The sequence below is a fragment of the Lonchura striata genome, chromosome 2 (genome assembly GCF_046129695.1).
Source record: "Lonchura striata isolate bLonStr1 chromosome 2, bLonStr1.mat, whole genome shotgun sequence".
Lineage (NCBI taxonomy): Eukaryota > Metazoa > Chordata > Aves > Passeriformes > Estrildidae > Lonchura > Lonchura striata.
The window spans coordinates 52,778,303-52,850,391 of NC_134604.1; the positions used below are offsets into that span (position 1 = coordinate 52,778,303).

The 72,089-nt window shown below is 34.7% G+C and overlaps 2 long non-coding RNA genes across 3 annotated transcripts; both read left to right on the plus strand.

Moving 5' to 3' along the window:
* The first annotated feature begins 19,184 nt into the window (after positions 1–19,184).
* On the plus strand, positions 19,185–20,430 carry LOC144248889 (uncharacterized). The gene is made up of 2 exons (XR_013342063.1): positions 19,185–19,330; positions 19,793–20,430. It is a non-coding gene; the product is annotated as an uncharacterized LOC144248889 (long non-coding RNA).
* A 3,214-nt stretch (positions 20,431–23,644) lies between these two features.
* LOC110475075 (uncharacterized) lies at positions 23,645–53,843 on the plus strand. 2 transcript variants are annotated; one of them, XR_013342064.1, is made up of 7 exons: positions 23,645–23,748; positions 23,883–24,056; positions 32,905–33,052; positions 36,169–36,339; positions 36,827–36,945; positions 47,110–47,213; positions 53,333–53,843. It is a non-coding gene; the product is annotated as an uncharacterized LOC110475075 (long non-coding RNA). The 2 variants fall into 2 exon arrangements; XR_013342065.1 differs by lacking the exon at positions 47,110–47,213.
* Positions 53,844–72,089: the final 18,246 nt, after the last annotated feature.

Sequence of the window (72,089 nt, forward strand, 5' to 3'; positions counted from 1 at the left end):
TTAATGTAAGTACATTATAAATTACGATAAATTATTTTTAATTATAAAAAATGTTCAATGTGCTAGCTCATTGGCTAACTTCAACAGCTGATTCTATTTCTTTTACTTTTTAATTTATTGGAAAAGTGAATTGATGATGAGATTAGGTTATGGACAATTTCCTTTATATTAAAATCTTTATACTGCCAGAAGAAATAATCAAGACCAAACTGTAGCATGCATAGTAAGTAATAATTTTACAGTCCAAACTTCTTTAGCAGGTCTTGCTTGTTTCAATCTCCTGATCATTCTTCAAGAATTTGAAATGTCTGAAAGAAAAAACAATAAGAACCACAATAAAACCAAACAAGAAAACATGTCTAACAGTATCAGAATTAAGAAATCTTTGAAAACTAGCTATGAACAAAAGGAGACAGGAAGGTGATTTAGGGACTGCAAATGATAAAAGATCTGTTTTGGCCAGTTTCTGTGTCAGAAGAAATTGAGGAGATATCTACCAGATATCAGTACAATTAAACACATTGAGAAAAGCAGTAATGAATAGCTGATTTAAAAGACACACAAATGGTGAGGTTGGTGACTAACACAAATCTTATTACTTCTATTTTCTTTGTTCTGTTCTAAACCATTTAACATCTCTTTAGTGTTCATTTCATCCAGTAATGCTAACTCTTCACAGTTTATGAGCCATGGCTATAATCCATATTCTTCCTGCTAAGGAAGTTAAAACCTGTCTGCCAGCCAATTACCTAACCCCGCTTACACACATGCATGCATTTGGGGCTTAGTTATCATCGCTCACTTAGGGTTTGCACGGCATTTAGTAAGCATGTGTTTACCAAGATTAATACTAATTTGAATTATCCCATCTACTTTATAATTCATAAAATAACTGGTTGGAGATTTTAAGTGCCAGTGCCGATTGTTTTGTCTAACATAGATTTGATCTAAAATCCAATTAGAAAAAGCAGCAAGAGCATCTCTACAATAATTATGCCATTGTTTTCCATTCTTTATTAATATTTCAATTTTAATCCATATCTATAATTTTAACTAGAAGTAAACTACATAATCAGCAGAACTGGGAACATGTTCAAGGCCAGACTGAATATACCCATATCTGTATTGCTAAAGAGAGAGCCAGGAAGCAATATCAAAGATTGTACCTCTATATTACTTAATTTGCACAATTTTTAGATCTCTCATCTGTGCGCACTCAACCTGGATGTCTCAAGAAGTATCCTCAGGCAGAACTCAAGGCAGTCATTGCTTAGGAACTGCTGTCAAATGGCATTGTGAGTATGACTGTATAGGGATTACTTCGTCTGTCCAAAACAGTATTCCAGCAACATCCTAAAGGTTTTGCACTCTCATGTTCTCTCCTGCAACATTCTTGTACAGGTAACAGCTACCCTAAAACCCACTGAAGAACACCATTTATCATTATTTTAGAAGTTATGACCTATGACTAAAATTAAAAAATATAGTCACAATTACCTCTCTGGACCAGAGGCTCAGCCTCTAGGTCCAGCAGAGGTCCAGGAGCACATGATCAATAGGAAGTCTGTGAAAATTTTGTAAAAACAGATGGGTATTAAAAGAGTGACAGTACGACAGCTTGTACCCCTAGGCTTTGGGGACAAAGAGCAGTCCCTGAATCACTATTGTTTGGCTTCACAATACTGTGAAACCCCTACATCTGACTTGTGCTTGCAAAGTGCCCAAGTGAGGCAGTCAGTTTATTTCTATAGTGTTATTACTATGAAGGGTTGGGTATACTGTCCCAGTTTTCATTTGTATCTGTCGTCCTTCCACATTGCAACACTGGAGACTCACATTAGTACTGCATATGCAACAGAAGGCAACAGAAATATAGGACCCAAACAAAACCAACAAAAGACATGTCAAATCTACTTGAAAATATGGACATATTTCATAATGTAAACCTGTACTAACTTCATTGGTACATTTTTCCATACTTTATTGGAATTACTGTCCATATTTCTTGCACAGGGCCATTTACACTGCAAGCCACTTAGGATAGGCTTTGGATAAGGTTCTCATTTGGAGCAGAATGAAATGAACTAATAAAAACCAACCCAAACCCATGGCAGACTAAGTTTTCTTCCAGAAACCATGTAGCAGACCCAGTTGCTAGAGCAAGGGTTCACTAACCTCCCTTGTGGTAAAAACTAGCCAGTTCATCAGCTGGGGCTAAGAGAGAATTACTGCACTTGAGAGCAGAGATGCAGTGCTCAGCAAAGCACTGTATAAGTAGGAGTTACATATGCACTGAAATTTTCAAAACTGAATCAACAAAACAACCATGAATTATTCAAATTTAGAATTTTGCCTCATAGGAAAAAATACAACAGTGAATCCAGCCACAGTTAGTCCTCTTTATTTGTGTGGTCTTTCTATAAATCATGAAAAGCTCCCTGATGCCTTGGCCATTGTATTTATCATTTCATTTGACCACATATTTTCATGCGGTACTTATTATTGTGGGTCATATGCATGATCATATTTTCCTGGGAAGGGAAAGTATAATTTAGCATCTTGGAATACTCAGATTGTCATATTAATTAAAAACTGTATGTACAGAGCTGCATCCAGAGGATATTGTTGCTTGCAAACTTTTTCTTAGACACGATGATAAACCTGATTGATTACAGTTTATGATAGCAATAATCTCTGCAATATCATTAATTAGCACAGTTAATAACTAATTTGCTGGAGATTTAACTGCCCTTGGCTTTCCCTCAAGCTGTTACAAACTGGCCATTAACTGCTGGTTACAATTGATTTCTCAGGGCTCTATTTAAAATAAATTTTATTTTAATTCAGTACCCACAGAGTCTAATCCTGATCTGGTAAACAAAAAACATTCTCTACCTTAGCAACAGACCTCTTGTTCCTCATTCTCCTTGTATATCATTTCAGGGATATACAGGGATGTAAGCTTTGTGGTTCATGGATAAAGCAAAAATGAAATTCCGCTATTCTTTATTCCAAATTTTCAAGTGGTAGGGAAGCCCAAAAAGGAAGAGAACTCTATTGACATCTGGTGGGAAAAAAAGAGACAAATTAAATGCTCCAGCAAGCCAACTTTCAGCTTATTTGCTTGCAAATACTGTTTCTTTGTGTTTGGAAACTCTTTCTTCTAATACCCTAATGTAAAGAGTCATTTCTGATGGTAACACTATACAGGAATAATTGCTATTTAAATGTGTGCAAACAGAGTGGACATTTTACATAAGAAAATAGGTTTCTGTAAGAGTCCAAAACCTACTGCCTTTAAAAAAAAAAAAAAAAAAAAGAAAAAATCTAAAAGACAGTGAGTTTAAGAGGTATTTTTAACTTGAGAAAAAGTAGTTTACTGAAGAATAACTTGTATTTTACAAGACCATTTTTTTTTTGTAGTGATTTTTGATTTCTTTGTAATAATTTATATACAATGGGAATAACTAGTAAAGCTGCTAGCAGAGCAAGGCTGGAACAAAAATTATGAGCATGCAACATTACAAGGAGCAGTGAGGGATTGTCAGGATGAACAATGCAGGCCACACCACCATAAGGTCAGCAGTAGGACTTTACTACCCAGCAAGACTGAGCAATCCCAACTGTGAGGTGTATGTTGCTGTGAAACCAGAGAAAGATACAGTCCACTTAGGAATTGCCTTATTATAAGAGAGGCCCATGATAAATATAGCAGTTGGAAGCTGTATGATATCCTGCTTTTGCTCTTTCTTACATTTTCCTTTTATTCATCAAATAACATATTCTTTGTTAAGTCAAACACTTTACATATGTGAATGAGGAAAAAATAAGAGCTGACTATTCACCAGAAAGTATGTTTTCCAGGGTTTATGCCTTATAAGGTTTTAACCTGTATAAGAAAAATGGAGATTAGCCTGCCTATTTGATAATAGGTCTGATTGAAGGGTTATAGGGAATTCAAATCTCTAATGACCATTCTACTTGAAAGAAGTTACCCTGTCATTGTTTTCTTTGCATCTTTCTATTAGACCATCTTTCTCTTCAGCATCTTTGCATAAATATTTCCTTATAATTTACTGGCTCACTTAAAGTTTTAAAATGTTGCTTTCCTCCTCCACTGAAACTAAAATGACTCCCTTTCAACCATGCCTTAATTTTTAAAAACAAATACTTGGATGACTGATTCCATAGACCTCTGGCTATATATGGGCTTCCCTGTGAGCAGCAACAAAGCCACCTCACTGTCATTCTTTCCACCTTTCACAGAGCCTTAATCTGTGGCCTAAATGAAATGGGATAAAAGCTGTGTAGTGAGAGACTCTGACTACATCTTTAAGCATTAACCAGATTTATCTCATGTTTTCTTGGTCCCTTTCCTCTTGGTGATCTCTTTGGATCTTCATGCATCAGCCTCACATTTTTAAAGTGGGAACTGACTGTTCCATATGTGTTTAGCTGATGACAGAATGGGACCCTTAGTCATGAATGGAGTTTCTTGGTAAACCTGCAGAACAGAATTACATTAATAATGAAAAAATCTTCCACCTGCAAGAAATGGTTCAGACAAGAGAATCATAGAAAGGAAGACCACCATTTTAAAGTTAAACATATAACTCAATGAAAATGGTTCCATTATACATTGGTGCTATGCAGGTTTTGGTTTTAGTTTTTCCCACTTAATTCCATTACAGAAAACATTATACAGCTAATAAAAAGCAATAAAAACCCAAACAAACAAACAAACAAACAAACAAAAGAAGATGAAACAGCAAACATTAGAATTCAAGTTTTTTCAATTTCTACAATAAGAATGATATTATAAAAATTAAATGGACATGAAATAAAGTAGTAACTAAACAAAGTAATTGTTTTCTTTGATAGACCAGACTGCCAAAATTTCATTTAGATTTCTTTTCTTTATATATTAAAAATAATCTCATCAAGAAAAATTTTTACTGTGATGTAGGTACTCTGCAGGATGTCTGTATTAACAAGTCTTTGTGTACGTGGACAAAAGATTTTAAATTCAGTCCTTTCAGAATTAAAAATCTGTATTTTTTGACTAGTTGATTGACATAAACATATAGACCCAGAGGGACTGACTGAACTGACTGATGCTACCACCATGCATGGAAGACTTAAGGAAAGCACACTGATATTAGCTCTTGTTTATTTGAGCTCCAATTCAAGACTTACAGTATTCAGCTAGCTCTGTCAATGTCTTGTCACTCACTCTTCAGTGTAAAATACCTCTCCTGTTCTTGTTCTCCCAACCAATACTCTGGTCTATTTATTTGTTATCTATTGCCTTGACAGCTCTAGCCTCCTCCCATACAGCTTCTTCACCATCCTTTGTCTATTTTTTCAAAGTATCAAAGTTAAACTCATCAAACTTTTCTGGAAAATTAACATTAATTTCATGTCCTCTAAGCTTTTCATCACCATCTTAATCACATTTATGTATAGTCAGATTCTCCATAATATTATTTCATGTCTGATTACTATTTATTTTCTTAAATACATTCCAAATGTTCACCTATTCTTCACCTTCTGAATGTTTCTGAATCCTTTATTACTTTCAGACAATTTTGTTCTGTTGATTTTTTACTTTAGTATGAAATAATTTTCTACTTCCCATCCATTAAGCAAAGCCTTTCTTTCTTCTCTTGCACACTTTTTCTAAAAAACCAGAAAGACAGATCATGCCTTCATTTGAAATATGACAGTCTTCCTTGTCTTCTTTTATGTACAAATGAAGATCTTGGGTCAATTTGAGCATGTTTCTTAGGATAAATGCCAAAGATCACAAGCAAATATTCACTTAGGACCTGACAGATGGTACAGTGGAAATCAAAATCTGAGTGCCCTAAAGAGTGCTTCAGTAGCTTTAAACTACATCTATACTACCATATTGAATTTTTCCAGAACCAATAGCTGACATTGAGGCTGTCAGGCATTAAATATCCTTGTGTGTGTATGTCCCTATCAATGAATTCTTTCATGTTCCAAAATAATAAAACAGACCCAAAATGATAATTAAGAATGCCCGTAACATGCCATAACTCCTGAGCCATACTCAGAAATTATTTGGGAGAGTGCTAGTTGACTCAAGACAAATTTCAAGGATCACTATATAATTATAAAATCAAATTAAATAGATGTTGAAATTCCAGAGCATATATACATTCCCTAGAACAGTTTAATTTATTACTATAAACATAGAAAAAGACATCTCAGCATATGATGTTTCCAACATATTCTTTACAGTGGCCTATTTGAAATGTTAAACACAGGGTGAATCTTGAAACCTGTTTAATGGTTTTATCTTCAAATATACCTTGGTATAATTTGTACTCCTTTTTTTTTTATTTTTATTTTTTTTTGTTTTGTTTTGTTTTTGGTTTTGGTTTTATTTTTTTTTTTTTTTTAATTTATGCTTTCAAAGACCAGTTCCTGGGAGGGACACAAATCTCTATTTTAAACTGCGCCATATTATCCAGCTATCTGATGAAGATGTCCTCTTTTTTGCAAATAATCCATTAAAGCAGAAGGGAAGAGCATTACTATGAATAAAGCATATGAAGGGGATCTGAACTATATCACCCACTTTAAATACTATTATATTAGATACTATTATATTACACTAAAGACACATTTCTAGTAATACTCAGATCATGATAATCTACCAGATTAATAAAGTACACTGTTTTGTGCACATTTTCTCACCAAAAAGAATCTTCTGAGTTGAAATATGATTTCAGTAACAGAGCTAGACAGAAATATTTTGCAGAAGCAATGTATATCCTCAAGGTTAATGTCTATTGAATGGAAGTGGGAAATTAAGATTTTAACTTCCTACTTTCAGGAAGGATCATGAAACTAAACCTCCATCATCCATGTCTCAATCAGCATTTTAGCATCTGGACATCTGCATAAATTTGGAGATTGCTATACATTTTCGGAGTGTGTCTGTCAGGCATCTTTGAGAGTGCCAAATCTAACATCTGCCTCAGGGAACAAAGCCAAACAAAGAATAATTTCTCAGTCTCAACTGGATTTAGGTTTATGTATCACAACACTCGATAAGGCAGAAGAATGCCTTGGCAAGGTTAGGAGCATAATTCTGTGTTTATGTAATTTTACAGTTAAAAAAATAAGCTTCACCAGGGAAAATCAGCAGTAAATGAGGTCTTTTTTTCCTCCAAGTATTATTTGTCATTCTGATTTTTTTTTAATATGTCAAATCATTGCAAAAATAGCTAGAATCTACCTCATATGATTAGGAATTTTTTTTCCTATTGCACCATTTTTATCACTAATGTGTTGATTATAAGAATAAAGCCTTAAGTTCTGCTTTTCAATTCATGTCCTGCCCCATTTTAATTTTTATATTACTTGCATTTTTCTTCTATTAGAGACATAGTATGATTGCCTTGGACTTTTAGTCTGTGATGTTGAAATAACGGGTAAGTAATACTTTAGAATCTATTTTTCAAATCACCAGGATAAATTTTAATTCATTTTTTGGGGAGACCATTAACTTTTCATTTCCTTGGTTTTATTTCTAGTCAAAAGAATTCCAATCCTCTTCATTTCCACTCTTTTCTACCTCTAAAAATAATGTTCTTTATCAAGATTTTAACAGTCAAGGTTTTCAGGTGCCAGGAGATCAAACTTCAACTCAAGTGAAATGCAGAAAGAGCTAGAAGTTAAGCATGAGGCATCAAGAAAGCAATCAGCAGGTGTCAGACAGAATCAGTCAGCATGCAGTTTGATATAAAGATTTAAAAAGATGGAGTTATTCCTTAAGAAAGGCATCTCAATTTTGGTATATTTTTAAATTTAATTTTAGCCTTATTTCCTGGTGAAACTAGGATTGCATTAAGTTTGTTTGTGAGTGCATTATGTCAGAAGGTTTATTATCCTCAAATGCTTCTGAAGAAAATTAATTTCAACTCTATTTGACAAAAGGTCAGTAATCTCAGATATGCTGAGTTCCTCAAGCTTCTTGGTAAAGGGTAACCAAGTAGAAGAGAAAAGCCTATAAGTGTTCCTGTTCTCAAAGAGCTGAAATGTGAGTTCAACAGTGCTTGAAGAAAATCACAGAAAATGCTGTATAGAGAGATATCACAGAAGACAAAACTACTAGAAGACTTTTAAAATTGCTCTCACATTTAACTAGTTGCCAGAACTGCGCTAGTAAATTTATTGGGATCACAGCATGAGCTCTAACACTTGTGCCTTGGTATCTATGATATTTAATTGTTAACATGCTTTATTGCATAGTTTTGACTTCAGACAGTTTGTTAGACTTTTCTTCAGGTATAGTTTCTTGGGTAGCGCAGTCTAACAACCATTCCAAATATGTACTGTGGCATCTGAGGGTGGAAGAATTTTGCAAGTGAGTGAAGCTATGCCAAATCCACCACCCAGGCAGAGCTTGAAAAAAGTTGCTAGTACTGCTTAGCTTTCTAGCATATATATACAACCCCAAAATTGCAGACTTTCATTTCTTGACAGAGTTTAAGAAGTCAGTGTTCATCTGCTAAACACTTTGAGAACTTCCAAATGACTTCTTGAGGGTAGAGAGCTTCTTTATTTGTTGCTTTACACTTGTGCTTTCTTTGAAAATTATGACTAAATTTGAGAGAGTTGACCTTCTTTTCACAGAGTTGCCAACCTATTCAAATATTGGCATATATGGATAGAATTGGTTTTGATTGTATTCCCCCAGAAGAGTTTCCTCACCAGCAGATCACAGTCCCCCCTACATTAGGTGTTTAGTATCTTCTTAATCTTCTGCTGAAGTTGTGCAGAAAAGAATGCAAAAAGAATGCAAGATTAATTGAATAGAGAAAACATAATTTTGCATGCAATGGATTAGGATGTCACCTGAAAATGGGAAGAAAAAAAATACCTGTTTCAGAAATGGTCAAACATTCTGTTAGTGTCTATATAAGTAAATTTTAGAATAACTGTTTAGAACATGCATAACAGTTTGAGACTTTTCTTTTCCCAGCAAGATTTTCCAACCACTCCCTAGTCAGATAAAACAGATATAGCCAGATGGTTAACCTATTCCCATATGGAATGTGATTTTAAATAATTTTAAGTGAGGAAAAGAAATTAATTTGCCCCTTCTACCAGCTGGGCAGCTCTTTTAACTGTCTCATTCTTATAGAAATGAGAGCACTTTCTTCCAGCTTAGTTTAATGAAAATAACCTCAGAAGTATCTTTGTTTGCAGTCCACTTCTGTCACTATACTAAGCTAACAGTGAAAAATATTTTTATATATAACTTAGCAATATTTTGGAAGATAAATTTCTTGCTTTGTGTTTTGATTGAACTGAGTTACAAAGTAATCTCTGAACTGCTGAGCTGCATTAAAAATGGAACAGTTCTAGGAATGCACAAAAGAATAAGATTTTAAGAATTTTATACTGAGTTTGTAATTTTCACTCTGTTCTCATTGTAAGTTACAGAATTTGGGGGAAGGGGTTTTGGGGTTTTTTGAAATTAATCTGACAAATGAGGTTGTATTTCTGGTTGATACAGTTGAGTGCTGCCATTATGATTGATGAATTTCAAGTCAAAGTCTGTTACATTTTTCCCCCACCCCAGTTCAAACAGATATTTAAAGCCACCTGTAGATTTTAAGATTTAGTTGAAAGAGGTGTTGCAGACACCTGTACCTAGTTAATGCTGAATAAAATCTGAAATATTTTTCAGTTCATTATATTTGAAATTTAAAGAAAATGAACCATTGCATTGCAAACTACTTGGGTGTCAGCTTCAGAAACTCCATCACATCATTCTTTGTGGTGGCAAGATATGCAGTTCTTAACAAGACAGAATTAAAATACTCTGCTGAAGATAATCCTGTTCCTCTGGTGAAATATATAAAAATTTCCTAAAGATATGAGCTTTTCTCTCATATTACTGGCTTTTTACAGTTTCATACAAGATTTACCAGTGAACCTAGGAATAATGTATTTGCTAGCATTTTGAGTCTATATAAAAATAGACTGGGTACATTAAGAAAATAAGATGTAATTGCACCCTGAATTGAGAAGCAATGGAAAGAATGACAGTATAACTACAGTGTTGAGAGAGAAAGTCTGGCAGAATGGAATGCCATCTGAAAGACACCAAGAAGAGATTTGATCAAGTCCTATCTTTTGTGTAGTCCTAGCAATTACCACAAAATGCTGAGGTGAGCTGAATGAGAAGGTTCTACGTCATTCAAGGAGAATATAGCATGATTGCTCAGCCATCCCTTACAAGAGGTAGAGGTGAAATGGTGTGTATCAGAAAGTCATAAAGATTGATGGCATCTGCTGCTTCCAAATGTATCTATCTGCATGCAAACCACTTGCAGTGTGAACTGATGGAAGACAAAGTCTCTTTGCCCAGGGAAGGTGCTTTAGTAGGCTTAATTTCCATAGCCCATTTACTCAACTGAGGCAAGAATGTCCCAGAGAAATCAGCTTGGTCATGACAAGAATTCAAAGCCACAAAACTAAATAAAAAGAGATTATTAGCAACATTTCAGTAAGCAAACAGAAGAGTCTTAAATGATCAATACTTGACAAGAGGCATGTCACAAACTTCATGTATAGGTCAGGCACACACAAAGTTTTTCAAGTAAATCGACTGACTTCTGGACAAGACACAAATAATGTCACTTTTTATCTCTCAGTTGATATTTTTCTCAGAGAGTAAAAAAAAAGAAAAAAAAATCACCATCCTCAGAGATTTGATCGAAAAGATAGTCACTCCTGACACAAGTTTAAGGAGAAAAAACTGCAATCAAGTGGAAATTTTTGTCACTACCTTAATCTCTGATTTGTAGAAGGTTGTGCTTTGGGATATCTGGTATGTCTGAGAATTGCCACCAAAGAGCCCTTCTGTTCTTTAATCGCTGCACTAAATCTTAACAAACGTGAGCATGAAAACTATTGTGCTGTACTTGTGAGGCATATATCAAAGTTATATTTTTAAAGCTTGGAAAGGCAGTTGAATCATGCATGCTCTTTACGGAGTTCTGATCAGGCTGATAAAGGCAGTTCAGCTTCAATAAACGCTTTTTAAGTGAATGTTTTGGAAAGCGAATAGGAAATTCAAAGCTCAAACTGTTGCCTAACTGCTCCCATAGCACTTTGATCACTTCGCTGCTGACATTTTGTTAAAAATGTCTTGTTTTTATTAAAATGTGGGGATCTAGGGATTTAGAAATTTAAGTGTAGTCACTGAAAAAATAATATACACTAAAACTGAGTGACATAACTTATTAAGTACTTTGTACACATTTCTTAAAAAAGAAAACTTTTTCCCTGTGGGGTCAAACACAGCTTTGCACTTCTCTGAAAAAAAGTTCATATTGTTAAAGCAAGATGAGTGCAGAAGATAAATCAAACAGCAGTGCTTTGCCTGAGGCAACGCCTCCCTCAAGTTATAAGACTTTGTTATGAAAAAATGTAGACATCCAATAATTTAAAAATTAATAACATATAAAAAAACATCATAAATGGAGAGTGTGAATTCTCTGCGTCATGCTTCTATTAAATATTTATGACAGATTACTTTCTGTTGAAGGACATCAAGGACAAGCTGTCATAATTACCTTTCTTTTGTCATTACACAGAAAACATCTATCTATCTATCTATCTATCTATCTATCTATCTATCTATCTATTTATCTATCTATCTATCTGTCTTTCTTCAGTATAAAGTTCCTTTTTTCTCAGATTTTAGGGCTTTTATAACAATAGCTGATTTTTACAAGATAAATTGTATGACCATGGATGCAAAGTAGGAATTAAATCTTCATTCCATACCAGACATGTTGGAACTTCAATATGATCTGGAGTCAGAGGCAACCAAATGGTATGCCACAATTGATATCATTAATTCATTTTTCTTAATCCCTTTGGAATCAATGCACAGCACGCAGTTTGCTTTCACTTGGAAGGGGTGTCCAGTATACCTGGAATCAGCTGCCAGAGATGAGCTCCACTATCTGCCACGGACTGATCCAGACTGCACGGAGTGAAGTTCCAAAACACTGATGCAATATACTGATGATATATTGTCCAGGAAAATACAACAGAAGTTTTTGAGAAAGGGAAGAAAATAGCCCAAATTCTTCTGAAAGCTGGTTTTGCCATAATACAAAGTAAGGTAAAGGAACCTGCATAGGAAGGAGATCCAGTTTTTGGGAATAAAATGGCAGGATTTACACTATCATGGGCCTATTTAGGTGGTTAACAACCCACTTGGACAGGGTCATCTGTGCAAAATATGCTCTACTCTGGAGCTGGGGAGCATGTTCTCACACAGAAAATCTGGCGAAGAACCTCAGAAGAAAACCAGGATCAACTATTAGGGTTTTGGAGCCAGGGCAGTCAAGGATCAGAAGCCCACTACATTCCAACTAAAGAAAGAGATTTTAACAGAATATGAGGGGGTTTTATCTGCCTCAGAAGTTGTTGGAACAGAAAAATGTCTCCTCTTGGCACTGTGATTTTCCATGTCACACTGGGTGTTCAGAGGAAACATCCCCTCAACACATCACATGACCAGTGCTACACGGAATCAGGGGGTAGCACTGATTATACAATGAGTCCAAATGGGAAAATCCAATTTACCAAGAATTCTGGAAGAGATTATGGACTGGCCAAAAAGCTGAGATTGTGGAGCATTGCCAGAGAAGGTGACTCAGATGAGATAAAGATACCAAGATTGGAGTAGCTCAGGTAGACCTAGACTGGGAGTGAAAGGCTGAGCTATTCACAGCCCAATGGGCCCATGGAAGATCAGGACATCTAGGAAGGGATGTAATATAGGCGTTTGTGATTTTGGGACAGAGGCTATCATATAGGTTATCCACCAATGTGAAACATGCTGCCATCAAGCTAGCCACATGAGTGAAATCTCCTTGGAATAGAGGGTGGCTGGGTTTACTATATGGTAAGGCCTGGAAAATTGACTACTTTGGACGACTGCCATGAACATACCAAGGTGAGAGAGCTACATACTCACCATGATAAAGGCAACAAGTGGCTGTCTGGAAACTTACCCTGTAAACCATGCCACTGCTCAAAATATCATCTTAGGCCTTGAGAAACACATTTTGGGGCAAGAGGGTTCCCCGAGGAGAATTGAATCTGACAATGGGACTAATTTTTTAAATTACCTTCTAAATTCTTGGGCAAATAAATATGACATTGAGTGGCTATATATCACCTGTGTGGTATTACATTCCTAATCACCCACAAGCTTCTAGAAAGACTGGGAGGTATAATAGACTACTGAAGGCTATGTTAAGAATTTTAAGTAATGGGACATGGAAGCATTGGGGTGTAATTTTAGGAGAAGCCAGTTGGCTGTTGAATCCTAGGGGATCTGCTAAGCACCCTGATCCAGCCCCAAACTAAACGCCTAAACACTGTGAGAGGAGATAAGGTACTGCACATAGAGAAGCGGCTGGGGAAGTCCGTGTGGATTTCTCCTCCCATAAGAAAAGGAAAACTCATTTGTGGGATTGTCTTTGCCCAAGGACCTGGGTGCACTTTGTGGGTAATGCAGAAGGACAAGGAGACCTGGTGTGTGACTCTAGGTTTAACCTTGGTGGGGAAATAATCTGTAATGTACATTACAAGAAGTAAAGTCGCAGGATTGATGTGAACTGATGAAAAATGAATTTTAGACCCAAGTCAAGGATCTGGAGGGGTGGAGGAAGCCCATAAAATGAGAATATATATTTGTGAAAGGACAGGGGATAGTAGTTAAGGAAAATGTACAAAATCTGTACAAATCTGTATGTTAGATATAGAGATGGTCTAAGGATGTAGTTTAAGTTGTATTCTTAAATTAATAAGAAGAGATTTCACTAATGGTAAATAAATACAATGGAACAGCTAGAAGATATATAAATTATGTGGCATCTGAGTATGATGGAAATATCGTGAAATAAGGGTTGGAGATTGTACTCTGGAGACAGAGTTTGTTTTCCCACAGCAGCCCTCACAGTGCTGTGCTTTGCGTTGGTAGCAGGAAAGGTGTTGATAACACACCAGTTTTGGCTCCGGCTGAGCAGCGCTGGCACAGCATCAGTGCTGTCCCTCAGCATTCACCCCACATCAAGAGGAGGGCATGGTTAAAATCCTGGGAGGTGACCCACCAAGGCCAGCTGACCCAAACTGAACAAAGGGGTATTACATGCCACATGATGTGCCAAGGGAAGGAGGAGGAATGGGGTACATTCATTTTTTACAGTGTTTACCTTCCAAAGCAATTGCTTTGCATGCTGAATCCCTGGTTCTTGGAAATGCTTTGCTGATGGTAAGAGGAGAATAAACTTTTTTTTTGTCTTTGCTTATGAACATACAAATTTTTTCTTTTGTTTTAGTAAACCACCTTACCTTAACCTATGAGTTGTTTTCCATCTTATTTTACCTCCCCTGTCCAGCTGGAAAGGGAAATGGTAGGGTAACTCAGTGGTCACCTGGATCCAGCCAAGGTCAACCCACCACACCTGTATGTTACAGTTACTCAGAATCAAATATATTTAAACGGCATCAAACATATAACAATGGGTTATGGAATAAAAGTGCTCTAGTGCTTAATATGTGTGACTTATTAAATATATTACTATCCATCAGGCAGTAAAAATTGCTATTTTTTTCTCCTACAGTACTATTTGTTAGGATGCTAAAGCACAAAAGAAATCCTACTATGGGAAAGGAGAGCAGATTTTATGAGAAGAAAGACCAAAATAATACTAAAGAATTGACAATTCATAGTGGATTGACATGGAAGATTTTCTTTCCTAGAATGAAATGTAATACAGGGGAGATACTGACATTCTATAGAAGTCTTTTAATGTAGCTTCATTATCTTGCATTCATTAATCTTATTAGAGATGGGAAAGATTTAAGGAAGAGATGTTTATCTTCAAAATGTATCAAATTTCCAAGAATTTTTATGGGAGTAAAATGAATTTTCATTTTGAGACTGTATGTTCAGGAAGAGGTCAGTATTCCCTTAAATAAATAAATTAAAAAATAGGTGGATAAATACATCCTGCCATGGATGTCAACCTACTATCACATTGGTGTTTTGCTTTGTGAAATTATTTGTTGTGACTTCTGTTTATTGATTCCTTAGCATATACTTTTAATTGCATTCAACTAATTAAGTTAATTTTATTTTTCTTTTCAATATTAGTGATTATCTTGATTGATCAAATGTTATGAGCTAGCAGTTTATTTCTTACATATACATCATGATTCATTGAACTATACAAAATAAATTTAAAAACACAATTAAATTAAAATCTCCTATTAAGAATATAACATTTTATATCACCAGTGCTTTGAGTTTTCTACTTTGTTTTCTGTCTTTCCATGCAATTCTCTTCATCCTTTTTACATTGATGAATAATTCTTAATCCTTGTTTTACAGCAACACCCTAAAGGAGCAGAGGAAATTAATGTTTTGTTCATTATGATAAATAGATAATTTTGTTCCTTTGGTTTAGACAATAGATTAAATTTAAATGTCCTACGCAGATGTATATTATTTATTTTCATAGACAAATTTTGAAAAATAGTCTTAGAGTGTAAATTCAACACTTAAACATTACTTTGCTTCAGCATATCTTCAGTATTCCTCTTCCAGTATAAAACCATATTTAGCCTAGTGGCCTTCTTCCACACAAATACTCTCCACATCCCACATTTTGCATACTCTGCCGTGGGTGGCTTATCTGCAAACATAACAGCTAATGTTACCAGATAGGTGGTGCTATGATTCTGTGTATCAAAGGGCAGACTTCAGCCATAAAAGCTGACAGTAAGAACCTCTTCACATTTTATTCTGAAAAGCAACTGGCATTTTTTCCCCTCTATGCTCTGAGGGAGCTCACAGAATAATAGGTGAAACGTCAAGAATAATTAAGAAAAATGATGGTGTTATATAGCAGCACAAGAAATTCATCTTTTCTGCTGTGATCTTCCTGCCCACCTTCCTTTCTGCTTTTAAATGTCATCTCTGTTCTCAAATTATTTAGGATAGGCCTTGAGAGAGGATAGAATATTTTTAGGTAATTTAACACACTCTTTGGTTGAATTCCTGATGTCTATTTTTCTTCATATCCCTCCAGATAAAAAAGGTTTCTTTTAATTCCTTTTCTGTGTTAAAGTGTGAGAAAATTAACTAGAGTCATTTATTTATTATTAATAATTAAGTAGGAGTGAGATCAAGACCTTTTTCTTCCTCATTTCCTGAAAATGGTTTAAGATATTTTATTTTACCATCACTCCACTGTCTCTCTGTTCACAAGTATATATCCTGAGAAAACTCTTTCCTACTCCTTGGAAATAAGGTGTCCAGAGCACACTAGAGTAATGTTATTTTGAAGGATTTCAGAACTCAGACTTGCTTCAGTTTTACACCAGAAATTTGTTGTAATGTATTTAACAATAACTACCACACATATCCTCCTTTCTACTGATAGGGAGCAGGATTTCAGTCTTTATTTTGCAGAATTATAAAACAGATTAAATTGTTTTTGTGCATTTTTTAAAAACTATTTTATTCAGTATAAAACCTTGATCAAAAAAAGTATTGCCCTTTCACTGTGGAACTTAAATATTTGGAGAAGAAAATGAAGAAACCAGATAGCAGGAGAAAATGAATGTGAGTGTCTAACTGTAGATATTCTACACATGGATAGAGATAAAACACACACAAATTATGTAAAATTAAAAAAGTAAAATATTTCTTGCTTAATATTATACAATTGATTACTGGGACTAAAAACTTTTCCTTTTTTTTACTTTTCCCTAAAGATTTTTCTCACCTATTATTCCTGCAGAATCCTTGAACTACTCTCTCTTTCTTTTTCTGCAGTCTCACCTTTGTTACCTTTCATGGTGCTATCCTATGCAGTTTTGTCAGTGCTCTTTCCCAGAGTTTTGGCAATTTTCCTGGATGCATGAGCCAAGATTATGCCATTGTGTTGCATTAAAATTAGGCTTTGGATCACAGAAACTTAATGCTCTAGGAGGTTTAAAAGCACTTTATACTATTTTGACAAGAGACTCAATTCTATTGCCTGACCATCACTGCTTAACATCACTTGAGATGTCCTGAGGTATCAAATAAAACTTTATGGGACAGAGGTGATGAGAGGCTACAAACACAAGCCATCAGTGTGCCCAAGTAGCCAAGAAGGCAAATGGCATTCTGACCTGTATAATAAAACTACTGTGGCCAGCAGGACCAGGGCAGTGATTGTTCCTCTGTACTGGGCACTGTTGAGGCCACAGCTCGAGTGCTGTGTCCAGTTTTGGGCCCCTCACTGCAAGGAAGGCACTGAGGTGCTGGAGTGAGTCCAGAGAAGGGCAACAGAGCTGGTGAAAGTCTAGAGTCAGTCCTGTGGGGAGTGGCTGAGGGAGCTGGGGCTCTTTAGCCTGGAGAAAAGGAGGGTGGGAGGAGACCTTCTCACTCTCTACAGCTGCCTGAAAGGAGGCTGCAGACAGGTTGTGGTTAGACTCTTCTAGGGAACAAGTGATAAGACAAGAGGACACAGCCAAAAGCTGCATCAGAGGAAGTTCAGTTTGGACATCAGGAAGAACTTTTTCACAAAAAGGGTTGTCAGATACTGGAATGGATTACACAGGGAGGTGGTGGATTCACCATCCATGGAGGTGTTCAAAGAAAGACTGACCTTGGCACATAAGGCTATGGTTTAATGGATAAGGTCAGTCAAAGATTGGACTCAATGATCTTGGAGGTATTTTCCAACATCAATTATTTTATGGTTGTATGAAAATCAATCAGATAATTTGATATGTGTATTTTTTCTCTACTGAGGCACAACATGGAATCAGTAAAACACATTAAGTTTTTGATAAATTTGAATTCACAACTGGAGTTTTGCCCATTTCAATGATTAAAAGGATGAGATAGTGCATTTTTTAATCTTCAAACCTTGTGAAATTCTGAATTCAACAAATAAAGCAAGTATAAATGCAGAAAGAGAGATAATTATCTTTCAGTTACTGGAAGATTTTATTTGTAGGCAGTAAACGTGGGTCTTATTTGGATAAGAAAATATGAGGGAAGTTGGAGTTTTACTCCTGACTCCTGCTTAATGTTGTTACTGCTGAAACCAGATAGGAGAACAAATTTCCTCTACCAAAAGCTTTGAAGAATCTTCTTATTAATAACATAAACTGACCAGAAATGTTTCATACTGTTTAGTTGGACTAGAGGAGGTAGAATTGTATTTTTTGGATTTATTTTTATTTATACAAAGAAGTAATCATTTTCACAACAGCTGTGTCAGGTAGATCAATCAACGTAATAATATTTTCTGACTCTCAACCATGAAATTGTAGCAGGACATTGTATAAATGACCTCTAGTCACATATTGTTCAGCCTTTTTTACCAACTGAGACAACCAACCTGAGATTTGTCTCACCTAAATTGACTTATCTGAAGTTGGACATTCAGTCTAACACTGATGTCTAAAATGCCTCCGTAGAAAATAGGAAAAAAAAAATCCAAGAAAAGGAAAGACACTTCCAGTCAGAAAGTAATACCAACATGAAAAGGCAATACTTTATTACAGTGGGAGGGAAGCTGAATTAATTATTTAGACTAGCCCCTTGCTTATTTTGATTGACTTAGGGTTTTTTTAACTTTTTCCCACTTGACCTGCTCTAACATTGAGTTCTGAACAGCAGGTTTAAATACTCTGTGAACTTAGTATCTTTATTTTATAATCTACTTGAGTCAAATTTCCCAAATTATATTAACAGCAGGGGAGACAAATAGATCAAGAAACATATCTCATACATTTAATTGTGAGTAAAATTGTCCTCAAACAGCTGGTGGGTTATGTTCTCACATTTTATGGTCTATAGCCATACTATCATCTATTTTGTTTTAATTTTTTTGATAAATCAGAATAGTGACAAGTTAGGCCTAATTAACAAAGCAAGTCATCTCTAGTAAAAGTCCCTAATCTTTCCACTTGCCATGATAAATGTACCAAGAGGTAATTTACTAATGATAACACTTGCCCAGATATTAATGTCTTGTCGTGGTTTGACACGGAAAGAGAATTTTTTCCGGAAGGAAGAGGTCAATTTAGATATTGACCAATTGAAAGTAGACACGCCTCTGAGAACACAGAGGGGTTGAAAGCAGAATTCCCAGGGGAACTCGCTCTCTTTGGTTCCGGTCAGCGTGCAGTGCAAACCTCCCCTGCCCAGCCACGAGCTGGGTGGGGGAGGGGAAGCCCCATGGCCTGAAAGGTAGGCCCCAAGGGTGGTGGAAGGACTGGAACCGGGCTGGCCCCTGCAGATGGAAGGGTGGAAGAAATCTGGGATGTCTCCATTTCCCCTCCCCCCCCCGCCCCGGTTTCTCTCCCGAGGGGGAGAGAGAAAGAGACGGCGGCGATCCTGTCCTGTCAGCAATTCCACCGCGAGGAAGGAGGAGTGGGGGGAGCTGCAAGGTGCCCAGTTGTGTGGGAGTTGCTGGATGTCCGGGCATCGAGCCATCCCTGGGAGTTTGGACTTTTAACCCTTCCTTGAGAAATGAAAGCTTTGTGAATTTTCCTTTCCCCTCCTCGGTTTGAAAGAGAGGAAGAGGGACACCTTGGACCCTGGGATGGGATGTTGGAAGGAGGAATTCTGGATGGGAGGGGGACAAGGAGTGGCTTTTTGGCTGGACTTTTCCGTGTTAGCCACAACCTGAACCAAATCTTCTCCTTCAAGAGGGACTGTGTTTTAGGAGGATGCCAGTGAGTCAAGAGACCTGCTTCAGCTGGGAAAAAGACAAAAGTGGAGTGAACAGAGAAAAGGTTAGGGGGTTTGTGGTGGCACCCCCTTGCCCTGGAAAGGAAAGAGAAGAGAAGAAGATCTCTGTTCTTGAGCCCTCGGCCCCAGGGGAAAATGGGGGGGACTGTGGTCCCAAACAATGAAAAACTTAACTGTTGTTTTCTCCCCTCTTGGCAGGGCATCCTTGAAAGGAAAAATCCTAAAGCCAGTCTGACCATCCATGCATTGTGGTGAGAACACTGTGCATGGAAAGGAGAAGGGTCACCATGGCAAACTTTTTCTCCGGGCGGTGCCATGTGTGACATGGAAACACAGGATGTGGAGCTGTGTTTCTTGGGGGGTCTGTGGCACAGGAGAGACTCTGTTCCCTCAATGGACTGAGTATCAGTTGTTTGGAGGGTGGAAACCTGATTGGGGTCCAGATTGTGTCTCACTGTGGTTTGTTGGAGTTGGGTGGTGGGGGGAGGAATATTTTGCAAGGTTTTAATTTGGATCTTTGTGTGTTTTTTTTTTCCCCTTCTTTAGTTTTCTCTTTTCTTTTGTAGTAGTAGTTTAATAAAGTTTTTTTCCTGTTATTAAGCTTGGGCCTGCTTTGCTCTATTCTAGATTCCACTTCACAGCATTCAAGGTAGGGATCACATTTTCATGGGGGCACTGGCATTGTGCCAGTGTCAAACCGTGACATGTCTTCAGGTACAAGCCAATAAAAAAAATTCAGCCTATGGAGTTTGGAAAGATAGAGTCAAAGACTACTACATTAATTATATCAAATTTATATCTACAGCTATTCAGAAAAAGGGATAAAATTTCTATCAGCAGTAAAGGGAAAAGCAACATATATTTCCAATGTTTATAAAGAAAATCAGTATTTCAGAAAAAAATTATAAAGAATGGCAGATGATAGAAGTAATTATAGTACTATAGAATAAACCAGGATAAAGCACATATGTTTAAAAGAATATAGATATCTTTAAAAAATGTAGATCAAGTTCATACCTCTTGCAGATTAATTGCCATTGAAAATACCCATGCTGGACAAACAGCTAAGTTTTCTAGCCTGTGTTTGACCTATAATTTTCTTAATTGCCCGAAATTCCATTTTTGCTTATGCTTAGAATTGTTCTTGTCTCCTCTTGATGATGCACAGCCCCAAACTATCTCCAGATGGAATTCATAAATTTCCTAAAAAGACCAGTGTGGTAGGACTGAAGTTCTGAAACTTGTAACATGACAGTGCCTGACAGTTTTTGAGCCACCTATAAAACTGTTTCAATTGCTTTGCCCTTAAATCAGAGCAGTGAGAGAAAGTGGATGAGGGGATGCATTGCTTGTGTTTCGTATGACAGACTCTTGGTTAAAGAAATCACTTGGAGGATTAGAGTTCTAATCTAAAGGGTTTCATTTTTTTTTTTTTTTTCTCTTGAGGAATATGCCCTGATCACCACATAAGCATAATGGAGGAAAGCGGGAAATGAGAGAGAGAAAAGAAAATGGGAATACCCTTTCCACCTCATGTTGAAGCTCTGTCACTGATTAGTCAAGAAACTAAGACTCGTGAGCCCTGCAAGAGAACAGCCACAACTCTTTAGCTTTAGAGATAAGAAATTCATAGCTAAGGAGAGTCACCAGTACTTGCTCAGAATTGTTACTAATTATTTCAGTTTTCACATCCTTGGCCCTAAGTCCATGGTAGAGAGAACTGTCCTGTTGTACTTGTGCCTATCCATGAACCTTCTGTCCCTCATTATCACAGCCTCAATGCAGTAGAGTTTCCTGGAAACAGACAGTGATGCTGCAAGTCATCCCATGATTGTACTGGTAACAGACCTAATACTGGTAGTGCAGAGATAACTAAAATTCACTACTTTTCAGATAAAAACATTATCCCTCATTCAGCAACCAGAAAACAACTTGGTGAATCATAAGAGAATTTGTTACTGTTCCACAGATACCCTCAATATCCTTTTTTTTAAGAGAAGTAAGGTGAAACAATGGGAATGTAATATTGGCTCCAGCAATGTGCGTTTAACATCTTTCCACCTTCCCGTTGCTTTTGTGAACAAACATAGATATTCCACCAAATTATCTAAAAAAGTCCAGGTTTACCTCACAAGAAAATTTCTCTCATTCTTATTTATTTACTTATATTTTAATTTATTTATTTATTATAAGACCTGTATCCTTACCCCACTGACTTGTCATGTTTTTCTTTAGTGCAAAAATTAACATATGATCCAGTTCATTACAAAGGTAGCATAGGCAGAGTATGTAGGAAGGTAGGAGCCCACACTCTCAGGCAATAAAAAGTTTAGGGTATGTCTTTGTAAATGCCACACAAGACAGAGTCTTTCACCAGATAATGACCCAAAACACATTAACAATACTGCCAGAGGGAAGCAATAGATCATTAAAATGGCAGTCACATTCTTGAACAAATCAGTATTTGGATATTAAATGGGCAAATGTTGAAATACTGACTGGATAGGGTTTTCAGGTTAACTCTGAATCAGATTTTCTCTTACCAGTCATCTTGCTCAATGTGAATGAATTTAAAGTGATAGAAAAAACAAAATCTTCTTTGATAACTTGTTTTGCTCACTTTTTTTTTCTAGTGTAAACAATTCTGGAAGAAGAAATTCAGAGGAGAATTCATTAAGTGAATAATTCTGAGTACTGCATGTGTGGGAATTCCCTGATGCTGCAGCCCATCATTCAAATTTAGTTTGTTTAACATAGCATATAATGAATTAGCTATGACAGTGGTTGCATTTATTAAAAAAATGTTGATCTTTTAATGATAAAAAAAACCCACCAAAAAAACAACCAGCAGCCCATTTCCTACAATTAATACTGTCTAAGTTTAAAATACCTTAGAGTTTAAAATATGTGTCAATTTATCCTTTCAGAAGCAGACTCCAGTACAATATTTCTTTTCAACCATTGATTCATGTTAGTCTTGCAGATATATGCAATACCTTACAGGTAATGTGTCAGTCTAAATCAAAAGAGGGTGTTTTGTGTGATTCTGGGGGTCATCTGTCATCTGAGCTTTCACAGTTTTTATAGGAAGCAATAGGAAAGAAACACTAATCTTAGAAAAGAAAGAGCAATTGACCAGCACTTATTAGACTCTCCTGGTCCACAATTATATCAACAATATAAATTATATATATATATATATATATATATATACGTAAATTATATATTTATATATATATAAATATATATATAATAAAATTTATAGTGATATCATATATCATATATTTGCAGCATGTGGTCCACCACTTTCCCTATAAAAGGATCTTTGCAGAGACTAATTTTGAGAGAATTTAATAATATCCAATTTCTTCAGCTCAAGAGTTACTCCTGCCTGCAGTGAATCTGAACAATCTAGCATACAAGTTCCTTGAAATTAAAATTAAGCACCATCCTTCCTTCCTCTCTGTTTACCTCTCTGCCTTGGGCACAGTCCTGTACCCAAACACAATCCTGCATACTGAACAGTTAAATACAAATGAAATTTCTGGAGCTCATTAATGACTTAGGGACTGAACTTCATCTTTGATTTGTGAAGATGTCTTTGCCTTAGAGAGTGAAACTGTGAAGGATGAAATATTTAGGAAGTCAGAATTTGCAAAATCAGTTAATGCTTAACAAAAGCCAAAGAAAAGCCAATTCTCAATGTTTACATTTCTAGTTTTAAATCAAACTGTGTCAGAGAACATAAATTTTGATAAGGATGGAAACATGCTTATCTGTACTAATATATTTAGAGCAATCCCTGTCACAGTTTTGATCAGGCCAAGCAACAGCTGAGGACAATTCAGATGTTAACACAAGACATGGACTATTCCCAAAAGTCCATATCTGCTCCCAGATATGGGGCAGGGTAGGTAAGTAAGAGACAGATAGGAACAAGGTGTGCTGGTTTGTCTCTCAAGTTCAGGTAACAGACTCTATCTTGTTTATTATTTTAATCATAGATAAATACTCTAGAACATCCTCTAAATAATTTTTTTCTCCACAGATTGCTCTGGTATCAGAATTCTAAGCCACTTTGTTAGAAAAAGGATACTTTTACTTTAATCTAATCTACTGAAAAATTGTTCATGAAGGATGCCTGCTGTTTTCCTCTGCACGTATTTATACTCTCAATTTATTGTTGAATAGATAATCAAAATGCAAGAATGTCAATTTGAAGGTAAGTTCAAACTCCTATTTGATTTGATTCTTATTTGAAGCTGAAATAAATATTCTCATTACAGAACAGACATAGTTTGATCTAGAAAATGAGACACCATGTTTCAATATGATCTGACTGGAAGCTGCCTTTGATCACTTGAACACAAAATTACATATGTATAGATTAGTTCAGTTCCCATGACCCACCAAAAGGTGAAGCTACTGCCCTAAAATCACTAGAAATTGTAATTAACTATTAAAGAAATAATTTCAATATCTAATTATAATCAAATTTTTAGTTGCATTTCAAAATATTCTGGAGCCTAACTTTTTATTTCTGTTCCTAAAACACTCGTATAGGAGTGAAAAAGTTTCTATTATTGCAAGTAATAAAATATTTCTCTAAGAGAAAAATTGGACAAGATTTTCTATTAGATCTTCTTTATAGTTGTATTAAAAGACAGCTCTAGGGAGCTGATGTTTATTCACAGAGTGTATGTACCACAAAAAGTAACTGTGCATGTAACTTCTTGACAAGGATCTTAAGCTGTCCTAAGTATTTTGTCTCACTTGTTAAAAGGTTAATTTTAGCTCAACTATTCTATTTATTTATTTATTATTGTCACAATTTAGGTATTATATATCTATATTAGAAATTGGCCTAAGTACTTCAAGGTCATTTCATATCTGGTAGTACAGTGCTAATAATAATAATATTCACTGATAACATCAGAACTGTAAGCTTACATAAAAGTTTTGATCTGTTGGCAATAAAACGTACAAATAATGTCAAAGCTCTTTAAAATCTGCTAAATTTCTGTGGGGTTTGTGCTGGTTTTTGGTTTGAGTTGGTTTGGGGTTTTTTCTGTCCAAACTTTGAAGAGATCAGATTTAAAAGTTTATATTCTTCATTTGTGTTTCAATAAACTACTTTTTTTCTCCCATGCTTAGCCCAAAAACTGATTTTATGCTTATTAACAAGCATGTAAATGCTTTGCATTCAAAGTTTTTAGAAGATTTAGTTAAATAATTGACTTTTAGTCCTGGAAGCCCTGCCAGGAATATTTTCCAGTAGGCCAATACCCAATATAAGAATCATCTACTATTTACCCAACACTAAATTATCTACATGATCTTTTTTTTTTTTTTTTTTTTCATTTGGAACTCCTTCTTACTGTCAACCACTGAGATGAAAACTGACCAAAATCTGAAAGTCACATGAATAGTTGATTTCGCATTCAACAAATGAATATTAAGTACATTGTGAGGCACAGAATTAGTTAGTGCAGGAAATTTTAAGTGGAATTACAAAAGCCAATGCATGTGGAACATTAAGAACGGAACAAGTTTAAGAATGCAAGGAGAGCTGTATGTGCACTGCTTTGAACACATACTAATTAACTTGTAAAAAATATGATAATGAAGTACTAGTATTCATAACAATGAAGGAAATTATAACAAAATGAAATATGTCTTCAGGTCAATTTTTTTTACAGTTAATGAATTAATATACAAAAATAAGAATAGGTACTCATTCCATGCTTGCAAGTAAATCCTCTGTCTAAATATTCACATTCACATGTGAACTAAGGGTTTGATTCAGTGAGTCCATTACCATGTCAAGACACATCCCACTGGGTTTTCATCTTCCTATGCAGCATTACACAAATCTCCCACAGGTCTTATGCAGCTTCTGTCAATCAAAAATAAAGTCAAATATACACTAGGCTATCCTAAATGGCATTGGATACATTTTATTAGGATGAATCAAACTAAATATCCAAGGAATGTAACAGGAACCTTATAAGCCATGATCACTGCCACATGGAAGTTGTAGTGAAATTGTGTTGCTTACAATACAAAACTAACCCACACCACAGAAATTAATTTCATTAGAATTAAATTCAAAAGGTTTACACTGTATGTACAGAGAAAGGTTATTCCTGTTATGCATTCTTAATTTCACAGTTAAAGATTTAATGAACTTAAAGATGTTTTCTGTTGTGTTGAACAGAAAATAGAGTACTAAAATATAACAGAAATATATGGAAGAAATTTTATGAAAGCCACAATCTAAAGAAGTACAATGATATATTGTAAAAAGTGGTACAAAAAATAGAATCTGGAAGACTGGTTATTGCTTTTCAATGACAATAGAACATGACAGAAAATCCCAATAATTAAAACTGTGTAAATGGACTTTTTTGATGTGGCTGTAAAAAATAGAGTATTTAGCAACCCTCATAACTCTCATGAAGTTGTAGATATTTTGTCACTCTGGATCTGTAAAAAGTCCAGCGCTATACTGGGAATCAAGAGAAAGACTTCAAGGGAGAAAACAGACTCTGGAGATGTATGAAAAGTTCAAGGTCAAGAGTCAGTATCAGGAAAAGAGAATTAAAAATTCATCAGGAGTTAAAGGGAAGAGGTAAAAAAGAACTAGAACCTAGAGTCATTCAAGTGTCTCAAGTGACATCAGGAATGAAGCAGAGGAATATAAACAAATAGGTGTTCTAGCCTACAGCTAGCTACCTCTTAAACACTCTAACGGCTGTTAAACATGCAGTCCTATGGGTATAAATAGTTTAAAACTAATTAATTTGTCTTATTAGAAAAAATATATATGAAAATTTTGAGAACCAGAATCAGAATCAGCTAGGCTGGAAAAGACCTTTGAGATCATTGAATCCAGCCTAGGACCCAACATTACCACATCAACTACCCGATGGCACTAAGTGCCTCATCCAGTCTTTCCTTAAACAGTTAAGGGAAGCTGATTCTACTCCCCTCCCTGGGAAGTTCATTTCAATATCTAATCACTCTTTCTGTGAAAAATTTCTTCCTAATGTCCAACCTAAACCTCCCCTGACAGAGTTTAAGAGTTTATGTCCACTTGTTCTATCATTAGTTGCATGAGAGAAGAGACCAACCCGCACCTGGCCACAGCCTCCTTTCAGGCAGTTGTAGAGAGTAATAAGGTCTCCCCTGCACCTCCTTTTCTCCAAAGCTAAATAATTCCAGCTCCCTTAGCCAGTCCTCACAAGACTTGTACTCCAGATGCTTCACCACCTCCGTTGGCCTTCTCTGGACACACTGCTCAGTGACCCTCCTGAATTGGGTGGTCCAAAACAGGACACAAAATACTAGAGGTGTGCCCTCATCAGTGCCAAGTATAGGGGGACAGTGACTTCTCTGTTCCTGATACAGGCCAGGATGCCATTGGCCTTCTTGGCTACACTGGGTCATGTTAACTGTTAACCAGCACTCCCAGGTGCTTTTCTGCTGGGCAGCTTTCCATCCTGTCTGCCCCCAGCCTGTGGCACTGCATGGGGTTGTATCCTGGTCAAAGTGCAGAACCTGGAACTTGATCCTGTTGAACCTCATACCATTAGCCTCAGCCCACTGAATCAGGCTGTACAGATCCCTCTGCAGAGCCTTCCTATCCTCCAGCAGATTGAGAGTCCCACGCAACTTGGTGTTTTCTGAAAATTTACTAAGGGTAGACTTGATCCCCTCATCCAGATCATCAATAAAAATATTAAACAGAACTGGGTCCAACAATGATCTCCTGACCTCCATAAAATTATGAATATTTTCTCAGCCACAGATTCTGGCCTTTCTCCACATCTGGCACATACACTGTATAAAGAAAATAGTTCAAAAATATTTATTACTGTGGATATTACTATGTTATTTAACATTTCTATTTTATGTAATAGCTGAATCCTAAAGCCAGACCATTTCAAACTGGAAATTCAAGCATGTGCAGGAGGACAGTAAATAAAGTAGAAGTTAATTTCTCATAATTATAAGTTTTTCACCAACCTGATCTGAGAGACATATACCAAAAATGGCAACTAGGTCAGATGACAGAGGACAAATTAAAAACAGTAGGACAAAAAGTACATTGAATATTAAAAGGCTAGTGCATGTAAGGATATACAATTAGAAGCACTGTTGCTAAGAAAACCTAATTTGATGATATAGGAAAGATGAAAATAATCGTTGCATCACTCTGAAGAAGAGTTCCTTATCAAAAAAATATCAAGACTGAACTTTTTTATTAAAACTGCCAAATAACCAACAAAAAAATAACTGAGAAGTGATATGAAGAAAAAGATTCAGGAAGATAGTATCCCTTCCCAGAAACTTTCCAGACATGTTTAGACTATGCTTATTCTGGTTTTTGAAGCTATTAGTAGATTTTTTTGTTTAATGATTTGGGTATTATCTCATTTCTTGGGAAAGAAAAGAAGCTTTATTCTTATTATTCATGTTTATACCTTTAGAGGGTACTTCAGATCTTGAATCCAGATTCAGCTGGTTCTTAAATAATGAGTTGGGGAATCTTGCAATTGCAAAGATCAGCTCCTTTCCTTGTATGGTATATATATACACAGCACTGAGGGTGTTAACTGCTATGAATACCATTTCTTCTCTTCTACAAATACCACCCTTTAGATGGTTACCTTATTACTCTGAATTTCATTCTTGAAAGAATAATCCTACCCCATTATAGCTATGAAAGAGAGGGAGGTGCCATGAATATTTTCTGCTGGTAGCTTCACTACAGCTAAATTAAGAAGCGACTTTACCAGCTATTGAGTTGTTCAGAGGAAGTATGAAAGTATTAGCATCTTCCCATTTTTAGACACTTCATTGGAGATGTCCTTAAAGCGCCTATCTCCTTCCATCAATTGTCTGAGGTGCTTAGTTTAGAGTCGAATCCTAATTTCAGATTTGCTGCAACATTAATTAAGACTGATTCACTCAGGCTTTCTAAGCTAATTAGATAAATTATAATTACTCCAAAATGCATAGCAGTCTTCTATTTGTGATACAACTTTTGTTCAAAACCTTTACATTTCCCAGCAAATCATTTTAGACTGCTAACTCAAGAATGAAAGACTGGGCTGACTCTAGCCTAAATGTTATTCTTTTATCTTGTTTGCTACATCTTCTTCCTCTCCACATATGCACAGATGAATTTATGAAAAATACATTGCAAACATGAATTACAAACTCCCAGAACATCTGGCAGCCCATAAATAAGAATACCTCCATAAAGGCTTTGCTGAAAATTAAAAGCTTTTATTTTCCTGAACAATACCATCATAACCAGCAAGCCTACAATTACTACTAGTGATTCACATACTCTGCTACAGGTACAAGAGCACTCCTTGTTTGATACAATGCCACATGGGCTACTGTGATAGTTATGAAAACAAAACAGTATGCATCGCATTCCAAAACTGGTCCTGATAGAGACACTCTTAAGGCAGACATAGATCCTTTGACATGGAAAGGAAACTAAAGCGCCTCATGGCTCTCTGCTTATTGATCACCTTTCAGACCTCAACTACTTGAGGAAAGCAGGTACTATCTGAAGTCAATTTAAATTTACAGGGGAGGGAATTTCAGGGAGCTTCCATGAAAGAAATGAATTATGTAATGCCTGGAAGGATACTAGACAGTCAAGGAGGTGATTTTTGCCAGTATGTGAGATGGATATATAAAACAACAAGAAGGATCACTATGCATCTAAATCTGCACAATTAGCATACACAGAAATTGAGTCTGGAAAAGGGGCTGAGGTTTTACCAGCTGAAGTCCTCTTTTAGTGTTTTAATGATACAAACCCATTACTAGACAAAAAACTTCAGGTGCAAGTTAAATGCCTTGCAGAGGTTAAATGACTCCTGTTTTGAATGACTATCACATTACCCAAAAATGGCAATGTGTAAAGGATTTCAGAAATATGGGGAAAATCCTTAAAATGTAAACAATTTGGTCCTTTTTTAATATCTACACTCAAATTCTCTGTAGTTGAGTCTCCAATATTACATCGTTTCTGTGAAATTGTACACTCTGAATTAGAAATAATTTTAAAAAATCTGTTGGAGTCTGAAACATTCTTGCACTTCGTAGACTGTTTCATGCTGATCTCACTGATTTTTAAAGCTTAAATTATTCCTTAACTCATTCACAGGCATCTCTTGCATCTCAGTCAATAAACAATAAATTTTCATTTTGTCCCCTTTTCTCAGTAGGTATTCAAGAGCATTAATGTATCCCAGATAAGAAGTTTTAGGGAGGTATTTTTCCTTACTCAATTTTATTAAAATTACAAAATTTACTTCAGGGTTAAATGTTACTAAGACTGTATTTCCTTTTCTGCTGCATGAGCCTCCTATTTATACAAAGAAAACCTTTTTGCAATATCATGCTGCGAGATCCATAGTACTATAAATTTTCTAGTCCAATCTTACTAGTTTTGTACATCCTAGTGATATGACATTTTCCTAAGTGTATTACTACCTTGTATTTATCTAAATTAATTCCTTTACTCCGAGGGAACCTCTTATGACAGGGTACAATCAACCAAGCAATCAATCATCTCTGTTTGTAGTAATTCAGCATGACATCATACTTCCACATTTAAGTGACCAGATTCATTCTGAATGTTTACACATGTGGTATTGCTGCATTTTTGCAGCTTCTTAGTGCCAAGTTCACCACTCTTATTCTTAGCTCACAGTGACAATAAAAATCAAATTTAGCTATCTATTCAAAGAAAGTGATGGACTCAAGGAAAAAAAAAAAAATATGTCTGGTACTAAATACAACTTGTCTCTAAATACACCATTGATGAGAGAAGTCTTACCATTCAAACTGTGAGAAATATCCATCTTGCTTCAGCAATAAGGAATATTAATAGTAATAAGGAATGCCCTGCCTTGAATAAGACAGGGCATTTTATCTGACTGTGTTTCAAGTAAAGAGTGAGTCTAAGCTTAGACTCACTAGAACATGTTTTGAAGTGGATCCCATCCCTGAGGAATAAATTTTTAAGTGTCGAAAAATTATTTGACCACCAAAAACTCAGGGTTTCCAATGGTGAATTAAAGCATGAGGAGCCAACTTCAAAACACTGATGGAGACAATTAAGTGATAGATAAGTTTTGGTGATTGTTTCTTCTGTATTTTTTGTATTTTGAAATCTCATAGCTGTATATTTGAACTAATTATAGGGTCCCTGAAAGATATTGTTCCCAGATGTAGCTTAGAAATAATTGTTCCAATTATAATAGGTTATAAGAAATTTATACAGCAATCTATTTAGGAGATTGGTACAACAGAACATTTTCATATGCAGGAAAATCCTTTCAAAATCTTTTCTAAGTTCTTGTATCACTAGATTTCTTAAACATTAAATTTCCTACAATAAAGATTTATCTCTTCAAAGATTTTCTAAATCGCGTCATTTTCCTGGTTTTATTGTCAGACCAATACACAGGTGAAACTATTGTATGATCACACTATGAACTATTATCAACATCATATCTCAAAAGAGAATGTGTGTTAATGTCATGCTGATAATTATAGACTGAAAATGTAATTTTAAAAAAGGGATTTTCTGACCTTATGAGATTTTATTGTAGAAACTTCATCTAATGCTAGAAAATACATGACTGAAATCCAGCATACACAATTTATTCAGAATAGATGGTATCTAACCAAATTATTTGATTATCTGAATGGTAAAAATATAAAAGTACTGATACATGAAATGCAGGTCTAAACAGATTTGCCAGGGCTAAAAATTAGGCTCCTTTAAATGTATAAATTAATAATTTGGAGTCTCTTAAAAAAGTTTTTAGAATTACACAGATAGCTATTCCATCTATGCCTTGTGATAAGTGAGTGTGAAAGTTCTAATGGAAGTAAACCTTATTACTGATTAACAAAAAGTCTCTGTGCTCCTAACATAAATACAACAATCAAGCAGTAAAACAATAACCATGGAGAAATGATTCTGATCTTTCTTAAAGCTCTTTAGTGAAGAATAGCAATTTAATAGGATTTGAGAATTACTTCTTGGGAAAATGACAGAGATAAACCAATAATTTTTTTTCAACATAATTAACTTTGAAGAGAGCTTCTTGGAATTTCTGGGACTCTGCAGGTGGTTTTAGCTAGCATCATATCTTCCATCTATAAAACTGAATATAGGGCTTCTACTTTTCTCCTCTACATGCATATAATATCATCAAGTTAAGAATTAGCCAATAAGATTGTTTAAGGCATACACAAGATAGCTTAGCTTAAGTTCAGTAATATTACTTCATATTAGTGAATGTTGGCAAATTTCACTGAGGCAAATATAATAACAGATGTTATTCTATCTTTGAAAGAGTTGAAGAGACCTTGATCAACTTTTTTTTTTTTTTTTTTTTTTTTCCTCAAATATTCTACAGGAACACAGGAAAACTGTTACAATATGCAGTGGTCACAGTCATCCAGTTATGTTCCAGCCTTAGACTATATATCAAGCTTAAACAAGATTAATTCAAAGTATAAAATATATGCTTTTTAAGTGCTAGCTTAATTAGCTATTTAAATAAATAAATAACCAGGAGTTGTCTTGGAGGTTCTATGTTAGAATTGGTTATATTTTGAAAGAATTTGGGGTTTTTTTAAGAGATCAAGGCTGAAATTATCTAGAGTGAAATATATACAAATAAAAATTAGAACTTGTTTATAGTCAAACAATGATATTTTGTTCTAATATTTCCTGATTTTTAATCTTTTTTTAAAATATAAGTTATATAGTGTTTTTCTTTCTGTTGCAATTTCTTGTTCAAGTGCTTCAGCTCAATAGTATAGTGCTCTGGCCTGAAAATAAACTATTAAGCTGGAAATTCTGAAGTAGCATTTGATAAACTAACTAATCATGAAAATATTTTAAAAATAATCAGAATCTGTTTTATTGTACTATTACTTTTAAACTTTACTGGAATATGAGCTCCTTCATGTGTTTTATGTTTTTCATGCTGGCTTTTATATTTACTGCGGTCTATTCTTAGCATGAATCTGCACTTGGAAGACCTTGTTTCAAGTTTTTAGGAAGAATACATCATTTTCACTTTCTGGCATATGTGAACAAAATATTTCATGCGTCCTTCCAGCTGATAGAATGAGGTCTTCATTACCTCTTCTGTACAAGACGATGCAGTAAGTAAGCAAGTATGGAGGGTAAAGGTTGACTGAAATACAGACTGAGGAAATATAATCAAAACAGAAGAATGAAATTCTCATTATCCTTTTTTTATTATTCAGATGAAAAAAAATTGCCTCATAGCTCCTTTTTTTCATGTTTTCTCCATGGTTTGAAAGAAGAAAATTTTATTTTTGGTCAAAGCAATCAGAGGCATAACAGAATGAAGCAATGGTATTGGGAAACAGGTGTCTGAACTGAGAATATCTTGGATGTAAAATGGATAATTACAGAGAGTTTTTTGTTAAGTTTGAATATAAGTGCACAGATTAAAGTGTGTGACATGTCAGATGCCATGAATTCTGAAGACCATGGAGTTCATAATAGGTTTCAGTGTTCCTTAGCCAACTGACCAAGACTGGTGTTAAGGTGTTCCAATAAGGTTGTTTTCTTTGCTGGATAACTAAAGAAGGACGAAAGATTTTTTTTTGGACAAACTGTTAGTCTTCTGTGAAGGGATAGTCAGTCTTCAGAATGAAATTAGCAGTTTACCTTATGTTCCTAAAGTGTTAATTTTACACCACCTACTTTTTTTCTCACAGATACATTGCATGTAGAAAATTCATCTGTTTTAGTATTCTCAGCCCAAACACAAAAAATTTACTTATCTCAACAAATGTGATTGATGAATGAAAACAAGCTAGAAAGCACATATTTTACTTGCTTGCAAGAGTTCTCCCTAAAATGAAGTGCATCATTGAACTAGAAAGAATGTACTTTTTCTTGTGGCCAAAGAGAGAGCCTGTTGTTTGTTCAGACAAAGGACTTCATAAAATTAGGTGTTACAGCACCATCTGGTGACTCCTATTTAATATCTTATGAGTAACTGCAATATCCACTTAGTGGTAGTAATTTTCTTTAATTGGAATAAATAGAATATTTTCTTGGTAGTTTTAAGCAATAAGGAACAATATTGTTAGAAACTCATTATTCTATTCTGATATGGAAACACCTATTATTACAAGACCTGATTACTCTTTTGGGGCAGACACTAACCATCGATCTATAAAATGGACAGGAAGACCTAAAAGAAGGTTCTAAGGAAAAATAATGTAAACGTGAGTATAACTTTTTTTTTTAGTGTTACAGAATTTTTCAATTGGTGATAAAATATTTAAAGACAAGTTCAGTATGTATCCTTTTAGTAACTAGAATAAAATGCACCTAAATTATGATATAAAATCCTTAACTATATTTTTCATCTATTTTTAGCAGATAGGTCACTAGTTTTATTAAGGAGTAATGAAGGCAATGTGAACTTAGTTCAACTGTTCAACTAGCAACTGTATTTTACCAGATCTAAGGAAAGAATTAATTGGAAGAAATATTTTGGTCATGCCACATTTTCCCTTTACAGAAAGCTCCTAGTTTGGCTCCCTTTGGAAAAAAAAATAGTGTTATTATCCAGAGGTCGACATACAAATAAGCAAACAATCATATGTGAAAACATAGTATCTCCAACAAGTAACATTACAGTGAAACCCCTGTTGGGTTTATATAGTTTTGCTTTCTTTGGTCAGTATGGACCAAAAGGTCATGGCATAATCAGTACTTACTAATTACATTTCTAATGGTAAGTTATCCTATGAAAGCTAGTATATGGAAGAAGAAAACATATTTAAACCTTTCATGATTTTTATCAATCAGAAGTTGCAATACTTAGGTATTAGTCTCAGCAGTAGAAGAAATCATTTTGGGTAAGTTACTGCAAATTTTGCAGGTGCAGAACAATATTTTCAGGGTGGGAGAAACTGAAGGAGTATTCTTGGAACATAAACAATGCTTCTCCAATTTAAGTAACTGTGATATTTTGGTCTTGAAAAGAACTAATTTTAGAGGCGTGTCAATTTGTTAAGCCTGATACATTTTGTTGCTGTTAACAAGGCAGAGAAATTTAGTTTTTCAGGAAATGTATGAACTGAAAGGACTTAAGGAGAGTAAAAGGGAGAGGCATAGAGAGCTGGGACTTTCCAGGTATTAGAAAGGAGTGCTCAAGGGAATTTTATCCATGTGCATAAATTTCTGATAGGTGAAAGTTAAGAAGATAGAGACAGAGTCTTCACAGTGGTACCCAGACACAGAACAAGAGTCAAGAGACACAAATTGAAATACAAGAAAATTCATTTCATCATAAGAGAAATATTTTTTCTGTGATTTGGTTTAACTCTGGAATAAGTTTCCCAGGAAGACCGTGGAGTATATATCCCTGGAGATACTCAAAACTCAACTGGGAAAGGCCCTTGTATTGAGAAACACAGTTTGATTAGGCAGTTTCCAGAGGTCCCTGATAGCCTCATCCAGACTATGGTTCTGTCACAATTTATACCACGTGTACAAAAAGAAAGGTGGCAAAGACCCTTGAATTTCATGTTACTTCCTGAAACTCAAAAAAAAAAAAAAAATCAACATTCTTTAGGATAACTCCAAGCATGTCCTAATTTTTTTAATGGATAACACTTATTTTAACCCTTCTGTCTCAGATGCCAGGTTTGCCCTAAACAGATTATCCCTTTGATGCATCAGTCAGTATGTATTGTTGGAGTTGCCTACTCTAAGAAAGTTGTTCACCCACTTGAGTTCAAAGATACTTACTTTTTAGTTTTCTTGTTTCTTCTACTTTGAAAGAAACTCCAGTTACTTTTTGTATGTTCAATTGAAAGAAATACTTACACCATCTTTATATCCAAATTCATGCACTCTTCAGTACTGTCAAATTCAAATCTTCAGCTGAATCCATATCTGGGAGAGATATTTTTGCCGGGATAGCAAAATTACATCCAGATGAAATGTTATCTATTTATGAAAACATTTCAAGGTTGCCTGTTAGAAAAGGACTAGACAGCAAGAAAAGACATCTCTTGTAGTACTACTTTTGTGCTTATTTATTATGGAAAGATTAGTTTGGTAGTGTCAAAAATCCTTTAAATAGTATATTATTACTTCAGTCTTCGGGATTTTTTTGGGGGGATGAGGTGTGTGGGGGTCTTTTATGTGTGTTTTTTTTGGTTTGGTTCAGATATTTTTTACTTTTTTTTTGTTGTTTGTTTCTTTTGGTTTGATTTTATCCAAACAGATAATCAAGGAATCACTCAGTCTGAAAGGAATCTCAGCTGGTCAGCCAGTTTCACCTCCTGCTCAGAAAAAGGTCAATGCTGAATTCAGACCAGGTTTTGCAAAGCTCTTCTGCCATCAAGACCTTGAAGATTTTGAAGAACAAAGACTTCACAGCCTCTCTGAGTAACCTGTTTGTATGCTCAATTATCCTCATAGTGGGTTATTTTCTTTATCTCTATTCAGAACTTGTTTGAATTTAAATATATTTTTCCCTCTTTGTGCTATTGTGCACCTCAGTAAAGACTCTAGCTTCATCTTCCCAGCAACCTACTTCCAAGTATTATAGGGCTACTACTAGGTCCCCTCAACTTTCTTATTTAGGCAGAACAAGCACGATTCTTTTAATTGGTCCTCAAAGAATGTGCCATTTTAGTAATCTGGATATGCTTTAAATCTGTTCAGTGATCTTCACAGCAAGAAAAACTAATTGTAATACATTATTTGATACTAGATTTTCTCGGTGTCTAGAGTAGTACTAAAGTTTTGAGGGGGAAAGAAACTGTGAGATTTTAATATTGTTATAGTAGTAACATAATTTTTTTTTTAATCATCGACTATACTCACTAGTATTTTATGTTTTCTTCAGAACTTTTTTCAGAACTTTTCTGTCTTCACAGGAGAGGTGTTCCAGCCTTCTGGTCATCTTTATCGCCCTCCTCTGGACACTCCCCAACAAGTTTATTTCCTTCTTATGCTATTGAATACAAGAATAAGGCCTTGTTCATTGGTCCTCAAGGTAAGTGATGTGATACAGCCTGTGTTCACATGACTAAAACTTTCTATTCACTTCAGAAAAAGTGTTTCATCCCTAAAGTCCCCTTAAATATTCCCTCAGCTATGCTATCTCTCAGATCATAAATAGGAATAGACAGAGGAAATCTGTTTTGCAATAACTGTAGCCAATCTAGGGAGCATACCAAATGTAGGGGGAAAAAACAAGCTATAATTGCATATTAAAGGCTGTGCCTATCGCCTGCTGCATTTTGTCTGTTACTATAGATATTGCCCCCAGTTTCAATTGTGACTTTGGTTTTCACTTTGAGAGTATGTAGCAATTTCTCTAGAGTCATATGAAGAAACATTTTCTCTTCACACATGTTCACAACTATTTGTTTTTTTAAATTAGGTTTTTTTCCAGCTCACAGTTTACTGACAGAGGGAGGGGTCTACACTGAGATAACCAGTTAAAGGCATACTTTGGACACATAAGTAGATTGAATTAATCTTGAATAGCCTTCTTCAGAAAATCATTAAAAGAATATACCACTATTAATTACATGTGTGTGTTTAATGACCTTTGCAATATGAGTACCAAATAATCAGAAGAATATACCTGATATTCAAATATAAGATGTAATTAAGATATGAGTAAGACACATAAGCCCTGCTTTTGAGAGGACTATCCACTTTTAAAATGAAATATTTTTATCACCAGAATTAAATTCCTTGAAGATTAAGAAACAGAAAATATTAATATTGCATGTTACCTCTATTCACATATTTTAAGTGGTGAAATTATTTCCATTTCCTAATGGTCACTAGACTAAGATATTGCTAAGGCTTATACTGAGTTAGTTACATTATTTTAATATGAGTAAAATGTCTGTCTTGGGTATTTTCCAACAGGGTGGGTGCTCTTGCCTACTTCAGTAGACCACCTGTTCAAAAACCTAGAGTATTTGCCTTACTAATAGGCCCCAGGCAATAAAAGGCTTTACTATGAAATATAAGCTCATTGAGTGGATTCAGCGACAGAATGCTAGTACAGAAATATTTTTGAAATTAAGTAGACTGTCTAAACATATGTCATATTCAAAATTACTTCAGTTCCAAAAACTATACACATAACTATTTATATCTCCCTTGTATTTATTTATTTTTTTGTTTTTACTGTTAGATTTAGAGTAATTTCCAGACTCAGTTTCTGAATTTTCCAAAAGATTCAACCTTTAAAATGAAAGATAAATCATGTCTTTCTCAAACTACCTCAACATTTAATTCAAGTCCACTTCAGAAGATGTGCATTCTTTTAAAATTATGGATTACAATTACCGATTAAAAGTAGTGGTTTATCAACATCAGTACAAGACTAAGTGCAGTATAACATGCAAGATTAGCAAATTGAGAACTTTCATTCTGGTAGCAGTTTGTGGCTGATTTCAATAGATATGCTTTTGCCATGAAAATTGACTTTTTTTTTTTTTTTGCTTACATGTATGTATTTAAATGTATATATCTTAAAAAGAGAAGATAATTACATTGATGTCTTCCAGTTTAAGGATTTATGTGCCTTATAGCTAAAAGATTTGTAAAGTCAATGTGCCTTTCAAAAGAGTCAAATCTCTCTTTTTTTTTTTTTTTTTTAGGATCCTTAATGAGCCTGGAAAGTCAAAAGTCTTATACTTGATTTAAGTTTGTTTATTCAATAAGTAGCAGCTACTACAGTTTAGCTACTGAAAGTGATATAATTAACAGTTTCTGTTAACTCTAAGGGATTCTAGACATGTCAGCATCACAACTGATACTAAATGTGTTGCTGAACCACATTTAAAACTTCACCTCAGGTATTGGTTACTGGCAATAACTGTTTCAAATATAAGGGGGAAAAATAATTTGTTACCTTATTTAGAAAAGACAGGAATGTTAAATAATTCACACATTCTTTCTGCAAAACCTTGGTCAGAGAGAACATAGTTTGTGTAGGATGTAAAGGCCTTATCTGTGAAACCTAAGCTCCCTAAAGTCACCAGTGAAACTCAAAACACCTGATGTAATGAGAGCCAGAAGTTCATACTCAGGTTTATAAAGTTTAGACAGATTAGTATGAACCGAAATATTTGATTTCTAATAGCAATATTATATCCTTTTTTTTTTAAACTGCAATGGATAGGTATATACACTAAACTAAATATTATAAATTATGCTTGCGTCCCTGACTAGAGGAGAAAGGACATAAGGTAAATTGCCACCTTTTTGTTACCAGTAATTTACAAGGTTAAAAAGTAGGTGTGGTCATTTGTATAAGTAATAAGATTGTCTCAGTTCTTTCCAGTGGAGAAATCTCATTTCCACTATAAATTGTATCCCAGAGATAAATTTTCATGCCAATTATGCCAGTAGAGAGAGACATAATTCTCTCCTAAGGTAGTAGACAGTTGACATCTGACATAGTTGAAACGAAAATTTTTCTGGAGGGAAATATTTTTCCTCCTCAGCAACAAAGTTATTACCATATACATTAGACACCTGGCTAAACTGGCCCCTAACATTTAGGTGGCTAAAATGAAGTGAGATGATGCTTATAACTATGATTATGATGCTGTGCATGTTGCCTACAGGGAAAAAAGTCTGATTATTGGATTCTTAATGTGGGTCTCTCTATAAGAAAGATATCAAGCAGATGCAATAATGAGGAAAAAGAAACAAATTAAGGCACAGTGTCTGTGTATCTAGTTCCTAGGAGTTCCTTCAAGCTGATGTTAGGCATGTAACTTATTTTTAAAATCAAATATATGCAGGGCAAGCTGTGGAATAGAAAAGAGAATCTGTAGGACAAAACCCAATATTCTTTTTCCTTTTCTCTCAACATTGCACATAGCACAATTTTTGGTTGCCCATTTTATAATTCAGTAATTGTGATAGCATGGTTGTTCATACTGAGTAAAATAATACGATGTAGTGCAGATGGGTCCCTCTCTTGACCAAATATGTTTTGCCTCTTACATTAATCTAATATATATCCCCTGTGTCATCAGAGAATCACTATGAAACCTTATTTCCAGGTTGGTTTTGATGTGTGCATTTCTCTTTTGTGATCAGTGGGATAGCCTTAGCTCAGTATTAATTAAAACAGTGGTTAAAACTGCTAGAGAACTTTCAGGCTTTTCTTGGGGCTTATCCTTTTATTCCAAAATCTACATTGCAACTAATAACAAGTGAAATTAATAGCATTCCCATCTTTTTATTAATTGCTTCAAAAGCTGTACCCTTTATAAATTAGGAACAAAACTATCTGTGTATTCTTGGAAAGGAGCATAAGTACTTGAACTCTGTAATTCCTGTGTCACTCGGGCCAGCATCTTCTCTTGGGGAAAGACCCAATCAGCACAGAAAAGGAAGCTTTCTCACTGACTCAGGGGCAGATCATTATAATTATGCATACAGACCTCAAGACAAAAAGTGAAAGATGGGAACAACATTGTCTGAAGCAGGGAGAGAAAGAGACCAGTTCCTGGGAAAGAAAGATGAAGTAACTGAAAAGAAAGAATTAGAAACAGTCTGATAAATAAATGTAAAGAAAAAGAGAAAAGGGGTAGAGGAAAAAGGTAAATGGAAGGGACCACACAATGATTCTTAGTAGGGTCTGTTATTAAAAGGCTTAAACAAGAACCTGGGGTGGGGGCGAGGAAGGAAGGAAGGAAGGAAGGAAGGAAGGAAGGAAGGAAGGAAGGAAGGAAGGAAGGAAGGAAGGAAGGAAGGAAGGAAGGATGCAGTTGGAATGAAAATTTACATTATAAAACTAGAGTTTTGAGAAACAGGAATAACAGTTTAGATAGGTATATCTGAAGAAAATAGGAAAACAGAACCTGTCTTGCTAAAATATTATTCCCTCCAATATTTAAAGGGAATGCAAATGACAGCAAATACCTGTGAAATCTGCTGCTGGTGACCTCTCTTGTGAGTGTTGGTTTAGAGAGCACATTCTTGGTATTCAATCAGCTCAAGTGGCAGAGTGCGAGACATTTTTGGTTGTGATACCACAGTACACAACTTACAGTAATTATTTTAATTAGCCTCTTAATAAAAAAGGGTGTTACACATCAAAAATTCATATTCAGAGATTACTAATGGTCAAAAATCAAGTAGTAAAATGGCAAATATAAATTAAGAAAATAATAGAAGGTTGTTCATTTAAACCATGATTTTAGGGCCAGTGTAATGAAGTGATGAAAGAATCCTCAAACCTTCTACCAAATTATCTGAAAATATATTAATCTCTATAAGCAAAAATTTTTCAAGAGGAGAACAAAGGGTTCTGTGGTTAAGATATTTGATTTGTGTGGCAAAACCTGCATACTTTACATATTTTGTTATTTTGTTTCAGCTTGCTATGATTTAAAAACAAGTGTTATTTTGGAGCTGGATTTTTGTTTTAGTTTTTCAGGTTTTTTTTGGTGTGTTTTTTTTTTTTTTTTTTTTTGTTTTTTTTTTTTTTAATCAGTGTGCACTTTGATACCCTAGAGTCTCATTTGCACCAATAGTAAGTATTTCCAGCTACAATTAAAGTCATTGGATCTGTGCTATGAACACAAAATCCTTTAGGAAGCTGATTTCCCTTTAAAATCAAGACTTATATGAAATGAGTTGGACATCAAATATCAGTACATCTTTTCAGTCTCCATTTAAGTTCCTCAGTTAAGACAATCTCTCCCTCACTTTTGAGTGTATGGAGATAAATTAATTCTTGAATCATTCCAATTTCAGAGCCATAAGCATTATAGTAAAGTCCATGACAATGATACCTAAATATAACAAATCTCTCTTTGAAAGGAAGTTTTAATATTTTGCTGTAAATAAATGACTACAACACTTAATATTGAAGAGAAAAAAATACTCTGTCCGGATTTCTGTCCATTTGAAAACTACTATCCATTCACTGTATGTGTCTAAGACAAAAATAATTTAATAGAATGATTATAACAGCTGTATTATCTTGTTCAAAAAGGATAAAATTATGATTTAGCATGTAGGTTTGCCTTCTGACGGTTCAGGTATTCCATCTCAATATTGCTTTTATATTATGATTTGTTTTGTTAAATTGTTCTAACTCTGCTTCCCCTTTGGTAAGCTTTCCAGAAAATGCAGATGAAAAGCACCTTTATTCCCTATTACTTTTAAATTACAAGAGTTGTTGTCCATATTCCATATTACAAGAGTTGTACTTATTCCTTCCGTACTTCCTAAAATCCCTGTATTCAATTTGCCCCAAAATATTACCATTCCTCATTTTCTGACTGAAAAACATTTGAAGTTAATATTGCTATTACCATAAATTTTACAAGTTTTAAGCTTGAGATATTGGCAAAATCTAATCTAATATTGTAATTTTTTTTTAAGTCCTAGAAATAATCCACTAAGTTATTATCCTTGCTTGGCCCTTGTTGTTTTGTTTATTTCTAGTTTTTGTTTGCCTTAAAGAGGTAAATTTCAATTTTTTAATTTTTTTAAGGAAGAAGAATTCAAGTAAATACAGGAAATATGTAGAAGACTTTTCTGTAAAAAGGGTATCTTTGAAACAACTAGTAAGCATTTTGTTACTAGAAAGAAGTTGCATTTTCCCTAGGTATAACTTGCAAGCCATATTTTAAATGACAGCAGCAATATCCCTTCATGGGTGTACAGCAAAGGAAAATATTGTATCATTTTTTTTCTCTATTTAGCAAAAGCTTCTCACTAACACAGATAATAACAATAATGCAGTTAAAGAAAAAAAAATCTCTTGTTTAATTTCGTTTCACATTTGGTTGTTTTTATGTAAGTTGCATTCTCCTAAGAAAGCAATATTTTTTTTTGTGGTAAGGTAGCAGCTTATGCAAACACAGCATTTTACATTCAGATCTATCATTCAAACAGCTGTGAATATTTATACTGGTGGTAATTAAGTCTGTGATGGTATTAATTTAGATAAGGAAAGCTGACCAAATCCCAAAGTGCTACAGGATTTTTAACATATGTCTGAAAAAAATAATCAGAGATTTGTAAATGAAAATGTGGTGCAAGATTTCACTCTAAAGATAGCACCTTCATGATGTCTAACCACTGCACCTAATTACCAGTCGTCTGCAATATCATCATGGCCATCAACTAATACAGTATGGAACAAAACCCTCTTGTTCAGAGAGATTAAGATTAACTACTAAGTCAAACTGACACTCCAAACAAGGAGATAGCTGGCACAGCCTCACCACCAAGTGCATTAGAGAGGTAAATAACCTCATTATTCAGCAGATTAAATCTGATGGAGAGTGTTGTTCAGAGAATAAGTCTCCTCAATTAGAAATTTACAGCTGAAACTTCCAATAGGAAATTGCAATACCAAAAATTTTAATGGACTTCTCAACAATGAAATTAGACATATTATATTATATATCAGATCCAGAAAATTGGGAAGGTTTTGGAGATAATCAGTGCAGGTACTTATTCATCCATTTAAAAAAGCCAATACTAGGTCTTCAGAAACATTTAGCTTTTCTATTGCAACTGTGGTGTCCAGCTTCCATTCCTGTAAATTTCCCTCATCCTTTCTAAAGTGTAGAAATCTTCCAGTATAAATGAGTTTCTTTGGATTTTACATATATTTTCACATATTTTGATGCCTGATCATATGCAGACTATAAAACACTGAGCAAGGAAGATCCTATATTCCAGTCAGTGAGTTGTACTGTAGCAAGATTTATACACTGATTACCTTTGTAAAGCTTCTATGTGACCAGCGCAGATAAAATGTACCCCTTTCTGGAGAGCACATAATTCCTGAGTGGTCTGGATTGCATCTTGTTTCAATTAGTTCTGGGTTTTTTTTTTCAAATCCTTGGCACAGATATCCAGCCAGGATATGGAACTTTGGTCTTTCCTTACAGTTTTGGCTCTGGCTTCAGACATGCTATCTACTCTGCAGTGGTAGACAGGCAGGAGGTGAGCTCAGACGCTGGACGCTTTCCCACTTTGAGCACTCTGCTCAATTATTAATCTGCTTTCATGAGAGGCAGGGGGTAGCCCTTTGGCACTGTAAATATGAGCCAGTTTGTGCCACTTGGTTTTGAGGTGTTGTTGGTTCTAAAGACCCCTTTATTATGACAGCAATGTAGCTGTCAGCATAGCAACTAGCTTTTCAGGTTATCAAGTTCTGTTTGCATTGACTTTAAGATTACCTATTCCAGTTTTTCTGTTCATACCAATCTCTGGCAGGGGGCATGGCCTCCTCTGCTCTGAGATTTTTTGGAAATGATGCACTGCGGAAGGAGTAACGACAGCTGAGTCATGGTGTTTCAACTCTGAAGGGATTTCTGGATATCTTTTTCCTTTTATTGGAAAAGGAAAAGTTAGACAAAAAACAACTCAGAGAGACTACCCAGATTCCTGTGATTCACAGAATTCTCAGAATTCACAGAATTACTAGGTTGGAAGAGACCTTAAAGATCATTAAGTCCAACCCATGCCCTAACACCTAAACTAAATCATGGCACTGAGTGCCACATCCAGTTTTTTTTAAACACATCTGAGGATGGTGACTCCATCACCTCCTTGGGCAGACAATTCCAGAATTTTATCACTCCTTCCATGAAAAAACTTTTTCCTAAAATCTAATATCCATAATATCCTAATAATCATTTAAGTAATTGTAACAGAATACACCAGTTTTCATACTGTGTATCTAGAACTAGAGTGTAGGGATAAAAATGACTAAAAAAAAAGATTAGGGAGAAGATATTAGATCAACTCTCTTTTTTTTTCCTTTTGATCAGGTATAAATTAATAATTGTAATCTTAAATCAGTAGAGTATAATCCATATTAGCCTTATAGTATCATCAATATAAGCCTGGAAATTTCTTCAGTAGTTCTAAATACTAGAAGGAGGTCAACCTTCTTTCAGCCTTTACCAATCTAAATTCATTGTCAATGCTTTAATGTATGGATCCCGGTAATACAGGTGGTATTCCAGAGAAAGAAATTAATTTTTGCAAAGTTTAATAACTTAATATTTTCTTGTGATATATATGGGTTTAGGGTTTGGGGTTTTGTTTTGTTTTGTTTTTGTTGTGTGTTGGTGGTTTTGTTTTTTTTGGGTTTTTTTTTTGTTTTTTTTGTTTTGGCAAATAAGTAATACAAGAAGCTATGTGGTACACCAGAGGGATCTTCACAGGGTTGAGCAGGGAGTCTATGTGAACCTCATGAAGTCAGTAAGGCCAAGTTCAAGATCATCTCTTTTCTCTGGTGACTAAAATTTCAGGACCTGAGGGAACAGTATGAAGCTGTTTAGGGTAGGCTAGGGAGGTTCAGACTGGATATTAGTGGTTGGGCACTGGAACAGGCTCCCCAGGAAAGGGGTTATGGCACCAAACCTGACAGAGTTCAGGAAGGATTTGGATAATGCTCGCAGGCACAAGGTGTGATTTTTGGGACTGTTCCATGCAGGGTCAGGTGCTTGACTTTGATGATCCCTGTGGGTTCCTTTTAACTCACGGTATTCTAGGGTTCTAGGATACAATGATGCTGAACCTGGATCAGCACAATCCCAAGCACAAGTACAGGGTGGGGAAGCTCTACAGAACTTGGGGATGTTGGTTAATGAGAAGCTCAGCATGAGCTGGAAATGTGCACTTACAGACCAAAAGACAATTTTGTCCTGGGCTGCACCAAGAGCAGTGTGGCCAGCAGGGTGAGGGAGGGCATTCTGCTCCTCTAGTCTTCTCTTGTGAAAACCCATCTGGAATACCACATCCAGCTCTAGGGCCCCCAGTATAAGAAGAACATGGACTTGTCAGAATGAATCCAGAGGTGGCCATGAAGATGACCAGAAGGCTGGAGCACCTCTCCTATGAAGACAGGCTGAGAGAAGTAAATTAGTCACTCTGCAGAAGATTCCAGTGAGACCTTTTACCAACCTTCCCATAACTAAAGAAGCCAACAAGAGAACCGGAGAGGGATTTTTGACAAGACCATACAGTGATAGTGCAAATGCGAATGGCTGTAAGTTGAAGGAGTGTAGGTGTTACAGTGAGCTCATGGGCACTCTGTTCCCCCTTCCCCAGGACCCTGTGACTCTGATCAAGATAACCCTGGACCCCTCCTTCTTGCCCCAACGGGGTTGGTGGAGAGCCAGAGAAGCCCACCCTGTCCAAAGTCTATATAGACCCCTGACATTTCCTGTTCGTTCTCTTTTGCCCCGCTCTCCCCTTGGACACCACAGAATAAAGAGAGCTGAACCAATATATCTCGGGTAAGAGCCTCTTATGGAAAACTTTGCCATCTCCTGATATTCCTCCCCTCACAGCCTTGGATCTCTGGGCTAGCCTGATATTCAGGGGGCTGTGTGAGGGGGGGTACGTCATGTAGGTTTAGATTAGATATGAGGAAGAAATTCTTTACTCAGAGTCACAAGAACAGGTTTCTCAGAGAAACATTGCATGCCCTGTCCCTGGAGGTGTTTAAGTCCAGTTTGGATGGGGCTTAGAGTAACCTGGTCTAGAGGAAGATGTCCCTGCCCAAGGCAGGGAGATTGGAACTGACTTTTAAAGTCCCTTCCAATAAAAACATTCTGTGATTCTGTGAATAAGGTTCTCTGGTAAATTTTAATATTTTCTCTTTTAGCCTGGCATTCTCATATGATATTCAAGTATTTTCAAAATAATTCAATATATATTCAGCTGACTGCAGGTGTTATATATGTTCAATTAAATGGGTAAAAACACACTTTTTAATCTCCATCTTTTTTTATGGGTAAATTGATGATGAATATGTGGAGTTAACATGGAAACAGATTTAAAAATATATAGAAATGTTATCGAACACCTTTTGTTACCAAACAGCTTATTGTATTGAGAGTTATAGTACATCAAATGTAAACCAATACTTACCCACCAAATAATAGGACAAGTATTAGAATTTTGTATTTAGCAAACAGCAAGGAAAAGATCCTTGTGCTACTTGTATGCAGATAAATTAGGAGTAATTACATGAAAAGTGTGGTTTCAGAGCAGCATAAAAACCCAGCATAGGTAGTTCCTACTTTATGGCTGACTACATGCAGCAAATTATACTTGAATAAAATCTACATTCTCCTAGGAAAGCAGTTTCCAGATGAATCTTTGGTTGCCACAGTGATCCTTTTTTTTTCAGAGGAACAAGATTCCTGATTTCAACTTCACTAAAGAGGTCAAGAGCCAAGTGGAAGAATAAGCCATACAACCACAATGCTCATCAGTGTGGAAACCAACCTTCAGGTAGGAACTCAAGGAATTGCAAGACACCATTCTTTCCTTTTTTCGTTTAGCACAGAAGAAGTCAAACCCTTTCATATACCCAGCTATCCCTCATCTTTGGGCAATCTGGGGAAAGAAAGATCTCACTGTTAGCTGTGTCAGTGAGGCTTTTAGCTTAAATAAAAACATGTTACTTTTAATCATCTCTTTACATAAGCCTTCTAAACATTCTGGATGAATCCAGGACTTTTTCAGATAATATAGTATGGTGGATGTCTGAGTCTCCATTGCTAATAGCTCTGACATTATAATTTATCCACTTGGAATAAACCAAATTTGTTTTAGAATTAAAATAATTTGTACTATGTCTTTATTGTTCCCCAATATTTTCATCAGTCCTTTACTGTGTATCCATTCAAGATTCAAATAATTACATAGGAAACTAAAGGGGCTATTAATATTTATAGCACACCTAGGCACATTATTCTGGAGGTCAAAAGAACACAGCATTTGGCATAACACTGCAATTGAGATGTGCTACTGAGCACCTAGGAGTGCTTCACTGCTATAACAAATTATACAGCCTCTCATTCTACACACTTTTTGTTGCTATTATCAGTTAAACTCTCAAAGCAATAATGCTAAAGCACACACCTGGAAACAGTTAATTGAAAAGTTTTTCTCCACAAAGGAATAGGAAATACTGTAACTAATTTGTTCAATTAGTATTTGTTTCTTTCTTGTCAGTAATATTTTTTTCGTATTGAAAATGGACAATAAAAATAAAAATTGCACTCTTTATAGAGGATTGCAAGCCCTGGTAGTACATGCAGGTATATTCAATCTTTAAGGTCTCTTACACAAATTCCTGATCTTACTAGATTTTTTCTCTGTGTTAAGTCAATAGGGCATACATAGGATTTTTCTCAAGCCCACTCTTTTTCTTTGTCATGTTGTATCACAAAATTACAGCTTTCTTCATTATGATGCTTTGATTACTTACAAACATTAACAAAAAATCTTTCAATTATGCTATACATATGCATATATATATATATATATGTGTAGTATATTAAGATTTACATAAAGCTGAGATACTCCCATCTACCCACTTAGTTCCTCTTACAGGCATTTGCAGTTAATGGATCATTCCTATCAAGTGTCTGGCTTAAGTGGTCAGGGGTAAGCTTAAGAAACCTGAACTCTCTGGAGGAGAGATTGTTTTCTAATTTAGGCATGCAAATGAGGTACTTGAAGTTAGATAGTGTGAAAAACTACACTATGTTTTAAAAAACCAAACTTTATGGCAGACAGACTTTATACCATAAGGCACAGTTCCTTTTGAGAAAGAATTTTTGTAATGGTTAACAGCCAGAGAAAACTCTTAGTATTACTTTACATATAGAACAGCTGGTACACCCACACACACAAAAAAAATGTATCAAAGGGCTTTGTCAGTTAGAAAATGTAAATACTTCAGTTAAAAAAAGTTCAACACATTTACTTTTCTTTCTTTTATAAATATTTCAGCTAATTACTTACCGCTTTAAAAGCCTCATTTTATCCCTGAAGCATTCTAGAGTTAGAAGCCTTTATCTAGGTTTAGTAGTTGTGGCAGAATGCAGTTTGCATTAAGTGATCAGTAAAAAGATGTCAGCTGCATCTGATGTCATGAAACAAGAAACGTCTAGAAACTGCCGATCTATTTGGGCTTAGTGCAGAATCTCCCACTGAATGAGCAAATAAATAGTTCTATTTGTTTCAAGTAAAAGCATATAACATATACTTAATTTGTGTCAAAAATTTCTCCTCAAAAGGTTGCTAACGAATCCACAAAGGAATGACCTGTCAAGACACAAAACTGAGTCTATGGGAAAAAATAGCAGATTGTGTATGTCAAAACTGCTGGCTTGTATTTTGATATGGTTTAGCAGTCATCTAAAATCCCTTTGGATTAGACTCTCAGTGACAAATTTCCAGATAATGGGGCATCATAGCATTCACAAAATTCATTAAGACACATGATTTCTATTCATGAACCCAGTTAGGACTATGTCTTCAAAAATCTCTATAGTAGGATTAATTTACAATATTTTGGAGACAATGAAGACATTTGTCCAGTCCATAATGATCCATGCATATAACTAACTAATAAATGAAGAACTTTCTTCCATTTCCAAGTAAGAAGCTTAATTCTGGGCAAAAAGAAATCTGGTAGGGAAAGGAAGCCTCTGAATAAGCTTCACACTTTATGATCTGGACTGGTATGTGAGGCCAAACATCTGAAACTGTAAAAGACTGGTTTTAAACTAATGGAAATACCCAATTCCTGAATTTCTTATTTATTGAATCAGTAAAGGTACTATAGGCATATCAAGTTTGATAATTTGAAGATCGAAACCCCCTGTTTTATCATGTTCAAATGATAGATTCATTATTCCATTCATATGCATTTACATAGCTTACATCATTGGCAGATCGCATGAAGAAAAAACAATGTATTTCCTGAACACTGTATAAAAACCTCCCTACTCAGTGTTTGAGAAAATCCTGATTTGCTGTTCACTAGCCATGAGTTTTTGAACTATGGGGATTTTTTTCAATAAAAATAGTCAGAAGAACATGGACATTCATATTGCAAGGCTGCTGTAAAATGAACAAAGTTGACATCAAGCAGGCCTTGGTAAAACAATTTCTGAACATACTGGGAGTAGGAGGGATTTAAAGAAAAGAAGTGGAATGAAAAGGAAATACTGAATCCAACTGAAATGTTCCATTTCTTTAGAACTTTATCAGTAAAAGAGCCTATATTTTTAATAAAACTGTAGCAAATTTTAAATTGAAAAATGTATTATGAGGTTTTCTAGAGTTCATTATTTAATTTTCACTTATACAATTATCCCCAGTCTTAATGATATAAAATCACAAGTGTATCACTCAATCCAGTGAAATAGGTAATATTCCAAGACATAATCAAAAAGAAAGGTGTTTGTTGATATACAGGAATATTTAGCAGGTAGTGTCAAGTAGACACCAATGGCTTTGTAGAGTTTCTAACATCGTTCAAGCATATATAGTGAAGGCTGGATTTTGACTGGTCTATGTATTTTTTTTAGCAGAAAGATACGGAAGTTATTTAGTATCAGCAAATCTTGCACAACGTGATGACGTGCAAATGAACATCAAAGTTAATTGTAGATGTTGCACACAATTTATAAGAATGCTCCCCCCCACTCTAATGTGTATGTAAGAATAGTGGCAATTAAGTCAACTTGCAAGACACAATATCTGAGTCTGATTTCTAGTGAAAGAAGGCAATATTGTGGGTAATGCATTGATCTTGGACCCAAGAGATTCCTATCTTTTTGACAGCTTTACCACACATTTCCTGTCTGACCTTAGAAAAGTTTATTGTGTTCAAATCCACAAAGAAATATAGTCATTATGTTGTGGAAATAAGAAAAATAAATTGAAAAAAATAAATTCAAGATATAAATCCCTAGAAACTTTAGTAAGTTAACCACAAATATTTCCCAAATATCTTAGTTCTGCTTCTGAATATATTCAGAACTTTTTTCCCTATTGCAGGTCTCAACAGCTTCGTTTTATCTTATCTACCTGATCAAGATTCATGAAGTGGATATGGGTTAAGCAGACTGTTCTAAAAATCAGTAGACAGTACAGCATCTAAAATCTTTGGTAGAATCAGCCTTTAATTTCACAGTGTTACACTACCTCACCTGCAAAGCAGAATAATGTGTTGTATTTTTCTGTGTTTGAATATAGACCACATTGTAAGTTTTTTGAGATTGCTCATTAGACACATTCAGGTGGGGTTTCTACTACTATCTCAGTAATGCCTCACTTTATCTTATTGGATTTTTTCCTCTGTATAAACATTTAAATATCAGTTTGGGACAGAAGGCAGATTCAAAGTCTCATTTCTCTGGATCTACACATGGTAAATGTGGATATGCTAACTTATGTGATCTTTCTGGACAAGGTATTGGAGGCAATTTATATTTTAAAAAGACTACTAAGGCTTCCATGAGAAAAAGAATTCTAAATGGGTATGGCAGCAGGGCAGAGACAGTTGTGAATCTAACCATAAAATAAAGCAAAACGTTCTTTGGTTTGACATTTTTTATTTGGTTTTGCTCTTGTTTTGTTTTGTTTTGTTTTGTTTTGATTTTATCAATAGACAAAAAGGTACTGATTTTAAAGGCTTAACTAATATCTGTATAGATTGATAAATGTCTGATTTATCTTGGATCTAACATGATCCAGGGCATTTTTAGAAATTACCTCATAAAATATCTTGTGCAATGAATTTTCTTGTCTAATTAATTAAAATGTTTTATAAGATTCTCAGAATTCTCAGTAACTCTTTCAGAGAATCAAAATCTGGACACAGTATCAACAAATCAAGTATCTATCACATCTGATCAAAAGGGTATGAAAACTGTGGAATTACTTTCCTGAGACATGACTCTCCTCTGAGAAAAAAATTTTAAACAAACAAACAGCTAAAACTTTTGCAGGTAGAAAGTTGATGGAGTTTTTCTTTCCATTTGCTCTGTGCATTCCCATTAATGATTAGAATATTAGCTAGCATGAACTAGCTAAATATTCCAATGTGGAGAGCATGTTTGAATAATATCATGGACTTTAATAAACTTGATTCAGTGAAGTTTCCTGTAGTTACAGTTAATAGTACTTTAAAACAGGTTTCAAGCAAAACCAGCCATGCTGCAGATCTGTATCATCCTGATCATTGCTTTTGCATTTACATACACAGATTACATTTGCATATCTTGATGACTTATACATTTTAACTAAATTTGATTCCACAGGAGTATTTATATCAAGGGAACATGAACATTTTAAATTCCAACTTAGCTCTAAATTATTGATTTTAGGAGTACTGTGAAGGTTTTGTGCATTACTCAACTTTATGTAAAACGGCCAACTAATGACAATGTTTAATTCCGAACTCTGTGTTCCATTAGATTTATAGAGCTCTCTCAGTTCTGAGCTAGAAGCACAGATATGGCTTTGTAAAAAATTTATACAACATAACATTTTATCATTTTGTTAATTTCTTCAGGATAATATAGACATGTCTACATGGGCTGCAGTACTTCAAAATCCGAGACTATTTTTGGTTTAGTAATTTTAGATGGCATTATGCTTTTATGAAATATATTTGTAACCTGAAATCCAAAAATGACAGACATGGTTTCATCAGTCAATTTAAACATAATATCAAAATGATGTTTCTGAAATTACTTCTCTGAAATATTAAATCACTAAAATGTTAACAGTAACATTCATTCTTCCCTTTGTGATTCCTTTGGACTGCCTAATTTACAAGGAATCACACAATCTGGATTTGCCTTTGAAAAAGAATGCAAGACCAAGATTGCTGCTTTTTGTAGCAAGGAAGAAGATACATATTATCCTTCATACTGGAAGAATAAATGGTACTATCAAGTTCTCATTGATGTGAACTGAGACTGATTATGCATAGAATATAAAAAGAAGTCTTGATGGGAAATGGAATTTCAGGAAATTACACTATTTCTTAAAGAAAGGGGAGAAATGCAGTAAAGTCTATGAGGACTGACATGTACCACAGGGACTGGTACTAACAGGAACATTTCAGGAATTGTAATGCTCAGACATGGAGAGATTACTCTTCTCAAATAATAGATTTTGCTTACATAGCCTAGCAACATTTTTGGATTCATGCTAGCTTTAACAAACATGGAATTTTAACCTAGGAAGTAGTCAGTGAAGTCCTACAAATTCTGATATACATAGAAACACAAAAAGATGCATATGAATGGATGAAAATAAAAAGGATTTTAAAAGGATTTTAAAAGCAAAAACAAAACTAGGATGTGACAAATAGGCATGAAACTTCAGAAGATGAATTGCAGTTCTAATTGAGGACTATGTAAAAACCAAACCCAAACAACTAAAATGCCTAACTAATATTTCAAGCAGGTTGGACAATAAATTAAAATAATAAATATTTCAATTTAAGGGCAGAAAGAAAGGGAGAAAAAATTTAGAAACCAAAAAAAAACCAAAAACGTAACACAGTTATTGACTAATATTTTTTTTTCCCTTCACAGTTATGAAACAGAATCCCACAATGCAGAAATAACTCTGGAAATGTATGTTTAGGAATCATAATAATGGGACCTTCCTCTAGCCCCCAACATCCAGGATCTCTGTAAGAATGAGAGAGAAAGAAAGAAAGAAAGAAAGAAAGAAAGAAAGAAAGAAAGAAAGAAAGAAAGAAAGAAAGAAAGAAAGAAAGAAGAAAAAGAAAGAAAGAAAAAAGAAAGAAAGAAAGAAAGAAAGAAAGAAAGAAAGAAAGAAAGAAAGAAAGAAAGAAAGAAAAAGAAAGAAAGAAAGAAAGAAGAAAAAGAAAGAAAGAAAGAAAGAAAGAAAGAAGAAAAAGAAAGAAAGAAAAAAGAAAGAAAGAAAGAAAGAAAGAAAGAAAGAAAGAAGAAAAAAGAAAGAAAGAAAGAAAGAAGAAAAAGAAAGAAAGAAAAAAGAAAGAAAGAAGAAAAAGAAAGAAAGAAAAAAGAAAGAAGAAAAAGAAAGAAAGAAAGAAAGAAAGAAGAAAAAGAAAGAAAGTAGGAAGGAGGAAAGGAGAGAGGAGAGGAGAGGAGAGGAGAGGAGAGGAGAGGAGAGGAGAGGAGAGGAGAGGAGAGGAGAGGAGAGGAGAGGAGAGGAGAGGAGAGGAGAGGAGAGGAGAGGAGAGGAGAGGAGAGGAGAGGAGAGGAGAGGAGAGGAGAGGAGAGGAGAGGAGAGGAGAGGAGAGGAGAGGAGAGGAGAGGAGAGGAGAGGAGAGGAGAGGAGAGGAGAGGAGAGGAGAGGAGAGGAGAGGAGAGGAGAGGAGAGGAGAGGAGAGGAGAGGAGAGGAGAGGAGAGGAGAGGAGAGGAGAGGAGAGGAGAGGAGAGGAGAGGAGAGGAGAGGAGAGGAGAGGAAGCACATAGATGTGGAAGACTTTAATTTTCTGAAATCCATATGAGATAAAAATACCACCCTAGGTATGAGGAGGTCTTAAACATTTTTGAATACATTGGTTGATAAATTTATGTAAAACATCACTTATGAATTGATAAAGGTGCTGGTGCTACTTTAGAGTTACTTTAAGTAAGCAGAAGGGACGAGAAGTACAGGGGCTGGTTGTAAAAAATTAGCTCATACTGACTAATAATGAGCTGATTCAGTTCAATTTAAATTGCAACACAAACAAAAATGAATATATGGCTGAAATCTGGGGTTGTAGAAGAGCAAACTTCAGGAAACTAAGAAATTATTTATTAGGGTTTACTGAACCAGATAATTCAAGGATTTGAACCTAGTGGCAACAGGGAATTAAGTCAAAGGTGCAAAAACTATCTGAAGTTTGTATTGCAAGCGACAGCAAAAGAAAAGTCTTAGCAGGAAAGAGGTAGGTACAGACTTCTCTGGAGGAAGAAGCACCTCATATAGGATATGAAGAGTGAATAAAGAACTTAAAAGGAATAAAAAGAAGTATTGATCAGCAAGGAGAGCTCTGTTTCAGAGTTCAAAAAGGGCAAAAATAAAACAAGAATGGACAAAAGCCTAGTTGAGTTGAAACTTGGAAAGAAAATTAAGACAAGTAGTGAAAGTTCTTCAATCATACAAATAAATAGGGACAGGAAAAGAGCTAAGGTCTCTACAGCTCTCCTAAGCTATACATTAAAAACATTGATAGAGGAGCTAACATAAATAAAGCAGCGGAACCAAATATTCTAAAACACTGGTAAAACATGACAGAAAACTGATCAATCAGTAAGAATGAAAGTAATGTAAATTAGTATACTCAAGGCAGAAACAAAATCCAAAAGGCTTATACAAACTCGATGAGGTATTCCATAAACTCTGAACTACAAATAAGAAACAAATATGTAGATAAAAGTGAAAAATGAGATGGAAGTGATTTCACCTTGTCAAAAACTTTTTACTCCTGAAAGTACTTTTAATACCTATAGTGCAGAAAATTAGCAAGAAATTAATGGTAAGAAACAATGAAACTGATTTGAATCATAAGAATTGTGCAGGAAGTGACTGGAAAAACAAAATATGATATAAAACCAGCATCTTTCCAGAGTCCTAGATTCTCATATTCTGGAAGAATTACTGCTTTTAGTCCATAGTTTCCTAATTTGAATAGTTTTTTTAGATTTTTATTAAGACCTATTGATCTACACAATTTGCTTTTCTTGAAAAAAAGTTTACTTTGACAAGTAGATTTTCAACATTTTATGATTTGTGATTTCATTATAAAGCAAAGCTAGTTTTTCAGCTATGTGTTTCCCTTCTATGAAGGAATATTGTACAGAATAAGAAGTACTTCACATAAGCAGGGCAGTATGTTTGGTCTTGGATTATGAAAACTGACCTTACTCTTAATGGCATTTAAGACAAATCATAATGCTACTCTGGGATGGGTTATTGGTGTACAGGATGACTTTTCCTGGGACCAAGCTGTAGGTTTCTAGTTAGATGTTGGAAAATATATCTATCTGAGAGAAAGATGTATTTTTATAAATCCTGAAGGGTTAGAAGGGTTAGAATATCATTATTATTTCTAACAACTCCTGCTGAGTTGTTTCTTTCCTCTTTTAGTGGCTCATGGGATGCATTTGAAAAGTACTTGTGCTTTTTTGCAGAAGTTTTCAGAGGATTTTTATTTTATATTGGAGTTCCAGAATGAAAAACTTTAGGAGTTCCATAAGTTCCTTCTGATGAATCATGTTAGAGAACTCCCTGTTAGACTCATTTATAGAGTCTCTGCTAACTCAAGCTTACTACAGTAATTCTTTTTCTTTTTGGTTTTATAAGTACTTGGTTGCACTCACCTAACATTGTATAGATTTTCTCTCCAAGGAATAGAAAGGTGGACTTCTCTTTCTGACTATAGTACTGTTTCCTTGGTTTTTCAAAATATTTTTAAGCAGTCACTGGTAATGTTTGCAGCAGTATCAATGCTCACAATTCATTCAGTAAGGAATATCCAATCTAATTTTCACTGCTGTTATTTCTTTTTGTATTTCTATGGAAAGCTGCTGTAAATATTTTAGATGGATTATGAAGGGAAACTAACAAAGGATATGAAAGAAAACACACATCTATGACAAATCAACAAGAAAAAAAGATAAAATTATGTACAGACAGAGCCTGAACTATCACAGGTCCCACTTGTAGAGGGCTACCAGTTCACAGAAGCCTAAATCCAACATTTTTGTCAGCATCTTGCACTGACTGCTAAGGCCATTCTGCTGCATCTCTCACCTGGAAGGCTGTGCATCCTACTGATATATAAAGAAATAAGCTGGAGTGTATCAACCCAGAAGTATGTACCTTACCAAGCAGGACCACCAACCAGAACTAGGTACTACCTCTTCAAAGTGTCTTATTTCTTGTATGTTATCTGCAGCAGCTCATTTCCCTCACCATTCCTCTTCCCCCACAAGTGATAAAGAAATAAATCCTCTCAGAAGATTTTCCTCATTAAAGCAGGAATATAATTTTTCCCAGAAGTGTCTGTATCTGGTAAATCCTAATTGATTGGACAGGCTGTACAGATAATAGGGAGATGAATAAAATTTACAGAGGCCCTGAATGTGTTTTTTATTTTCATTTCAGAGACTGATCGTGTGAAAATGGAATATCAAAGCCCCAGATGATAACCCTTTTTCTACATAGAAATTCTTTAAAAGGGGATTTTACCATGCTCCATACACTGCTGGGACTGCTATCTTGAGAAGCAAGTTTAAGGATGATGTTCAGACTCAGTGTATTAGCTGGACAACTGGAAAGATGAGAGCCTGTTTTGAGGCTGCGTGTCTTTGAATAGATCTTGTTTGAATTTATACTGTGTGCTGGACTGGAAAGAAAGAAGATTGGGTTGGGGGGCTGATATTTTTTAGTGACATTTAAAATACAAAGCTTTGATTCATTTCACAAGAGGTTTGAGCCACAGATCAAAGCTATTTATGGAAATAGAAATGACACTCTGTTCTTCTAGTAGGAGAACTAGTGGATGACTGCTTTGACCTATTCTCCAGGTGTCCACAGAATAAACAATGATCTAAGATGATTCTTCCATCTGAACAGAAACACAGAATAAAATGTTCATTCATCACTGTCTCTAAATGCACACAGAGAAGGCAGATACCTCCTTGCTATACACCTTCTCCTTGTCACTAGTAGCAACGTTGAATAACACAGGTATGATAACATTCTCCTCTAACTCACTTTCCAGGCAGCAATCAATTTTAATTTCTTTCACTTCCTAGACCTATGTGAACCTTCCTAATGTTTTCAGTACATATAAAATAGACCATAAATAAACATGGGTCTCATTTGAAGTTTTAGATGGTCTCATGTATGTCTATCTACAATTTTCTGTCAATGTTGCCCTATACTTTAATCCATGCATCTGTCCATTTCTTTTTTGTCAGAAGTTAATCTTAGCTCTCTAGGAAAATGTCAGACCTGAACACCAGCTCCCTTTGAGAGTAGTTCCATTCATTAAGTCTTATCATTCCCTCAGAAGACCATATTTCCAAACTATTTTGAATATATTAAAAGAACATTTGAAGCAAACAGCTGTAAATTAATTAATTACAATTTATTATAGTTCATTCTTTGTTCATTCACTTATAATAGCATTTTCCTTATGATTTTTTATATGTTTCTTTCTATCTTTAAAATTTTGGGTTAATTGTCTTTAGTAGGGTTTCTTATACCAAACAAACTACTGGATCTGGACAGTGTGTAGTTTTTCATTTAATGATATATATTTCTGTTTATGAAAAATATAGAGAGAAATAGAGAGCTGAAACAAGTAATCCAGCACCTTTTTCATTGTCCTTAGGAAGGGATAGGGATGCATGTATTGGAACTGGGGAGAGGGGAAAGTGCTGTAAAAATGAAAGATAATCAATGTCCTAAAATGGCCATTAATACCATCACCATACCAGTTTAAGCTGAAGGAGTCTTGGCATTTCTTGATGAATACACTCAGTATATTTTAAACAGGTGCAGGTAGGTATGTCCCCAGAGAACAAATCCAGCTCAGTGCACTTATTACTTTTTCAACTTGGAAACACAATGGATGGGGAAAATCCTTGTCATCCAATATGCAACCAGCCTGATCCCAAAAAGGAAAAAGCTGAAGACTACTCAGCCTTCCATAAAAGTTAAAATATAGTCTAAGATCATCTAAATAGTCACATAAATAAAATAATTTTCCATATTCCTTGTTAATCTCTTACATTTGACAATACTTCCAGGAAACACGGACTTAGTTGTAAACTGTTTATAAAATATCCTAGATATATCTTCCTCAAACATTAATAAATTGCCAAAAGTTAACCAATGGCATTTTAGCTAACTCTAATTCTTTACTAACTTAATCATAAAATGTTTTAAAGACTTGTTAGAATTATTCAATGAACTCTATTAATAAAGTACTAATAACTTAGCACTTGGTCAGTAGAAAATAGAAGGCATTATTAACAGAGAATAAAAAAAAATAAGAAGCATCAATTAAATTTCCTCATCATGCTTCAGGCTTTAATTTTCTGATTACAGTATTGATGTAATTTTTTATTTCTAAAGTCAATGTCTAAGGAACAGTTTCCTCTAGAAGAGACTAAATTGTATGAATCTTGGAGAGCTACTGTGTATTTGGTTTTATTCTCCTAGGGATATATTACTTACATGAAGATGTAATTTCTTGTTCTTTTATGTAATTGTTTATAACTCTCATGTTTATACATACACATTTGTATATATATAATAAAAAGCAGGCATTGTTCATATCACATAACCACATTGAATATGAACTTCTTTTACAGTGAGTGACCTTCAGTCACTGCTCTAGAAGACCCTAGGCTCAATGAAAAACTCTTGACTTAATTGTATGGTTCTGAAGCTAGTTAAATATTGTGAGAAACCCGGCCTTATTCTGGGTTTCCAATGTGGTGGTGAAATTCCTCCTCCAGCCCGTGCTTCCAAAGAAAAACTGTGCAGGCTCTTGGTGTTCGGTCTCAAGGCAGTTTATTGTTAGTTATCTAAAAGATTGTCTTCTCTGGCTACTTCGGTTTGATCAGCGGCCCAGGCAGAGGCACACACACACCCTGATATCCTCTCTATCTGCTGTCTTCTCCTTCTCTCCCACCGCCCAGGGCTGCTGCTATCTTTTATATGATACATTACGTATTACATGTTTATAGTTTTCCCCCAATACCTACTACCTATATTACAAAGTGCTTTTCTACTCTAAACCAATCTGTGAGTGCCAACATCACCAAGAACATGGAGGCAAGGAAAAGGAAGGAGGAAGAACAGCATCAGCCCACTTTCCTCCATCTTAGAACTTCTGACCCCCATGTACAAAGTAAAAACCTCCCTGTACAAGTGCTAAAACCCCCCTATACAATACTAAAAAAATTTCCTCTCTGTTTTGTAACTACTTTTACTATACAATCTAATTTTTTGTGACTGCTTGTTCCACCTCCAAGGTTGGTAATTCATTCCATGGCTCAAACTCAAAATCACAGCTGTTTCCAGCTGTCTGCCATGGTCTAGAATGCTTCTCACCAAGGCCTGGAACCTCTAAAAATGTCTGAGAAGCATTTTGAATTCCCACAAAATATATTTTACCAGAACCCATAATGAACTACTTTTCAGTTGTTAAAAAACCTACCCATTAAGAGGTTTATGGTATTCTAAAGCAGCCCCTGAGGTCAGACACAACTCTACCTCAGGCAACTGCACCAAGCCTTCATCAAGCACTCACTGTGAAATGAATTCAGGTACCTGTGGCTGTAGCTCATTTGCCCACACATCAGTGTCTAATACCATCTGAGATGTTTGTCCTCACAAATTACACCTGGTTTCCAGTTGTGTATCACACTGTTTCTTCCACTGGGATGTCTCTGCTAATCTCAAGCATCTGAAATGCTGACAAGCATCTAAATGTATTGGTAATTTTTTTAACTTTGGCCTGAATCTCACCCATACTGACTCATTGAGCTGTCTACACTACCAAAATTAATATAATGTACTCCTTGAAATTGCAGAGGAAGCCATTTATTTTTGAAGAAAAGAGTTGTGGGTTTCACAGAAGAGAGGAGACTGTGGGTATCAGAGTTTAAATGAATTAATTTTTTCCTCTCTTATATTGCCTTCCCCATTGCAGAGGGGACATGTGCTTTCTTCTGTCCTTCTTAGACAATAACATTAAGTAAGAAGAAACCACTGCTTTTACTGTGTGTCAAGCAAAATGTACATATTTTCAATATAAAAAATGTCCTCATTTTCCCATTAAAAACATCAACAGTGCAACAGTGGAAAAAAATTTATCTTTTATCTTTCCTTAAATAAAGAATAAAAATAAAACAAGGCAGAAAGTATATGCTTGTACTTATTTAGTGTTTAATGGAAACCATCCAATGGACCTAAGCAGAAACATCCAAACACCTCATCTAAATTTTAAAAGTCTTAAACATAATGAATATAAATTACATGCCTGATATTTTTCAAGTTTCTTCCTTTTTCATCTTAAATTTTCATCAGAAGAGTAAGTGTTTTCTTGATAATTAATCCATGTAATTCCTTGAAATTTCTCTTACTCCTAAGAGGCCAGATGAGTCTTTTTCTCAGTAGACAGACAACTTTTTGAGCTGTTTACTAAGTGAATGAGAATTTCACTACCTGTTACACAGAAAGTACAATTCTGTTAACCTTTCACTCAAATAGCCTGCTATTATCTAAAGTCATCTATCTACAAATGTATCAGAATAGAGCATTTCCTCAGTAATATAGCTCATTCCCACAATCAAGAATAAAACAGACTTCCTGACAGAGGATATTGAGCATCTTGCCTTCATCAAAATAAAACATTACAGCTCTTGCCTGTTCCTGACCAAAAAAGAGTCTTTCACTTAAAGTTTTGCAGGAAAGCTGATAGCTAATTAGTAAGCCTTCCCCTGTGGCCTTACTATTATATAATAGCCTCTACACAATTGATGACTTATTAAACAATTCCCTGATTTCCTTCATGACAGCAAATTGAATAGGTTTTTTTGGGGGGTTTTTTTGGGTTTTTTTAATTTTTGGAGTGCTATTCCAAAAACACTCCATTCTGGAGTGTTAGTGATCCAGCTCACCTCTAGTCAATATAATAGAAGTGAATAATCTTTTTCTCATTATAGGTCCTGCTTCTGCTATTGTTACTGTAATTTTTTTTTTTTTTTTTTTTTTTTTACATTTAGAGATTGAAAGCTTGAAAAGCCCTCGTCTTTTCCAAAGGAGATGATTACTTATGTTCCCCTCCTTGATAAAGTCACTCTCCGAATTAATTTTTGTTATTAACTTTCAAATGTTTATAAATACATAATTTTACAAGTATTATTCTCCCAAAAAGACAACATATCCATTCATTTGAGAGTTTTCCTTGTATAGGTTTATTTTGGGCTTTCTTCATTGGTTTGGACCAAATAATTTCAATCTTATAAGACCTTCTTTCTCCACACAATGGAAACACTACCTGTTAATAAGACATTTTAAATGGTATGACAGAATTTCTTCATGTAATACATCTCTATATTTTGTTATCTTCTGCATAAAGTGGAGTTATGAAGTTATGACAATCCAATTTTTATTTTCTGAGGCCTTGTCCTAGTTTAGGGCAAATTTGGGGAAAACTCTCTGGAAGGATCTCCCAGAAAACAAATCCCCACGGCCCCTCCCCATCCACCTGGTTTGGGAAAAAATTTTCTCTGAGAGAAGTGGAAAAGAACCTGTTTATTTAACAAACAAAGCACTCCCCAGCACCAAAAAAAATTGACAACACCAGATGACAACAAAACTCTTTCTCTACTCTGAAGAGAAGAAGAAATCCAGAAAGTCTTTCCTGGGAGTGGTCGCCCAGGTCTGGACACTGGGGATTGCTCTGGGCACTGGGGATCGCTGCTGCAGATCACAAAGCGCAGGCTCTGGGTGTTCCTCGGTGTTTCCAGGTCCCAGTCCGGAGCAGGTTGGATGGTATTCAGGAAGAGGAAAGGAAAAGGAACAGTCGAGGGGAAGAATTTAATTACTTAGCTAAACTAACAAGGAAGCAAAGGCAAAAGCAGAAACAAGCAAAGCAAGCAAGCCAAGCAAGCAAGCAAGCCAGCACTAGCCTCTTCTAGACAGCAGACCATGGGGGAAGGTGAACTGGCTGATACCAAGGCAAAACAAACCTTCACTTTCAGAGTCAGTTCTGAAAGCACAGAACATAATATCAAACATAAATATAGCACACGATTGGAGATACAAACACCATAACATCATCCTAGGACAGGCCTTTAAGCAAATATCAGCCAACATCTTCCAACCTGCTGCTTGAGACATCATCAAAGGGATCTTATTATCCAAAACCCTACCACGCACCCTGATAATTGTAAAGTTATAGACATATAACTCTCAGTGCAAGTTACTGTAAACAGGAGGTTGATAGCTCTTTCCATATTGCTGAAACAAATAAATCCAATTAGTACCTCTGATTTTGAAGATTTTGAATGTATAACCAAAAACTCCCAAAATGGAAATTTATCTATGTGATGTTTAAGTGGTAGCAAATAAGCAAATGCCATACTTTATCCATGATAAAGTGTATTTTCACCTATATATTTCTGTATTCTTAAAAGAAGACACTACATTATATTTGAGCAGTACAATGATCAATATGTTGGGAAAAAAGGGATTACATGCTTCACTCGTTTCCAATTATTCTAGTTATCTGGCTATGATGGGGGAAAAAGCAGAACCACAAGATTAATTTTATAGAATAAGTTATTCCATATACTACTACTAGTAATTTCCAAAGGCTACTAGTATCTTTTCCCCTGATTCTATGAAGAGATTTTTATGGATAAAGAAAGGCGTAAGAACTGGTTTTGTTCTGCCACTGTAGTTTTTGCTTATGTACACAGACCAAATAAACACAGAGAGAAAAAAGTCTCTATTGAGCCACCAAGCAACATTTTATTAGTGGCATCTTCAACACAGGAATTCCATTAATCCATGCAAAGATTATTCTGCAGTAACAATCAGGAGATTTCCCTCTGTTCTTTTTTTTGTTTTGTTTTGTTTTGTTTTGTTTTGTTTTGTTTTGTTTGTTTTTCCATTCCTTGATTTTTTCCTTGAAGCATTACAGAATTATTTCTTCCCAATTATTACTTTCATTTCTCTCCAGCTGGACTCATTATTCAAAGATCATTCTAAAAATTAGTTAGTGAACTCAAGTTTTATGTTTTATCTCCCAACTGGAACAACTGCTTATAGGTAGCAGAGAGGCCTCAAGCAAACCTGCCATTACTGTCATGTATGGTTTTTACATCATAGCTACTGCCTTACAGCTGGATTCACTTGAGTTTTTTACCTGTTGCTTCTGTTTCCACTTCGCATGTTTTTCACTATAGCAATGCCTTTTTAGACAACATGGGAAAAATCCAATGACTGCATCTAATTCAGAATAATTCTCACTGGTTCTGTATTTCTTAATTGTAGTGCATTTTACTTTATTTTCTCTTAGTTTTGTGCATACAATTTTATAATTAGATTATGCTAGATATCTAATTTTTAAATTACAACAGCTGGAAAATGGATCCACCTTTGTGTTTGTTTGAATGGACTGTTCGTCTTCAAAACAAAGAATAATGCAGATGGGTTTGGTATTTTTATTTTCATTATTTTTTTATACCCAATAAAAATTAATCTAAACATGTGCTTTTTTATTTTTGCATGCTCTGTCTGTCAGGAACAGTTGTTATTCATCATGGAAGAAAGAACAGGGCTAAGGAGAACCATGATGTGACACTCACAAACTTATTAATCAAGAAAATATATTTTAATGAAAATATTCAAAATATTGGTAGCTAATTCAATATATTTCCATTCAGTCTGTTTCCTGAATAAGTGGAACATGAAAGGGCATTATGTTTTTTTCTGACATAGAATATTTAACAAATTCAGAATTTGTGATACTTCAAAAATTAAGATGACAAAAATATTAATCCAATGTGTACTGAATCCTGTTAACCATTACACCTGAAAACAATAAATATTATTGGTTCAAAACTAGGTCAAATCTAGTATTTACTGCATGCTATCCAGGCAAAACTGCAGAAATTCCTGAAGATGAAGCAAGTTTTCATGTCAGATTCCCTCACTTGGTTCCATAGTAACAGAGGTGAGAAACAATGGACCAAGAACTCCTCTACAAGTAGGTGTGGAAGGTTCCTTCTCTTGATTTAGTCAGAAGGGAATATATATCAACCAATGGTATCTCCAGATAAAAGTTCTTATGCTTACTTTTTCACATGTCATAAATAGTTTCATCTACCTGCCACTGTTGATCCAAAGAGAAGAAATACTAAGAAATAGTACTTGTCATCACTTCTCTTGACTTCAATATATAAATAAAAAATGCATGTTTTGTCTTTGTGAGGTTTATGCACATCCCGAAGCTTAATTGCCACTAACAAATTCTTTAGCAATTCCAAGTTACTGTTCTCTGTTTACTCAATTTTCACTATGAGGTCACTGACATACATTAAATTGCAATTTTCATAAGCTCTGTAAAAATTAAAACTAGAGTCATTTTCATAAGACTCTACAATTATGAAATTGTAAAACATCTTATAGAATGAATATAGAAGAAAATCTGTGTGTATTTTTTTACTACCTGAGCTAGTTTTTCAACAAATGTTTCAGTTTTCCTCCATAAAATTACCTCTGCAGATTATGCAAATATAAGGTTTGGAATTTCTCTGTTTGTTATTTGGCCAAGTATTTTAAAGCAAATATTCACTGTCAGTTTCCATAGTCATTTTTCAGTACATCATAATTGCATTTATATTTATTTATATTTATATTTATATTTATATTTATATTTATATTTATATTTATATTTATATTTATATTTATATTTATATTTATATTTATATTTATATTTATTTATATTTATTTATTTTTATTTTTATTTTTATTTTTATTTTTGCTGGGTTTTTTTAATCTTCAAACTGTATTTTGACAAGTATTGGGGCCTATATCTTATATTAAAATTGACTTTACAGGTAGTTTATCAAGTGTTAAACAATTCTTAATTTTATAGTTATGTATAAATAGTATTCATATATAATATGGATAGATCACACTTAAAAAGGTGGTTTTTTAGAGTAACTGTTCAAAATACTGTGCATATTATACAGCTGGAAATCATTAAGTTTTGTATCAAGGACCGCAAACTACTTTTTCTTTGTACAATATACCCTAACTCATATCAATAAACGTATGCCCCAAATGTCTGCTCAAAAATGGCAGGGAAATATCCTCTGCAGGGTAAATAACATAAATAAAATTTAAACAGTAAGTTTAAATTTGTAAAATAGTAAATTAATTTAAAATTAAAATTTTCAAAACAAGCTTAAACTTAGTCTGAACACTTGGAATGTTTGGAATATTTAAGAATCTGCAAATATTTTTCTGATCTCTTTATATAGAAAAAAATATATCTCAACTTCACTGTGTTGTGGCTTTTCTCTCATCTTTCAGATATTAGACACAAAAAAAAAAAAAAAGAGAGAGAGCAGAAAAATATCCAGAACACCACTGCTAACTAAAACCTGAAAAAATTGAAGCTATCTTAACAAAATAATTTTAATTTTTTTTATTCAAAAAGATAGATAAATGACTAGGCTGTCACATACAACCTTTTTTGACACTCTCTTAACAAGTGTTACATAAATAAAATAAAGATTCAGTCTCTTCCTTCATGTTTAGTATTCCCATTAAATAAGCAGTTACTCCGATACATCTATTTCCTATGGCAAGAAAGCCAAAGTAACGCATTTATATCTTACTTAAGATGCAAATATTGTTGTACCTGTTCCAAGACAAGCCAAATGCAAGCAATAAAAATACTTTATTAAATAGGTGAACGGGCCGCAAAGCCACAATGAAGATGACATCTTCTAATTGCCTGCAGTGCATCTGCTAACAAACTGCCAAGGCTCATAAAAAAACAAAAGCACTTCTAGATAAAAGCCAGGACAATTGTAAAGGCTAAATTATTAAATAATATCAGGCAGCTATCATATCTTGCTGGTTTCTTGCCAAGATACAGTATGTTGTTGGAGGGCTTAATAGAAAGGTTTTTATGAATGCTGAAAACTATAATAAATCTCAGAAAGTTCTAATTTTATAGAAATTTGCTACAGCCTTTGTTTGTGGCCAGCAATCAGACTGAAAAAGCTGTGATGCAATTAATTTTCTTAGATATTAAGATATTAGCTTTAAATTCAACACTATGAGTAATTTCCCAGAAACTGTAAGTAAAAACTAATGCTTTGGTTGATGAGTTCTATATGCTTTCTTAACATATTTCTCTGAACCCAAAAAGTCCTCAAATCATGACTTGAAATTTAAATTTTTGAATTGTTCAGTGAATTTATCTCTGCCTTTATTAACCTACATTCTGGTCAATAGACATCTGTTGAGAAGCATTTTTTACCTAAAACAGTAGTATGATGTTTAATGCAAAGTCCACTCTGGGTTTAGAGCAATAACTTAATCAGGCATCTCATGATACTTGTGCTTTTTAATGAACAAGAGTTAATTCCCTACACAATGGAAAAAAAGTCATCCTGGTTCAGGTAAAGAGGATATTTATTAAAACTGCCAGAGGCTAAGTAAAAAAGTGATTCTTCTTGATTATGCCTTCAGTTGCATCATGACTCAAAAATATAGGAGAGTTCATGCATGTGACAAGTTTCATACACCTATCTCAATTATGCCCACATATAAAATTAATAAGCATAGGACACTAATATTTTATTACAAAAGGAAGCAAAAAAAGGAGATAGATAGTGCAAGTCAGACCTGTTAAAGTCATTATTTAAAAATGGTACATTCCTGCTTAATTTCCTCAACTTCCTGAGAGGAGCAATGAATGAAACAGGAGCAGATATAGAATTTAAATTATTTCAGAGAAATTTATATGTTCTATTAATTATTCTTTAGAACTGATGAAAGAAAAATCTTAGTGTCATATTTTATACATTCTGAGAGAGCACAGTTTGTGATTTAGCAAGAGAAAACAGGAAATAAGTAATATGTTGTTTATTGTCTATATTAGGAGTTGTTTTACTTGGCAATGGATAACAGAAAAAGTTGTCTCACACAGATACATCACTAGATATTGTTTCCACATTATATTCCATAGGTTTGTTTATTTTCATCTGTTTGGACAAAACAAATGAAAGTCTGAAATAAAATTTTTAAGAGTTTAACATGATAAAAGCTAAGATTATATTATGTGTTTAAAACTTATTAGAACACTGAATGCACTCTAGTTAGGTTCAAACTATTTTAAGTTCATATAAATTCAGTTCATATAAGAATAAGACTTATAGGGACTCAGGATTTATCATCTTACTTTCTATTTCTATTTCCCCAAAGCACATCTTAAAATGGAAATCTCTGCTATTATGCATACTTAATTAACTGAAGTTCATAGACAATAACAAAAGCCTGATTGCTGAAAATGTGCAGCTGTATTCTTTTCAAGAGACTACAGTTTTCATTATGACTCAATTAAAATTGGATGAACCTGTGTCAAATCCAATGTGACACTTGGAAATATTTCATATAAAGTTTTCTCCAAACATCTGCAATAGCACTTTCATAAGAAAACATAAATTCAAAACCAGTTCTTCTTCAGCAAAATTTTATGTTTTTATTCAGCCTTTCTAATCCAATTTATTTATATTTTGGTGTGTATGTATGTCTGTCTTCTTTCTAACTATGTATGTGACTGGACTTTGGTTCATATTGTGCTAGTAAGAAAACAGATGGATCTTTCACAAAGATAGTAAAGACTATTTTTTAATTATTTCAGTTCAGAAGAAAAAAACAAGCCAAACCAAACAAAAAAAAACAATTCCAACACAAACCGTAACACCTAACAGTGATTTTTTCCCTACTTATTTCCTGAGGTATTTCAAAGCACTTCAGAAACAGAAGTCTAATGCTGCTGAACCATACTGACCTCTGAAAGGCAGGGAATTGCCTTGAAATACACACTTACTTGTTCAGTGGTTGATTTGGGAAGATAAAATGCTGTCCAGGGCTGTAGGAAATGACCTCTTATATATTTTATAATGTCAAAGTGTCTGAAATAGGTATGTTGGGCCAATGGTGCATCTGTTAAAAACAACATGGTGAAAATAACTGGCCAAAGCATTTACCTGTTTGGACTTTTCACACGTGTCTTATAGGAATGTGTTTTAAAAGTTTGCTTGATTAGAGCTTCATAAAAAAAGCAAAGCCTTAGATTATGAGCTAATCTAGTTCCTATATCTGTTTGATAGAAAGGCTTCCTTGGCTTGAATGAACTTGACTTTTCAGATGAGTTTCTCATTTTCTACTATTTACTGGTCTTCCTTGATTCAAAATAACTTTTCTAAAAATAACTTTCCAATGAGAACTGAAATATGTTCCAGCAAGAAAAAAATCTTTCTGGAACAGAAACACTTGGAGACCAAGTGTGAAAACAGAATAAAACTGAGTTTAAGTATAATTGCAATGAGGTGTCCTGCATTTTTACTGAAACAAACTGTTCCACAATTTTTTAAAGACATAGTTTGAAAGAGATGATTTCTGAACAATAAAGCAAAGAACTTAAGCAAGGGCAATAGAATAACAGAAAAATTCAGTACTGAGCACTCTATGTTAAAAAAAATACAACCCAGAATGTAAGGATTTAATAATTAATTATTTAATGGATTATGTAGGGCTTAAATAATTAATTTAATAATTCCTTTTTCTTATCTCCTTTCTTAACAGCTGTTCTGTTAGGAGCCTGAATTGCCGACATGCCGATTTCTCTCTTTCGCCAGAAGTAATATTCTGAGGGAGAAAACCAGCTGGCAAAAAGCCTCACTGACTGCAATTACTATATTTGATTTCAAGTTGTCAACCTCACAAATATAAGAAAACTTATATTCTCCTTTTACAAGATAAAGGCAATAAAGACTTAGATATTGATGAGGAAAAAACAAAAATTATGAGTCTTGAAGTTTATAAGGCAGAATTATTTGGGAAAACCTACCCATGAGAGGAAAAACAGACCAGTTGCTACTTTCAAAGATCTCAAGAATTGCACTTTATTTCTAAATGAGCAGTGGGATAATGTTAGTCAGAGAGACAGACTCAGTCTAGCATATCACTTAACAGATAATGTAGCAAACAAGCAGTGTTGTGCCATGCCTACTCTCACACATCAGCACCAAAACATGAGGTGTTTAAACACATGGCAAAATGTTTTGAGCTGGAAAATATTATCAAGGATTTAGGCTTTACAAGTACTCATAGATGAGTAGTTTTGTAGTAAGTGCTCTCTTTTCAATTGATAGAAATACAGTTAACCCTACAATTTATAAAAGACACTAGTAATGTGGAAAGCACTGGACAATACTGTTTCAAGTAAATTCTATTCTAGTGAACTTCAGCAGAAACTGAAATATAGCTATATTAGCAGAAGCATCCTGACATTCAGAAACCATTACAAAAATAATTTCCTCCATTTGTTTACACATCCCCAGCTATCCACCACACATGCATACCTTGCCCAGCACATCTTTACTGGAAATACATGTGGTTTGCAATACAGTAATAAAACTCAGGATGAAGAGTAAATTCAATTCCAGAGTAAAACTAAAATGAGAAATACAACTCAGCATCGTTCAGTTTCCTTAGAGCCAGCAGACACAGAGTAGACAAATTCTGAAATCAGGGATTATACCAACACTCTAAGCCTCACACAACCAATGAGATAGAGCAGAGCACCAATGTCATTACAGTTATGAGCAAGGAGGGCTTGCAGTTTAAATAAAATAACTTAAGTACTCTAAAAATCTGCATCCTTACAGTATCTTGAAATTCGCTATGCCTCATATGTATGTCAAGTCCTATTTCCTTTCTGTATCTGGGGCAAACACAAGCAAGAGGCAGTAAAGTTATACCAAGAGGTATGTACATATACATATGTAACTACATGAGATATAGATAAGTACAATGCTGCTTATAAAATTTTGTATAAAAAGTTATGTATAAAGTTATAAATTTATGCATATATATAAACTTTGTAAGATTTCATGTGCTCCTAATAAATTTCTTGAGCAAATCTTAGTTTGTCAACATTTATCCTCACTAATACAAAGCCCCTGATCTCCATTTCAGGCCTAACTACTAAAGGAGTCAGGAAGGAATATCTGAAACAGTCCTTTGCCAGGGAATTGAAGTAGATATGTATGGTAAGCTCAGGTAAGTTTCTCCTGGCTGTCAGTGCTGACAGCCAAATAGATGTTTCTGCATCATCGCTGACAGATACATAGAATGCTAAAAGATAACTACTGTTCTGATCCTTGCTGAGGCTGTGGTGGGATGACTCTGTGGAAATCAGGATGCATTTTAAGCTGAACTAGATTCTGATTTGCCCAAGGTATCAGTAAGTATGTACTACAGAATATTAAATCTTCATATTATTTCATATTTGGAAAGACATTAAGTGTTATATCCAGCTCACACACAAAGAGGTGAGTTTACCAAGCTTACATGCCTTTTGGAAACAATGGAAATTCTGTTATGAAGAAAATCTGATTTTAGACTGCAAAAAAATAAAATCCATTAAATCAATTTCAGAAGATCTCAAATGGCTTAAACTTCCACAGTGTTAAAACAATACTATAACATAGAGACACCTTACACTCAATCAAGTGGCATTCCTAAAAATTTATATGTGCAAATACTGCATCCAGTTCACAAAACTGGATTAGTAAATGGCCCACTATAAATAACAATAGAAAAATTTAAGGATTTCTGAAATCATATTTCAGAGATTATGTTTCAGATATTTAGCACCAAATAGCTAATAAAGAACACTGTTCATGTTTGCGTGGAGTAACTATCGACGAACAAACAAAAAAGAGTGTGTATCTAGCAAAGACACAGGAGAGAAAGAGGGAAGGACACTGTGAAGGAAGAAATTAGGAAGAGAAGGAAAGAAGAATGTGGGTAGGGAAGGAAAAATAAAAAAACAAAGAGAAAATTAAAATTTAAATTAATAAGGGGAAGGAGAAGGAAAAGAGAAAAATCAAAAAGAACATCAAAAAGGACAGGAGTACTGCCAAACAGCAGTATTTCTAAAAATCAAAAGGGAAACAAGACATAAGTATCTAATAAAGATATAATATATTAATAATTTAGCTTGAATTAATTTGAATTTATATTTCTGAAATTCTTTTTTTACAAAAGCTATCCAATTATTTTAAGACATTTTTAACTACTATGGTCTACAGAGTCATCTAATAGTCAATACAAATACTATAAACTAAAAGTTAGTAAAGCTGATGGCACCAGAATTTGACTCAAGAAAACATTCATATGTGAAGAAAACTCTCTCTTCAACAGTTTCCCCAGACTGAGTATTCATTATCGCCTTTGTTGTGTTTAAACATATCTTTATGCAATATGCAATTCCTAATGTTTTACTTCTGATAAGCAAAGCAAACAAGTGAAACATGATACAATTTAGAAAGAAAAATTCTTCTTAGCAACAAACACTAAACTACAGTTACAGATAATGAACTTTCCAGTTTGGAGTTTAGTGTTGGTTGGTTGGTTTGTTGAGGTTCTTTGTGATTTTTTTTTTTTTATTATTAAGGATTGTTTCTCTAGCATTTTGCTAAAATAAAAATAAAAATAGAATTTAAAAGAAAAAAAATGTAAAA